A 72,089-nucleotide genomic window follows, 5' to 3' on the forward strand; every position below is an offset into this window, starting at 1 on the left:
ATCATGTTTTTATTTTACTAGTGTGGTTTGTGGCTCTATAATATGAATGCCTATGTCTTTTAACAACAATAGTCAAGTCTTCCAATGGACTTTTTAGTGAATCCCAATAGATAGCTTTATTTTCTCTTTGTTTACTCAAATATTGAATGCTTATGTCTTATAAATTTAGTAGGAAAGTATTCTAATGACTTGCTTATGACACCCCATAGAATATATTATGTTTAGTACCTTGGACACTGTAGCTTATTCACTTAAATCTCTGATAAATTGTGTGTCTGGTATGCACAGTCTGGTTAGCACGGTCAGTAAGGTGTTAGGTTTGCACTATCAAATTAAGACTGTCATAGGTTCAAATCCAATGTTATCATGTTTTTATTTTACTAGTGTGGTTTGTGGCTCTATAATATGAATGCCTCTGTCTTTTAACAACAATAGTTAAGTCTTCCAATGGACTTTTTGGTGAAACCCAATAGAAAGCTTTATTTTCTCTTTGTTTACTAAAATATTGAATGCTTATGTCTTATAAATTTAGTAGGAAAGTATTCTAATGACTTGCTTATGACATCCCATAGAGTTTATTATGTTTAGTACCTTGGACACTGTAGCTTATTCACTTAAATCTCTGATAAATTGTGTGTCTGGTATGCAATGTCTGGTTAGCACAGTTTGTAAGGTGTTGGGTTTGTACTATCAAAGTGTGGTTTGTTGCTCTATAATATGAATGCCTATGTCTTTTAACAACAATAGTCAAGTCTTCCAATGGACTTTTTAGTGAAACCCAATAGATAGCTTTATTTTCTCTTTGTATACTCAAATATTGAATGCTTATGTCTTATACATTTAGTAGGAAAGTATTCTTAAGACTTGCTTATGACACCCCATAGAATATATTATGTTTAGTACCTTGGACACTGTAGCTTATTCACTTAAATCTCTGATAAATTGTGTGTCTGGTGTGCACAGTCTGGTTTGCACAGTTTGTAAGGTGTTTGGTTTGCACTATCAAATTAAGACTGTCATTGGTTCGAATCCCATGTTATCATGTTTTTATTTTACTAGTGTGGTTTGTGGCTCTATAATATGAATGCCTATGTCTTTTAACAACAATAGTCAAGTCTTCCAATGGACTTTTTAGTGAAACCCAATAGATAGCTTTATTTTCTCTTTGTTTACTCAAATATTGAATGCTTATGTCTTATAAATTTAGTAGGAAAGTTTTCTAATGACTTGCTTATGACATCCCATAGAGTTTATTATGTTTAGTACCTTGGACACTGTAGCTTATTCACTTAAATCTCTGATAAATTGTGTGTCTGGTATGCACAGTCTGGTTAGCACAGTTAGTAAGGTGTAGGTTTGCACTATGAAATTAAGACTGTTATTGTTTCGAAACCCGTGTTATCTTGTTTTTATTTTACTAGTGTGGTTTGTGGCTCTACAATATGAATGCCTATGTCTTTTAACAACAATAGTCAAGTCTTCCAATGGACTTTTTAGTGAAACCCAATAGATAGCTTTATTTTCTCTTTGTTTACTAAAATATTGAATGCTTATGTCTTATAAATTGAGTAGGAAAGTTTTCTAATGACTTGCTTATGACACCCCATAGAATATATTATGTTTAGTACCTTGGACACTGTAGCTTATTCACTTAAATCTCTGATAAATTGTGTGCGTCTGGAATTCACAGTCTGGTTAGCACGGTCAGTAAGGTGTTGGGTTTGCACTATCCAATTAAGACTGTCATTGGTTCAAATTCCATGTTATCATGTTTTTATTTTACTAGTGTGGTTTGTGGCTCTATAATATGAATGCCTATGTCTTTTAACAACAATAGTCAAGTTTTACAATGGACTTTTTAGTGAAACCCAATAGATAGCTTTATTTTCTCTTTGTTTACCCAAATATTGAATTCTTATCTCTTATAAATTTAGTAGGAAAGTATTCTAATGACTTGCTTATGACACCCCATAGAATATATCATGTTTAGTACCTTGGACACTGTAGCTTATTCACTTAAATCTCTGATAAATTAAACATCTGGTATGCATGGTCTGGTTAGCACAGTTAGTAAGGTATTGGGTTTGCCCTATCAAATTAAGACTGTCATTGGTTCGAATTCCATGTTATCATGTTTTTATTTTACTAGTGTGGTTTGTGGCTCTATAATATGAATGCCTATGTCTTTTAACAACAATAGTCAAGTTTTACAATGGACTTTTTAGTGAAACCAAATAGATAGCTTTATTTTCTCTTTGTTTACTCAAATATTGAATGCTTATGTCTTATAAATTTAGAAGGAAAGTATTCTAATGACTTGCTTATGACACCCCATAGAATATATTATGTTTAGTACCTTGGACACTGTAGCTTATTCACTTAAATCTCTGATAAATTGTGTGTCTGGTATGCACAGTCTGGTTAGCACGGTCAGTAAGGTGTTGGGTTTGCACTATCAAGTTAAGACTGTCATAGGTTCAAATCCCATGTTATCATGTTTTTATTTTACTAGTGTGGTTTGTGGCTCTATAATATGAATGCCTCTGTCTTTTAACAACAATAGTCAAGTCTTCCAATGGACTTTTTGGTGAAAACCAATAGAAAGCTTTATTTTCTCTTTGTTTACTAAAATATTGAATGCTTATGTCTTATAAATTTAGTAGGAAACTATTCTAATGACTTGCTTATGACATCCCATAGAGTTTATTATGTTTAGTACCTTGGACACTGTAGCTTATTCACTTAAATCTCTGATAAATTGCGTGTCTGGTATGCACTGTCTGGTTAGCACAGTTTGTAAGGTGTTGGGTTTGCACTATCAAATTAAGACTGTCATTGGTTTGAATCCCATGTTGTCATGTTTTTATTTTACTAGTGTGGTTTGTGGCTCTATAATATGAATGCCTATGTCTTTTAACAACAATAGTCAAGTCTTCCAATGGACTTTTTAGTGAAACCCAATAGATAGCTTTATTTTCTCTTTGTTTACTCAAATATTGAATGCTTATGTCTTATAAATTTAGTAGGAAAGTATTCTTAAGACTTGCTTATGACAACCCATAGAATATATTATGTTTAGTACCTTGGACACTGTAGCTTATTCACTTAAATCTCTGATAAATTGTGTGTCTGGTGTGCACAGTCTGGTTAGCACAGTTTGTAAGGTGTTGGGTTTGCACTCTCAAATTAAGACTGTCATTGGTTCGAATCCCATGTTATCATGTTTTTATTTTACTAGTGTGGTTTGTGGCTCTATAATATGAATGCCTATGTCTTTTAACAACAATAGTCAAGTCTTCCAATGGACTTTTTAGTGAAACCCAATAGATAGCTTTATTTTCTCTTTGTTTACTAAAATATTGAATGCTTATGTCTTATAAATTTAGTAGGAAAGTATTCTAATGACTTGCTTATGACATCCCATAGAGTTTATTATGTTTAGTACCTTGGACACTGTAGCTTATTCACTTAAATCTCTGATAAATTGTGTGTCTGGTATGCACAGTCTGGTTAGCACAGTTAGTAAGGTGTTGGTTTGCACTATGAAATTAAGACTGTTATTGTTTTGAATCCCATGTTATCTTGTTTTTATTTTACTAGTGTGGTTTGTGGCTCTATAATATGAATGCCTATGTCTTTTAACAACAATAGTCAAGTCTTCCAATGGACTTTTTAGTGAAACCCAATAGATAGCTTTATTTTCTCTTTGTTTACTAAAATATTGAATGCTTATGTCTTATAAATTGAGTAGGAAAGTTTTCTAATGACTTGCTTATGACACCCCATAGAATATATTATGTTTAGTACCTTGGACACTGTAGCTTATTCACTTAAATCGCTGATAAATTCTGTGTCTCGTATGCACAGTCTGGCTAGCACAGTTTGTAAGGTGTTGGGTTTGTACTATCAAATTAAGACTGTGATTGGTTCGAATCCCATGTTATCATGTTTTTATTTTACTAGTGTGGTTTGTGGCTCTATAATATGAATGCCTATGTCTTTTAACAACAATAGTCAAGTCTTCCAATGGACTTTTTAGTGAAACCCAATAGATAGCTTTATTTTCTCTTTGTTTACTAAAATATTGAATGCTTATGTCTTATAAATTTAGTAGGAAAGTATTCTAATGACTTGCTTATGACACCCCATAGAATATATTATGTTTAGTACCTTGGACACTGTAGCTTATTCACTTAAATCTCTGATAAATTGTGTGTGTCTGGTATGTACAGTCTGGTTAGCACGGTCAGTAAGGTGTTGGGTTTGCACTATCAAATTAAGACTGTCATTGGTTTGAATCCCATGTTATCATGTTTTTATTTTACTAGTGTGGTTTGTGGCTCTATAATATGAATGCCTATGTATTTTAACAACAATAGTCAAGTTTTACAATGGACTTTTTAGTGAAACCCAATAGATAGCTTTATTTTCTCTTTGTTTACTCAAATATTGAATTATTATCTCTTATAAATTTAGTAGGAAAGTATTCTAATGACTTGCTTATGACACCCCATAGAATATATTATGTTTAGTACCTTGGACACTGAAGCTTATTCACTTAAATCTCTGATAAATTGTATGTTTGGTATGCACTGTCAGGTTAGCACAGTTAGTAAGGTGTTGGGTTTGCACTATCAAAATAAGACTGTCATTGGTTCGAATCCCATGTTATCATGTTTTTATTGAACTAGTGTGGTTTGTGGCTCTATAATATGAATACCTATGTCTTCTAACAACAATAGTCAAGTCTTCCAATGGACTTTTTAGTAAAATCCAATAGATAGCTTTATTTTCTCTTTGTTTACTCAAATATTGAATGCTTATGTCTTATAAATTTAGTAGGAAAGTATTCTAAAGACTTGCTTATGAAACCCCATAGAATATATTATGTTTAGTACCTTGGACACTGTAGCTTATTCACTTAAATCTCTGATAAATTGTGTGTTTGGTATGCACAGTCTGGTTAGCACAGTTTGTAAGGTGTTGGGTTTGCACTATCAAATTTTGACTGTCATTGGTTCGAATCCCATGTTATCATGTTTTTATTTTACTAGTGTGGTTTGTGGCTCTATAATATGAATACCTATGTCTTCTAACAACAATAGTCAAGTCTTCCAATGGACTTTTTAGTAAAATCCAATAGATAGCTTTATTTTCTCTTTGTTTACTCAAATATTGAATGCTTATGTCTTATAAATTTAGTAGGAAAGTATTCTAATGACTTGCTTATGACACCCCATAGAATATATTATGTTTAGTACATGGACACTGTAGCTTATTCACTTAAATCACTGATAAATTGCGTGCCAGGTATGCGCAGTCAGGTTAGCACGGTCAGTAAGTTGTTGGGTTTGCGCTATCAAATTAAGACTGTCATAGGTTCAAATCCCATGTTATCATGTTTTTATTTTACTAGTGTGGTTTGTGGCTCTATAATATGAATGCCTATGTCTTTTAACAACAATAGTCAAGTCTTCCAATGGACTTTTTACTGAAACCCAATAGATAGCTTTATTTTCTCTTTGTTTACTCAAATATTGAATGCTTATGTCTTATAAATTAAGTAGGAAAGTATTCTAAAGACTTGCTTATGACACCCCATAGAATATATTATGTTTAGTACCTTGGACACTGTAGCTTATTCACTTAAATCTCTGATAAATTGTGCACTTGGTATGCACAGTCTGGTGAGCACAGTTAGTAAGGTGTTGGGTTTGCACTATCAAATTAAGACTGTCATTAGTTCGAATCCCATGTTATCATGTTTTTATTTTACTAGTGTGGTTTGTGGCTCTATAATATGAATGCCTATGTCTTTTAACAACAATAGTCAAGTCTTCCAATGGACTTTTTAGTGAAACCCAATAGATAGCTTTATTTTCTCTTTGTTTACTCAAATATTGAATGCTTATGTCTTATAAATTTAGTAGGAAAGTATTCTAATGACTTGCTTATGACACCCCATAGAATATATTATGTTTAGTACCTTGGACACTGTAGCTTATTCACTTAAATCACTGATAAATTGTGTGCCTGGTATGCACAGACTGGTTAGTAAGGTGTTGGGTTTGCACTATCAAATTAAGACTGTCATAGGTTTAAATCCCATGTTATCATGTTTTTATTTTACTAGTGTGGTTTGTGGCTCTATAATATGAATGCCTATGTCTTTTAACAACAATAGTCAAGTCTTCCAATGGACTTTTTAGTGAAACCCAATAGATAGCTTTATTTTCTCTTTGTTTACTCAAATATTGAATGCTTATGTCTTATAAATTAAGTAGGAAAGTATTCTAAAGACTTGCTTATGACACCCCATATAATATATTATGTTTAGTACCTTGGACACTGTAGCTTATTCACTTAAATCTCTGATAAATTGTGCGCTTGGTATGCACAGTCTGGTTAGCATAGTTAGTAAGGTGTTGGGTTTGCACTATCAAATTAAGACTGTCATTAGTTCGAATCTCACGTTATCATGTTTTTATTTTACTAGTGTGGTTTGTGGCTCTATAATATGAATGCCTATGTCTTTTAACAACAATAGTCAAGTCTTCCAATGGACTTTTTAGTGAAACCCAATAGATAGCTTTATTTTCTCTTTGTTTACTCAAATATTGAATGCTTATGTCTTATAAATTTAGTAGGAAAGTATTCTAATGACTTGCTTATGACACCCCATAGAATATATTATGTTTAGTACCTTGGACACTGTAGCTTATTCACTTAAATCTCTGATACATTGTGTGTCTGGTATGCACAGTCTGGTTAGCACGGTCAGTAAGTTGTTGGGTTTGCACTATCAAATTAAGACTGTCATAGGTTCAAATCCCATGTTATCATGTTTTTATTTTACTAGTGTGGTTTGTGGCTCTATAATATGAATGCCTATGTCTTTTAACAACAATAGTCAAGTCTTCCAATGGACTTTTTAGTGAAACCCAATAGAAAGCTTTATTTTCTCTTTGTTTACTAAAATATTGAATGCTTATGTCTTATAAATTTAGTAGGAAAGTATTCTAATGACTTGCTTATGACATCCCATAGAGTTTATTATGTTTAGTACCTTGGACACTGTAGCTTATTCACTTAAATCTCTGATAAATTGTGCGTCTGGTATGCACAGTCTGTTTAGCACAGTTTGTAAGGTGTTGGGTTTGCACTATCGAATTAAGACTGTCATTGGTTCAAGTCCCATGTTATCATGTTTTTATTTTACTAGTGTGGTTTGTGGCTCTATAATATGAATGCCTATGTCTTTTAACAACAATAGTCAAGTCTTCCAATGGACTTTTTAGTGAAACCCAATAGATAGCTTCATTTTCTCTTTGTTTACTCAAATATTGAATGCTTATGTCTTATAATTGTAGTAGGAAAGTATTCTAATGACTTGCGTATGACACCCCATAGAATATATTATGTTTAGTACCTTGGACACGGTAGCTTATTCACTTAAATCTCTGATAAATTGTGTTTCAGGTATGCACAGTCTGGTTAGCACAGTTAGTAAGGTGTTGGGTTTGCACTATCTAATTAAGACTGTCATTGTTTCGAATCCAATGTTATTATGTTTTTATTTTACTAGTGTGGTTTGTGGCTCTATAATATGAATGCCTATGTCTTTTAACAACAATAGTCAAGTCTTCCAATGGACTTTTTAGTGAAACCCAATAGATAGCTTTATTTTCTCTTTGTTTACTCAAATATTGAATGCTTATGTCTTATAAATTTAGTAGGAAAGTATTCTAATGACTTGCTTATGACACCCCATAGAATATATTATGTTTAGTACCTTGGACACTGTAGCTTATTCACTTAAATCATTGATAAATTGGATGTCTTGTGTTCACAGTCTGGTTAGCACGGTCAGTAAGGTGTTGGGTTTGCACTATCAAATTAAGACTGTCATTGGTTCAAATCCCATGTTATCATGTTTTTATTTTACTAGTGTGGTTTGTGGCTCTATAATATGAATGCCTATGTCTTTTAACAACAATAGTCAAGTCTTCCAATGGACTTTTTAGTGAAACCCAATAGATAGCTTTATTTTCTCTTTGTTTACTCAAATATTGAATGCTTATGTCTTATAAATTTAGTAGGAAAGTATTCTAATGACTTGCTTATGACACCCCATAGAATATATTATGTTTAGTACCTTGGACACTGAAGCTTATTCACTTAAATCTCTGATAAATTGTATGTTTGGTATGCACAGTCAGGTTAGCACAGTTAGTAAGGTGTTGGGTTTGCACTATCAAATTAAGACTGTCATTGGTTCGAATCCCATGTTATCATGTTTTTATTTTACTAGTGTGGTTTGTGGCTCTATAATATGAATACCTATGTCTTCTAACAACAATAGTCAAGTCTTCCAATGGACTTTTTAGTAAAATCCAATAGATAGCTTTATTTTCTCTTTGTTTACTCAAATATTGAATGCTTATGTCTTATAAATTTAGTAGGAAAGTATTCTAATGACTTGCTTATGACACCCCATAGAATATATTATGTTTAGTACCTTGGACACTGTAGCTTATTCACTTAAATCATTGATAAATTGTGTGTCTTGTATTCACAGTCTGGTTAGCACAGTCAGTAAGGTGTTGCATTTGCACTATCAAATTAAGACTGTCATTGGTTCAAATCCCATGTTATCATGTTTTTATTTTACTAGTGTGGTTTGTGGCTCTATAATATGAATGCCTATGTCTTTTAACATCAATAGTCAAGTCTTCCAATGGACTTTTTAGTGAAACCCAATAGATAGCTTTATTTTCTCTTTGTTTACTCAAATATTGAATGCTTATGTCTTATAAATTTAGTAGGAAAGTATTCTAAAGACTTGCTTATGACACCCCATAGAATATATTATGTTTAGTACCTTGGACACTGTAGCTTATTCACTTAAATCTCTGATAAATTGTGTGCCTGGTATGCACAGTCTGGTTAGCACAGTTTGTAAGGTGTTGGGTTTGCACTATCAAATTTTGACTGTCATTGGTTCGAATCCCATGTTATCATGTTTTTATTTTACTAGTGTGGTTTGTGGCTCTATAATATGAATACCTATGTCTTCTAACAACAATAGTCAAGTCTTCCAATGGACTTTTTAGTAAAATCCAATAGATAGCTTTATTTTCTCTTTGTTTACTCAAATATTGAATGCTTATGTCTTATAAATTTAGTAGGAAAGTATTCTAATGACTTGCTTATGACACCCCATAGAATATATTATGTTTAGTACATGGACACTGTAGCTTATTCACTTAAATCACTGATAAATTGCGTGCCAGGTATGCGCAGTCTGGTTAGCACGGTCAGTAAGTTGTTGGGTTTGCGCTATCAAATTAAGACTGTCATAGTTTCAAATCCCATGTTATCATGTTTTTATTTTACTAGTGTGGTTTGTGGCTCTATAATATGAATGCCTATGTCTTTTAACAACAATAGTCAAGTCTTCCAATGGACTTTTTACTGAAACCCAATAGATAGCTTTATTTTCTCTTTGTTTACTCAAATATTGAATGCTTATGTCTTATAAATTAAGTAGGAAAGTATTCTAAAGACTTGCTTATGACACCCCATAGAATATATTATGTTTAGTACCTTGGACACTGTAGCTTATTCACTTAAATCTCTGATAAATTGTGGGCCTGGTATGCACAGTCTGGTGAGCACAGTTAGTAAGGTGTTGGGTTTGCACTATCAAATTAAGACTGTCATTAGTTCGAATCCCATGTTATCATGTTTTTATTTTACTAGTGTGGTTTGTGGCTCTATAATATGAATGCCTATGTCTTTTAACAACAATAGTCAAGTCTTCCAATGGACTTTTTAGTGAAACCCAATAGATAGCTTTATTTTCTCTTTGTTTACTCAAATATTGAATGCTTATGTCTTATAAATTTAGTAGGAAAGTATTCTAATGACTTGCTTATGACACCCCATAGAATATATTATGTTTAGTACCTTGGACACTGTAGCTTATTCACTTAAATAACTGATAAATTGTGTGCCTGGTATGCACAGTCTGGTTAGTAAGGTGTTGGGTTTGCACTATCAAATTAAGACTGTCATAGGTTTAAATCCCATGTTATCATGTTTTTATTTTACTAGTGTGGTTTGTGGCTCTATAATATGAATGCCTATGTCTTTTAACAACAATAGTCAAGTCTTCCAATGGACTTTTTAGTGAAACCCAATAGATAGCTTTATTTTCTCTTTGTTTACTCAAATATTGAATGCTTATGTCTTATAAATTTAGTAGGAAAGTATTCTAAAGACTTGCTTATGACACCCCATAGAATATATTATGTTTAGTACCTTGGACACTGTAGCTTATTCACTTAAATCTCTGATAAATTGTGCACTTGGCATGCACAGTCTGGTTAGCACAGTTAGTAAGGTGTTGGATTTGCACTATCAAATTAAGACTGTCATTAGTTCGAATCTCACGTTATCATGTTTTTATTTTACTAGTGTGGTTTGTGGCTCTATAATATGAATGCCTATGTCTTTTAACAACAATAGTCAAGTCTTCCAATGGACTTTTTAGTGAAACCCAATAGATAGCTTTATTTTCTCTTTGTTTACTCAAATATTGAATGCTTATGTCTTATAAATTTAGTAGGAAAGTATTCTAATGACTTGCTTATGACACCCCATAGAATATATTATGTTTAGTACCTTGGACACGGTAGCTTATTCACTTAAATCTCTGATAAATTGTGTTTCAGGTATGCACAGTCTGGTTAGCACAGTTAGTAAGGTGTTGGGTTTGCACTATCTAATTAAGACTGTCATTGTTTCGAATCCAATGTTATTATGTTTTTATTTTACTAGTGTGGTTTGTGGCTCTATAATATGAATGCCTATGTCTTTTAACAACAATAGTCAAGCCTTCAAATGGACTTTTTAGTGAAACCCAATAGATAGCTTTATTTTCTCTTTGTTTACTCAAATATTGAATGCTTATGTCTTATAAATTTAGTAGGAAAGTATTCTAATGACTTGCTTATGACACCCCATAGAATATATTATGTTTAGTACCTTGGACACTGTAGCTTATTCACTTAAATCATTGATAAATTGGGTGTCTTGTGTTCACAGTCTGGTTAGCACGGTCAGTAAGGTGTTGGGTTTGCACTATCAAATTAAGACTGTCATTGGTTCAAATCCCATGTTATCATGTTTTTATTTTACTAGTGTGGTTTGTGGCTCTATAATATGAATGCCTATGTCTTTTAACAACAATAGTCAAGTCTTCCAATGGACTTTTTAGTGAAACCCAATAGATAGCTTTATTTTCTCTTTGTTTACTCAAATATTGAATGCTTATGTCTTATAAATTTAGTAGGAAAGTATTCTAATGACTTGCTTATGACACCCCATAGAATATATTATGTTTAGTACCTTGGACACTGTAGCTTATTCACTTAAATCATTGATAAATTGGGTGTCTTGTGTTCACAGTCTGGTTAGCACGGTCAGTAAGGTGTTGGGTTTGCACTATCAAATTAAGACTGTCATTGGTTCAAATCCCATGTTATCATGTTTTTATTTTACTAGTGTGGTTTGTGGCTCTATAATATGAATGCCTATGTCTTTTAACAACAATAGTCAAGTCTTCCAATGGACTTTTTAGTGAAACCCAATAGATAGCTTTATTTTCTCTTTGTTTACTCAAATATTGAATGCTTATGTCTTATAAATTTAGTAGGAAAGTATTCTAATGACTTGCTTATGACACCCCATAGAATATATTATGTTTAGTACCTTGGACACTGAAGCTTATTCACTTAAATCTCTGATAAATTGTACGTTTGGTATGCACAGTCAGGTTAGCACAGTTAGTAAGGTGTTGGGTTTGCACTATCAAATTAAGACTGTCATTGGTTCGAATCCCATGTTATCATGTTTTTATTTTACTAGTGTGGTTTGTGGCTCTATAATATGAATACCTATGTCTTCTAACAACAATAGTCAAGTCTTCCAATGGACTTTTTAGTAAAATCCAATAGATAGCTTTATTTTCTCTTTGTTTACTCAAATATTGAATGCTTATGTCTTATAAATTTAGTAGGAAAGTATTCTAATGACTTGCTTATGACACCCCATAGAATATATTATGTTTAGTACATGGACACTGTAGCTTATTCACTTAAATCACTGATAAATTGCGTGCCAGGTATGCGCAGTCTGGTTAGCACGGTCAGTAAGTTGTTGGGTTTGCGCTATCAAATTAAGACTGTCATAGTTTCAAATCCCATGTTATCATGTTTTTATTTTACTAGTGTGGTTTGTGGCTCTATAATATGAATGCCTATGTCTTTTAACAACAATAGTCAAGTCTTCCAATGGACTTTTTACTGAAACCCAATAGATAGCTTTATTTTCTCTTTGTTTACTCAAATATTGAATGCTTATGTCTTATAAATTAAGTAGGAAAGTATTCTAAAGACTTGCTTATGACACCCCATAGAATATATTATGTTTAGTACCTTGGACACTGTAGCTTATTCACTTAAATCTCTGATAAATTGTGGGCCTGGTATGCACAGTCTGGTGAGCACAGTTAGTAAGGTGTTGGGTTTGCACTATCAAATTAAGACTGTCATTAGTTCGAATCCCATGTTATCATGTTTTTATTTTACTAGTGTGGTTTGTGGCTCTATAATATGAATGCCTATGTCTTTTAACAACAATAGTCAAGTCTTCCAATGGACTTTTTAGTGAAACCCAATAGATAGCTTTATTTTCTCTTTGTTTACTCAAATATTGAATGCTTATGTCTTATAAATTTAGTAGGAAAGTATTCTAATGACTTGCTTATGACACCCCATAGAATATATTATGTTTAGTACCTTGGACACTGTAGCTTATTCACTTAAATAACTGATAAATTGTGTGCCTGGTATGCACAGTCTGGTTAGTAAGGTGTTGGGTTTGCACTATCAAATTAAGACTGTCATAGGTTTAAATCCCATGTTATCATGTTTTTATTTTACTAGTGTGGTTTGTGGCTCTATAATATGAATGCCTATGTCTTTTAACAACAATAGTCAAGTCTTCCAATGGACTTTTTAGTGAAACCCAATAGATAGCTTTATTTTCTCTTTGTTTACTCAAATATTGAATGCTTATGTCTTATAAATTTAGTAGGAAAGTATTCTAAAGACTTGCTTATGACACCCCATAGAATATATTATGTTTAGTACCTTGGACACTGTAGCTTATTCACTTAAATCTCTGATAAATTGTGCACTTGGCATGCACAGTCTGGTTAGCACAGTTAGTAAGGTGTTGGATTTGCACTATCAAATTAAGACTGTCATTAGTTCGAATCTCACGTTATCATGTTTTTATTTTACTAGTGTGGTTTGTGGCTCTATAATATGAATGCCTATGTCTTTTAACAACAATAGTCAAGTCTTCCAATGGACTTTTTAGTGAAACCCAATAGATAGCTTTATTTTCTCTTTGTTTACTCAAATATTGAATGCTTATGTCTTATAAATTTAGTAGGAAAGTATTCTAATGACTTGCTTATGACACCCCATAGAATATATTATGTTTAGTACCTTGGACACGGTAGCTTATTCACTTAAATCTCTGATAAATTGTGTTTCAGGTATGCACAGTCTGGTTAGCACAGTTAGTAAGGTGTTGGGTTTGCACTATCTAATTAAGACTGTCATTGTTTCGAATCCAATGTTATTATGTTTTTATTTTACTAGTGTGGTTTGTGGCTCTATAATATGAATGCCTATGTCTTTTAACAACAATAGTCAAGCCTTCAAATGGACTTTTTAGTGAAACCCAATAGATAGCTTTATTTTCTCTTTGTTTACTCAAATATTGAATGCTTATGTCTTATAAATTTAGTAGGAAAGTATTCTAATGACTTGCTTATGACACCCCATAGAATATATTATGTTTAGTACCTTGGACACTGTAGCTTATTCACTTAAATCATTGATAAATTGGGTGTCTTGTGTTCACAGTCTGGTTAGCACGGTCAGTAAGGTGTTGGGTTTGCACTATCAAATTAAGACTGTCATTGGTTCAAATCCCATGTTATCATGTTTTTATTTTACTAGTGTGGTTTGTGGCTCTATAATATGAATGCCTATGTCTTTTAACAACAATAGTCAAGTCTTCCAATGGACTTTTTAGTGAAACCCAATAGATAGCTTTATTTTCTTTTTGTTTACTCAAATATTGAATGCTTATGTCTTATAAATTTAGTAGGAAAGTATTCTAATGACTTGCTTATGACACCCCATAGAATATATTATGTTTAGTACCTTGGACACTGTAGCTTATTCACTTAAATCATTGATAAATTGGGTGTCTTGTGTTCACAGTCTGGTTAGCACGGTCAGTAAGGTGTTGGGTTTGCACTATCAAATTAAGACTGTCATTGGTTCAAATCCCATGTTATCATGTTTTTATTTTACTAGTGTGGTTTGTGGCTCTATAATATGAATGCCTATGTCTTTTAACAACAATAGTCAAGTCTTCCAATGGACTTTTTAGTGAAACCCAATAGATAGCTTTATTTTCTCTTTGTTTACTCAAATATTGAATGCTTATGTCTTATAAATTTAGTAGAAAAGTATTCTAATGACTTGCTTATGACACCCCATAGAATATATTATGTTTAGTACCTTGGACACTGAAGCTTATTCACTTAAATCTCTGATAAATTGTATGTTTGGTATGCACAGTCAGGTTAGCACAGTTAGTAAGGTGTTGGGTTTGCACTATCAAATTAAGACTGTCATTGGTTCGAATCCCATGTTATCATGTTTTTATTTTACTAGTGTGGTTTGTGGCTCTATAATATGAATACCTATGTCTTCTAACAACAATAGTCAAGTCTTCCAATGGACTTTTTAGTAAAATCCAATAGATAGCTTTATTTTCTCTTTGTTTACTCAAATATTGAATGCTTATGTCTTATAAATTTAGTAGGAAAGTATTCTAAAGACTTGCTTATGACACCCCATAGAATATATTATGTTTAGTACCTTGGACACTGTAGCTTATTCACTTAAATCTCTGATAAATTGTGCACTTGGCATGCACAGTCTGGTTAGCACAGTTAGTAAGGTGTTGGATTTGCACTATCAAATTAAGACTGTCATTAGTTCGAATCTCACGTTATCATGTTTTTATTTTACTAGTGTGGTTTGTGGCTCTATAATATGAATGCCTATGTCTTTTAACAACAATAGTCAAGTCTTCCAATGGACTTTTTAGTGAAACCCAATAGATAGCTTTATTTTCTCTTTGTTTACTCAAATATTGAATGCTTATGTCTTATAAATTTAGTAGGAAAGTATTCTAATGACTTGCTTATGACACCCCATAGAATATATTATGTTTAGTACCTTGGACACGGTAGCTTATTCACTTAAATCTCTGATAAATTGTGTTTCAGGTATGCACAGTCTGGTTAGCACAGTTAGTAAGGTGTTGGGTTTGCACTATCTAATTAAGACTGTCATTGTTTCGAATCCAATGTTATTATGTTTTTATTTTACTAGTGTGGTTTGTGGCTCTATAATATGAATGCCTATGTCTTTTAACAACAATAGTCAAGTCTTCCAATGGACTTTTTAGTGAAACCCAATAGATAGCTTTATTTTCTCTTTGTTTACTCAAATATTGAATGCTTATGTCTTATAAATTTAGTAGGAAAGTATTCTAATGACTTGCTTATGACACCCCATAGAATATATTATGTTTAGTACCTTGGACACTGTAGCTTATTCACTTAAATCATTGATAAATTGGGTGTCTTGTGTTCACAGTCTGGTTAGCACGGTCAGTAAGGTGTTGGGTTTGCACTATAAAATTAAGACTGTCATTGGTTCAAATCCCATGTTATCATGTTTTTATTTTACTAGTGTGGTTTGTGGCTCTATAATATGAATACCTATGTCTTCTAACAACAATAGTCAAGTCTTCCAATGGACTTTTTAGTAAAATCCAATAGATAGCTTTATTTTCTCTTTGTTTACTCAAATATTGAATGCTTATGTCTTATAAATTTAGTAGGAAAGTATTCTAATGACTTGCTTATGACACCCCATAGAATATATTATGTTTAGTACATGGACACTGTAGCTTATTCACTTAAATCACTGATAAATTGCGTGCCAGGTATGCGCAGTCTGGTTAGCACGGTCAGTAAGTTGTTGGGTTTGCGCTATCAAATTAAGACTGTCATAGGTTCAAATCCCATGTTATCATGTTTTTATTTTACTAGTGTGGTTTGTGGCTCTATAATATGAATGCCTATGTCTTTTAACAACAATAGTCAAGTCTTCCAATGGACTTTTTACTGAAACCCAATAGATAGCTTTATTTTCTCTTTGTTTACTCAAATATTGAATGCTTATGTCTTATAAATTAAGTAGGAAAGTATTCTAAAGACTTGCTTATGACACCCCATAGAATATATTATGTTTAGTACCTTGGACACTGTAGCTTATTCACTTAAATCTCTGATAAATTGTGCGCCTGGTATGCACAGTCTGGTGAGCACAGTTAGTAAGGTGTTGGGTTTGCACTATCAAATTAAGACTGTCATTAGTTCGAACCCCATGTTATCATGTTTTTATTTTACTAGTGTGGTTTGTGGCTCTATAATATGAATGCCTATGTCTTTTAACAACAATAGTCAAGTCTTCCAATGGACTTTTTAGTGAAACCCAATAGATAGCTTTATTTTCTCTTTGTTTACTCAAATATTGAATGCTTATGTCTTATAAATTTAGTAGGAAAGTATTCTAATGACTTGCTTATGACACCCCATAGAATATATTATGTTTAGTACCTTGGACACTGTAGCTTATTCACTTAAATAACTGATAAATTGTGTGCCTGGTATGCACAGTCTGGTTAGTAAGGTGTTGGGTTTGCACTATCAAATTAAGACTGTCATAGGTTTAAATCCCATGTTATCATGTTTTTATTTTACTAGTGTGGTTTGTGGCTCTATAATATGAATGCCTATGTCTTTTAACAACAATAGTCAAGTCTTCCAATGGACTTTTTAGTGAAACCCAATAGATAGCTTTATTTTCTCTTTGTTTACTCAAATATTGAATGCTTATGTCTTATAAATTTAGTAGGAAAGTATTCTAAAGACTTGCTTATGACACCCCATAGAATATATTATGTTTAGTACCTTGGACACTGTAGCTTATTCACTTAAATCTCTGATAAATTGTGCACTTGGCATGCACAGTATGGTTAGCACAGTTAGTAAGGTGTTGGATTTGCACTATCAAATTAAGACTGTCATTAGTTCGAATCTCACGTTATCATGTTTTTATTTTACTAGTGTGGTTTGTGGCTCTATAATATGAATGCCTATGTCTTTTAACAACAATAGTCAAGTCTTCCAATGGACTTTTTAGTGAAACCCAATAGATAGCTTTATTTTCTCTTTGTTTACTCAAATATTGAATGCTTATGTCTTATAAATTTAGTAGGAAAGTATTCTAATGACTTGCTTATGACACCCCATAGAATATATTATGTTTAGTACCTTGGACACTGTAGCTTATTCACTTAAATCTCTGATAAATTGGGTGTCTGGTATGCACAGTCTGGTTAGCACGGTCAGTATGTTGTTGGGTTTGCACTATCAAATTAAGACTGTCATAGGTTCAAATCCAATGTTATCATGTTTTTATTTTACTAGTGTGGTTTGTGGCTATATAATATGAATGCCTATGTCTTTTAACAACAATAGTCAAGTCTTCCAATGGACTTTTTAGTGAAACCCAATAGAAAGCTTTATTTTCTCTTTGTTTACTAAAATATTGAATGCTTATGTCTTATAAATTTAGTAGGAAAGTATTCTAATGACTTGCTTATGACATCCCATAGAGTTTATTATGTTTAGTACCTTGGACACTGTAGCTTATTCACTTAAATCTCTGATAAATTGTGCGTCTGGTATGCACAGTCTGGTTAGCACAGTTTGTAAGGTGTTGGGTTTGCACTATCGAATTAAGACTGTCATTGGTTCAAATCCCATGTTATCATGTTTTTATTTTACTAGTGTGGTTTGTGGCTCTATAATATGAATGCCTATGTCTTTTAACAACAATAGTCAAGTCTTCCAATGGACTTTTTAGTGAAACCCAATAGATAGCTTCATTTTCTCTTTGTTTACTCAAATATTGAATGCTTATGTCTTATAATTGTAGTAGGAAAGTATTCTAATGACTTGCGTATGACACCCCCTAGAATATATTATGTTTAGTACCTTGGACACGGTAGCTTATTCACTTAAATCTCTGATAAATTGTGTTTCAGGTATGCACAGTCTGGTTAGCACAGTTAGTAAGGTGTTGGGTTTGCACTATATAATTAAGACTGTCATTGTTTCGAATCCAATGTTATTATGTTTTTATTTTACTAGTGTGGTATGTGGCTCTATAATATGAATGCCTATGTCTTTTAACGACAATAGTCAAGTCTTCCAATGGACTTTTTAGTGAAACCCAATAGATAGCTTTATTTTCTCTTTGTTTACTCAAATATTGAATGCTTATGTCTTATAAATTTAGTAGGAAAGTATTCTAATGACTTGCTTATGACACCCCATAGAATATATTATGTTTAGTACCTTGGACACTGAAGCTTATTCACTTAAATCTCTGATAAATTGTATGTTTGGTATGCACAGTCAGGTTAGCACAGTTAGTAAGGTGTTGGGTTTGCACTATCAAATTAAGACTGTCATTGGTTCGAATCCCTTGTTATCATGTTTTTATTTTACTAGTGTGGTTTGTGGCTCTATAATATGAATACCTATGTCTTCTAACAACAATAGTCAAGTCTTCCAATGGACTTTTTAGTAAAATCCAATAGATAGCTTTATTTTCTCTTTGTTTACTCAAATATTGAATGCTTATGTCTTATAAATTTAGTAGGAAAGTATTCTAATGACTTGCTTATGACACCCCATAGAATATATTATGTTTAGTACCTTGGACACTGTAGCTTATTCACTTAAATCATTGATAAATTGGGTGTCTTGTGTTCACAGTCTGGTTAGCACGGTCAGTAAGGTGTTGGGTTTGCACTATCAAATTAAGACTGTCATTGGTTCAAATCCCATGTTATCATGTTTTTATTTTACTAGTGTGGTTTGTGGCTCTATAATATGAATGCCTATGTCTTTTAACAACAATAGTCAAGTCTTCCAATGGACTTTTTAGTGAAACCCAATAGATAGCTTTATTTTCTCTTTGTTTACTCAAATATTGAATGCTTATGTCTTATAAATTTAGTAGGAAAGTATTCTAATGACTTGCTTATGACACCCCATAGAATATATTATGTTTAGTACCTTGGACACTGAAGCTTATTCACTTAAATCTCTGATAAATTGTATGTTTGGTATGCACAGTCAGGTTAGCACAGTTAGTAAGGTGTTGGGTTTGCACTATCAAATTAAGACTGTCATTGGTTCGAATCCCTTGTTATCATGTTTTTATTTTACTAGTGTGGTTTGTGGCTCTATAATATGAATACCTATGTCTTCTAACAACAATAGTCAAGTCTTCCAATGGACTTTTTAGTAAAATCCAATAGATAGCTTTATTTTCTCTTTGTTTACTCAAATATTGAATGCTTATGTCTTATAAATTTAGTAGGAAAGTATTCTAATGACTTGCTTATGACACCCCATAGAATATATTATGTTTAGTACCTTGGACACTGTAGCTTATTCACTTAAATCATTGATAAATTGTGTGTCTTGTATTCACAGTCTGGTTAGCACGGTCAGTAAGGTGTTGCATTTGCACTATCAAATTAAGACTGTCATTGGTTCAAATCCCATGTTATCATGTTTTTATTTTACTAGTGTGGTTTGTGGCTCTATAATATGAATGCCTATGTCTTTTAACAACAATAGTCAAGTCTTCCAATGGACTTTTTAGTGAAACCCAATAGATAGCTTTATTTTCTCTTTGTTTACTCAAATATTGAATGCTTATGTCTTATAAATTTAGTAGAAAAGTATTCTAAAGACTTGCTTATGACACCCCATAGAATATATTATGTTTAGTACCTTGGACACTGTAGCTTATTCACTTAAATCTCTGATAAATTGTGTGTCTGGTATGCACAGTCTGGTTAGCACAGTTTGTAAGGTGTTTGGTTTGCACTATCAAATTTTGACTGTCATTGGTTCGAATCCCATGTTATCATGTTTTTATTTTACTAGTGTGGTTTGTGGCTCTATAATATGAATACCTATGTCTTCTAACAACAATAGTCAAGTCTTCCAATGGACTTTTTAGTAAAATCCAATAGATAGCTTTATTTTCTCTTTGTTTACTCAAATATTGAATGCTTATGTCTTATAAATTTAGTAGGAAAGTATTCTAATGACTTGCTTATGACACCCCATAGAATATATTATGTTTAGTACATGGACACTGTAGCTTATTCACTTAAATCACTGATAAAATGAGTGCCAGGTATGCACAGTCTGGTTAGCACGGTCAGTAAGTTGTTGGATTTGCACTATCAAATTAAGACTGTCATAGGTTCAAATCCCATGTTATCATGTTTTTATTTTACTAGTGTGGTTTGTGGCTCTATAATATGAATGCCTATGTCTTTTAACAACAATAGTCAAGTCTTCCAATGGACTTTTTAGTGAAACCCAATAGATAGCTTTATTTTCTCTTTGTTTACTCAAATATTGAATGCTTATGTCTTATAAATTAAGTAGGAAAGTATTCTAAAGACTTGCTTATGACACCCCATAGAATATATTATGTTTAGTACCTTGGACACTGTAGCTTATTCACTTAAATCTCTGATAAATTGTGCGCCTAGTATGCACAGTCTGGTGAGCACAGTTAGTAAGGTGTTGGGTTTGCACTATCAAATTAAGACTGTCATTAGTTCGAATCCCACATTATCATGTTTTTATTTTACTAGTGGGGTTTGTGGCTCTATAATATGAATGCCTATGTCTTTTAACAACAATAGTCAAGTCTTCCAATGGACTTTTTAGTGAAACCCAATAGAAAGCTTTATTTTCTCTTTGTTTACTCAAATATTGAATGCTTATGTCTTATAATTGTAGTAGGAAAGTATTCTAATGACCTGCGTATGACACCCCATAGAATATATTATGTTTAGTACCTTGGACACGGTAGCTTATTCACTTAAATCTCTGATAAATTGTGTTTCTGGTATGCACAGTCTGGTTAGCACAGTTAGTAAGGTGTTGGGTTTGCACTATATAATTAAGACTGTCATTGGTTAGAATCCCTTGTTAATATGTTTTTATTTTACTAGTGTGGTTTGTGGCTCTATAATATGAATGCCTATGTCTTTTAACAACAATAGTCAAGTCTTCCAATGGACTTTTTAGTGAAACCCAATAGATAGCTTTATTTTCTCTTTGTTTACTCAAATATTGAATGCTTATGTCTTATAAATTGAGTAGGAAAGTATTCTAATGACTTGCTTATGACATCCCATAGAGTTTATTATGTTTAGTACCTTGGACACTGTAGCTTATTCACTTAAATCTCTGATAAATTGGTTGTCTGGTATGCATAGTCTGGTTAGCACAGTTTGTAAGGTGTTGGGTTTGCACTATCAAATTAAGACTGTCATTGGTTCAAATCCCATGTTATCATGTTTTTATTTTACTAGTGTGGTTTGTGGCTCTATAATATGAATGCCTATGTCTTTTAACAACAATAGTCAAGTCTTCCAATGGACTTTTTAGTGAAACCCAATAGATAGCTTTATTTTTCTTTGTTTACTCAAATATTGAATGCTTATGTCTTATAAATTTAGTAGGAAAGTATTCTAATGACTTGCTTATGACACCACATAGAATATATTATGTTTAGTACATGGACACTGTAGCTTATTCTCTTAAATCTCTGATAAATTGTGCGCTTGGTATGCACAGTCTGGTTAGCACAGTTAGTAAGGTGTTGGATTTGCACTATCAAATTAAGACTGTCATTAGTTTGAATCCCATGTTATCATGTTTTTATTTTACTAGTGTGGTTTGTGGCTCTATAATATGAATGCCTATGTCTTTTAACAACAATAGTCAAGTCTTCCAATGGACTTTTTAGTGAAACCCAATAGATAGCTTTATTTTCTCTTTGTTTACTCAAATATTGAATGCTTATGTCTTATAAATTTAGTAGGAAAGTATTCTAATGACTTGCTTATGACACCCCATAGAATATATTATGTTTAGTACCTTGGACACTGTAGCTTATTCACTTAAATCATTGATAAATTGTGTGTCTTGTATTCACAGTCTGGTTAGCACGGTCAGTAAGGTGTTGCATTTGCACTATCAAATTAAGACTGTCATTGGTTCAAATCCCATGTTATCATGTTTTTATTTTACTAGTGTGGTTTGTGGCTCTATAATATGAATGCCTATGTCTTTTAACAACAATAGTCAAGTCTTCCAATGGACTTTTTAGTGAAACCCAATAGATAGCTTTATTTTCTCTTTGTTTACTCAAATATTGAATGCTTATGTCTTATAAATTTAGTAGAAAAGTATTCTAAAGACTTGCTTATGACACCCCATAGAATATATTATGTTTAGTACCTTGGACACTGTAGCTTATTCACTTAAATCTCTGATAAATTGTGTGTCTGGTATGCACAGTCTGGTTAGCACAGTTTGTAAGGTGTTTGGTTTGCACTATCAAATTTTGACTGTCATTGGTTCGAATCCCATGTTATCATGTTTTTATTTTACTAGTGTGGTTTGTGGCTCTATAATATGAATACCTATGTCTTCTAACAACAATAGTCAAGTCTTCCAATGGACTTTTTAGTAAAATCCAATAGATAGCTTTATTTTCTCTTTGTTTACTCAAATATTGAATGCTTATGTCTTATAAATTTAGTAGGAAAGTATTCTAATGACTTGCTTATGACACCCCATAGAATATATTATGTTTAGTACATGGACACTGTAGCTTATTCACTTAAATCACTGATAAAATGAGTGCCAGGTATGCACAGTCTGGTTAGCACGGTCAGTAAGTTGTTGGATTTGCACTATCAAATTAAGACTGTCATAGGTTCAAATCCCATGTTATCATGTTTTTATTTTACTAGTGTGGTTTGTGGCTCTATAATATGAATGCCTATGTCTTTTAACAACAATAGTCAAGTCTTCCAATGGACTTTTTAGTGAAACCCAATAGATAGCTTTATTTTCTCTTTGTTTACTCAAATATTGAATGCTTATGTCTTATAAATTAAGTAGGAAAGTATTCTAAAGACTTGCTTATGACACCCCATAGAATATATTATGTTTAGTACCTTGGACACTGTAGCTTATTCACTTAAATCTCTGATAAATTGTGCGCCTAGTATGCACAGTCTGGTGAGCACAGTTAGTAAGGTGTTGGGTTTGCACTATCAAATTAAGACTGTCATTAGTTCGAATCCCACATTATCATGTTTTTATTTTACTAGTGGGGTTTGTGGCTCTATAATATGAATGCCTATGTCTTTTAACAACAATAGTCAAGTCTTCCAATGGACTTTTTAGTGAAACCCAATAGAAAGCTTTATTTTCTCTTTGTTTACTCAAATATTGAATGCTTATGTCTTATAATTGTAGTAGGAAAGTATTCTAATGACCTGCGTATGACACCCCATAGAATATATTATGTTTAGTACCTTGGACACGGTAGCTTATTCACTTAAATCTCTGATAAATTGTGTTTCTGGTATGCACAGTCTGGTTAGCACAGTTAGTAAGGTGTTGGGTTTGCACTATATAATTAAGACTGTCATTGGTTAGAATCCCTTGTTAATATGTTTTTATTTTACTAGTGTGGTTTGTGGCTCTATAATATGAATGCCTATGTCTTTTAACAACAATAGTCAAGTCTTCCAATGGACTTTTTAGTGAAACCCAATAGATAGCTTTATTTTCTCTTTGTTTACTCAAATATTGAATGCTTATGTCTTATAAATTGAGTAGGAAAGTATTCTAATGACTTGCTTATGACATCCCATAGAGTTTATTATGTTTAGTACCTTGGACACTGTAGCTTATTCACTTAAATCTCTGATAAATTGGTTGTCTGGTATGCATAGTCTGGTTAGCACAGTTTGTAAGGTGTTGGGTTTGCACTATCAAATTAAGACTGTCATTGGTTCAAATCCCATGTTATCATGTTTTTATTTTACTAGTGTGGTTTGTGGCTCTATAATATGAATGCCTATGTCTTTTAACAACAATAGTCAAGTCTTCCAATGGACTTTTTAGTGAAACCCAATAGATAGCTTTATTTTTCTTTGTTTACTCAAATATTGAATGCTTATGTCTTATAAATTTAGTAGGAAAGTATTCTAATGACTTGCTTATGACACCACATAGAATATATTATGTTTAGTACATGGACACTGTAGCTTATTCTCTTAAATCTCTGATAAATTGTGCGCTTGGTATGCACAGTCTGGTTAGCACAGTTAGTAAGGTGTTGGATTTGCACTATCAAATTAAGACTGTCATTAGTTTGAATCCCATGTTATCATGTTTTTATTTTACTAGTGTGGTTTGTGGCTCTATAATATGAATGCCTATGTCTTTTAACAACAATAGTCAAGTCTTCCAATGGACTTTTTAGTGAAACCCAATAGATAGCTTTATTTTCTCTTTGTTTACTCAAATATTGAATGCTTATGTCTTATAAATTAAGTAGGAAAGTATTCTAAAGACTTGCTTATGACACCCCATAGAATATATTATGTTTAGTACCTTGGACACTGTAGCTTATTCACTTAAATCTCTGATAAATTGTGCGCCTGGTATGCACAGTTAGTAAGGTGTTGGGTTTGCACTATCAAATTAAGACTGTCATTGGTTCGAATCCCATGTTATCATGTTTTTATTTTACTAGTGTGGTTTGTGGCTCTATAATATGAATGCCTATGTCTTTTAACAACAATAGTCAAGTCTTCCAATGGACTTTTTAGTGAAACCCAATAGATAGCTTTATTTTCTCTTTGTTTACTCAAATATTGAATGCTTATGTCTTATAAATTAAGTAGGAAAGTATTCTAAAGACTTGCTTATGACACCCCATAGAATATATTATGTTTAGTACCTTGGACACTGTAGCTTATTCACTTAAATCTCTGATAAATTGTGCACCTGGTATGCACAGTCTGGTGAGCACAGTTAGTAAGGTGTTGGGTTTGCACTATCAAATTAAGACTGTCATTGGTTCAAGTCCCATGTTATCATGTTTTTATTTTACTAGTGTATTTTGTGGCTCTATAATATGAATGCCTATGTCTTTTAACAACAATAGTCAAGTCTTCCAATGGACTTTTTAGTGAAACCCAATAGAAAGCTTTATTTTCTCTTTGTTTACTAAAATATTGAATGCTTATGTCTTATAAATTTAGTAGGAAAGTATTCTAATGACTTGCTTATGACATCCCATAGAGTTTATTATGTTTAGTACCTTGGACACTGTAGCTTATTCACTTAAATCTCTGATAAATTGTGTGTTTGGTATGCACAGTCTGGTTAGCACAGTTTGTAAGGTGTTGGGTTTGCACTTTCAAATTAAGACTGTCATTGGTTTGAATCCCATGTTATCATGTTTTTATTTTACTAGTGTGGTTTGTGGCTCTATAATATGAATGCCTATGTCTTTTAACAACAATAGTCAAGTCTTCCAATGGACTTTTTAGTGAAACCCAATAGAAAGCTTTATTTTCTCTTTGTTTACTCAAATATTGAATGCTTATGTCTTATAATTGTAGTAGGAAAGTATTCTAATGACCTGCGTATGACACCCCATAGAATATATTATGTTTAGTACCTTGGACACGGTAGCTTATTCACTTAAATCTCTGATAAATTGTGTTTCTGGTATGCACAGTCTGGTTAGCACAGTTAGTAAGGTGTTGGGTTTGCACTATATAATTAAGACTGTCATTGGTTAGAATCCCTTGTTAATATGTTTTTATTTTACTAGTGTGGTTTGTGGCTCTATAATATGAATGCCTATGTCTTTTAACAACAAGTCAAGTCTTCCAATTGACTTTTTAGTGAAACCCAATAGATAGCTTTATTTTCTCTTTGTTTACTCAAATATTGAATGCTTATGTCTTATAAATTGAGTAGGAAAGTATTCTAATGACTTGCTTATGACACCCCATAGAATATATTATGTTTAGTACCTTGGACACTGTAGCTTATTCACTTAAATCTCTGATAAATTGTGTGTCTGGTATGCACAGTCTGGTTAGCACAGTTTGTAAGGTGTTGGGTTTGCACTATCACATTTTGACTGTCATTGGTTCGAATCCCATGTTATCATGTTTTTATTTTACTAGTGTGGTTTGTGGCTCTATAATATGAATGCCTATGTCTTTTAACAACAATAGTCAAGTCTTCCAATGGACTTTTTAGTGAAACCCAATAGATAGCTTTATTTTCTCTTTGTTTACTCAAATATTGAATGCTTATGTCTTATAATTGTAGTAGAAAAGTATTCTAATGACTTGCGTATGACACCCCATAGAATATATTATGTTTAGTACCTTGGACACGGTAGCTTACTCACTTAAATCTCTGATAAATTGGGTTTCTGGTATGCACAGTCTGGTTAGCACAGTTAGTAAGGTGTTGGGTTTGCACTATATAATTAAGACTGTCATTGGTTCAAATCTCATGTTAATATGTTTTTATTTTACTAGTGTGGTTTGTGGCTCTATAATATGAATGCCTATGTCTTTTAACAACAATAGTCAAGTCTTCCAATGGACTTTTTAGTGAAACCCAATAGATAGCTTTATTTTCTCTTTGTTTACTCAAATATTGAATGCTTATGTCTTATAAATTTAGTAGGAAAGTAGTCTAATGACTTGCTTATGACATCCCATAGAGTTTATTATGTTTAGTACCTTGGACACTGTAGCTTATTCACTTAAATCTCTGATAAATTGTGTGTCGTGTATGCACAGTCTGGTTAGCACAGTTTGTAAGGTGTTGGGTTTGCACTATCAAATTAACACTGTCATTGGTTTGAATCCCATGTTATCATGTTTTTATTTTACTAGTGTGGTTTGTGGCTCTATAATATGAATACCTATGTCTTCTAACAACAATAGTCAAGTCTTCCAATGGACTTTTTAGTAAAATCCAATAGATAGCTTTATTTTCTCTTTGTTTACTCAAATATTGAATGCTTATGTCTTATAAATTTAGTAGGAAAGTATTCTAATGACTTGCTTATGACACCCCATAGAATATATTATGTTTAGTACATGGACACTGTAGCTTATTCACTTAAATCACTGATAAAATGAGTGCCAAGTATGCACAGTCTGGTTAGCACGGTCAGTAAGTTGTTGGATTTGCACTATCAAATTAAGACTGTCATAGGTTCAAATCCCATGTTATCATGTTTTTATTTTACTAGTGTGGTTTGTGGCTCTATAATATGAATGCCTATGTCTTTTAACAACAATAGTCAAGTCTTCCAATGGACTTTTTAGTGAAACCCAATAGATAGCTTTATTTTCTCTTTGTTTACTCAAATATTGAATGCTTATGTCTTATAAATTAAGTAGGAAAGTATTCTAAAGACTTGCTTATGACACCCCATAGAATATATTATGTTTAGTACCTTGGACACTGTAGCTTATTCACTTAAATCTCTGATAAATTGTGCGCCTAGTATGCACAGTCTGGTGAGCACAGTTAGTAAGGTGTTGGGTTTGCACTATCAAATTAAGACTGTCATTAGTTCGAATCCCACATTATCATGTTTTTATTTTACTAGTGGGGTTTGTGGCTCTATAATATGAATGCCTATGTCTTTTAACAACAATAGTCAAGTCTTCCAATGGACTTTTTAGTGAAACCCAATAGAAAGCTTTATTTTCTCTTTGTTTACTCAAATATTGAATGCTTATGTCTTATAATTGTAGTAGGAAAGTATTCTAATGACCTGCGTATGACACCCCATAGAATATATTATGTTTAGTACCTTGGACACGGTAGCTTATTCACTTAAATCTCTGATAAATTGTGTTTCTGGTATGCACAGTCTGGTTAGCACAGTTAGTAAGGTGTTGGGTTTGCACTATATAATTAAGACTGTCATTGGTTAGAATCCCTTGTTAATATGTTTTTATTTTACTAGTGTGGTTTGTGGCTCTATAATATGAATGCCTATGTCTTTTAACAACAATAGTCAAGTCTTCCAATGGACTTTTTAGTGAAACCCAATAGATAGCTTTATTTTCTCTTTGTTTACTCAAATATTGAATGCTTATGTCTTATAAATTGAGTAGGAAAGTATTCTAATGACTTGCTTATGACATCCCATAGAGTTTATTATGTTTAGTACCTTGGACACTGTAGCTTATTCACTTAAATCTCTGATAAATTGGTTGTCTGGTATGCATAGTCTGGTTAGCACTGTTTGTAAGGTGTTGGGTTTGCACTATCAAATTAAGACTGTCATTGGTTCAAATCCCATGTTATCATGTTTTTATTTTACTAGTGTGGTTTGTGGCTCTATAATATGAATGCCTATGTCTTTTAACAACAATAGTCAAGTCTTCCAATGGACTTTTTAGTGAAACCCAATAGATAGCTTTATTTTCTCTTTGTTTACTCAAATATTGAATGCTTATGTCTTATAAATTTAGTAGGAAAGTATTCTAATGACTTGCTTATGACACCACATAGAATATATTATGTTTAGTACATGGACACTGTAGCTTATTCTCTTAAATCTCTGATAAATTGTGCGCTTGGTATGCACAGTCTGGTTAGCACAGTTAGTAAGGTGTTGGATTTGCACTATCAAATTAAGACTGTCATTAGTTTGAATCCCATGTTATCATGTTTTTATTTTACTAGTGTGGTTTGTGGCTCTATAATATGAATGCCTATGTCTTTTAACAACAATAGTCAAGTCTTCCAATGGACTTTTTAGTGAAACCCAATAGATAGCTTTATTTTCTCTTTGTTTACTCAAATATTGAATGCTTATGTCTTATAAATTAAGTAGGAAAGTATTCTAAAGACTTGCTTATGACACCCCATAGAATATATTATGTTTAGTACCTTGGACACTGTAGCTTATTCACTTAAATCTCTGATAAATTGTGCGCCTGGTATGCACAGTTAGTAAGGTGTTGGGTTTGCACTATCAAATTAAGACTGTCATTGGTTCAAATCCCATGTTATCATGTTTTTATTTTACTAGTGTGGTTTGTGGCTCTATAATATGAATGCCTATGTCTTTTAACAACAATAGTCAAGTCTTCCAATGGACTTTTTAGTGAAACCCAATAGATAGCTTTATTTTCTCTTTGTTTACTCAAATATTGAATGCTTATGTCTTATAAATTAAGTAGGAAAGTATTCTAAAGACTTGCTTATGACACCCCATAGAATATATTATGTTTAGTACCTTGGACACTGTAGCTTATTCACTTAAATCTCTGATAAATTGTGCACCTGGTATGCACAGTCTGGTGAGCACAGTTAGTAAGGTGTTGGGTTTGCACTATCAAATTAAGACTGTCATTGGTTCGAGTCCCATGTTATCATGTTTTTATTTTACTAGTGTGGTTTGTGGCTCTATAATATGAATGCCTATGTCTTTTAACAACAATAGTCAAGTCTTCCAATGGACTTTTTAGTGAAACCCAATAGAAAGCTTTATTTTCTCTTTGTTTACTAAAATATTGAATGCTTATGTCTTATAAATTTAGTAGGAAAGTATTCTAATGACTTGCTTATGACATCCCATAGAGTTTATTATGTTTAGTACCTTGGACACTGTAGCTTATTCACTTAAATCTCTGATAAATTGTGTGTTTGGTATGCACAGTCTGGTTAGCACAGTTTGTAAGGTGTTGGGTTTGCACTTTCAAATTAAGACTGTCATTGGTTTGAATCCCATGTTATCATGTTTTTATTTTACTAGTGTGGTTTGTGGCTCTATAATATGAATGCCTATGTCTTTTAACAACAAGTCAAGTCTTCCAATTGACTTTTTAGTGAAACCCAATAGATAGCTTTATTTTCTCTTTGTTTACTCAAATATTGAATGCTTATGTCTTATAAATTGAGTAGGAAAGTATTCTAATGACTTGCTTATGACACCCCATAGAATATATTATGTTTAGTACCTTGGACACTGTAGCTTATTCACTTAAATCTCTGATAAATTGTGTGTCTGGTATGCACAGTCTGGTTAGCACAGTTTGTAAGGTGTTGGGTTTGCACTATCACATTTTGACTGTCATTGGTTCGAATCCCATGTTATCATGTTTTTATTTTACTAGTGTGGTTTGTGGCTCTATAATATGAATGCCTATGTCTTTTAACAACAATAGTCAAGTCTTCCAATGGACTTTTTAGTGAAACCCAATAGATAGCTTTATTTTCTCTTTGTTTACTCAAATATTGAATGCTTATGTCTTATAATTGTAGTAGAAAAGTATTCTAATGACTTGCGTATGACACCCCATAGAATATATTATGTTTAGTACCTTGGACACGGTAGCTTACTCACTTAAATCTCTGATAAATTGGGTTTCTGGTATGCACAGTCTGGTTAGCACAGTTAGTAAGGTGTTGGGTTTGCACTATATAATTAAGACTGTCATTGGTTCAAATCTCATGTTAATATGTTTTTATTTTACTAGTGTGGTTTGTGGCTCTATAATATGAATGCCTATGTCTTTTAACAACAATAGTCAAGTCTTCCAATGGACTTTTTAGTGAAACCCAATAGATAGCTTTATTTTCTCTTTGTTTACTCAAATATTGAATGCTTATGTCTTATAAATTTAGTAGGAAAGTAGTCTAATGACTTGCTTATGACATCCCATAGAGTTTATTATGTTTAGTACCTTGGACACTGTAGCTTATTCACTTAAATCTCTGATAAATTGTGTGTCGTGTATGCACAGTCTGGTTAGCACAGTTTGTAAGGTGTTGGGTTTGCACTATCAAATTAACACTGTCATTGGTTTGAATCCCATGTTATCATGTTTTTATTTTACTAGTGTGGTTTGTGGCTCTATAATATGAATGCCTATGTCTTTTAACAACAATAGTCAAGTCTTCCAATTGACTTTTTAGTGAAACCCAATAGATAGCTTTATTTTCTCTTTGTTTACTAAAATATTGAATGCTTATGTCTTATAAATTTAGTAGGAAAGTATTCTAATGACTTGCTTATGACATCCCATAGAGTTTATTATGTTTAGTACCTTGGACACTGTAGCTTATTCACTTAAATCTCTGATAAATTGTTGGTCGTGTATGCACAGTCTGGTTAGCACAGTTTGTAAGGTGTTGGGTTTGCACTATCAAATTAAGACTGTCATTGGTTTGAATCCCATGTTATCATGTTTTTATTTTACTAGTGTGGTTTGTGGCTCTATAATATGAATGCCTATGTCTTTTAACAACAATAGTCAAGTCTTCCAATTGACTTTTTAGTGAAACCCAATAGATAGCTTTATTTTCTCTTTGTTTACTAAAATATTGAATGTTTATGTCTTATAAATTTAGTAGGAAAGTATTCTAATGACTTGCTTATGACATCCCATAGAGTTTATTATGTTTAGTACCTTGGACACTGTAGCTTATTCACTTAAATGCCTATGTCTTTTAACAACAATAGTCAAGTCTTCCAATGGACTTTTTAGTGAAACCCAATAGATAGCTTTATTTTCTCTTTGTTTACTCAAATATTGAATGCTTATGTCTTATAAATTTAGTAGGAAAGTATTCTAATGACTTGCTTATGACATCCCATAGAGTTTATTATGTTTAGTACCTTGGACACTGTAGCTTATTCACTTAAATCTCTGATAAATTGGGTGTCTGGTATGCATAGTCTGGTTAGCACAGTTTGTAAAGTTTTGGGTTTGCACTATCAAATTAAGACTGTCATTGGTTCAAATCCCATATTATCATGTTTTTATTTTACTAGTGTGGTTTGTGGCTCTATAATATGAATGCCTATGTCTTTTAACAACAATAGTCAAGTCTTCCAATGGACTTTTTAGTGAAACCCAATAGATAGCTTTATTTTCTCTTTGTTTACTCAAATATTGAATGCTTATGTCTTATTAATTTAGTAGGAAAGTATTCTAATGACTTGCTTATGACACCCCATAGAATATATTATGTTTAGTACATGGACACTGTAGCTTATTCACTTAAATCACAGATAAACTGTTTGGCTGGTATGCACAGTCTGGTTAGCACGGTCAGTAAGGTGTTGGGTTTGCACTATCAAATTAACACTGTCATTAGTTCGAATCCCACGTTATCATGTTTTTATTTTACTAGTGTTGTTTGTGGCTCTATAATATGAATGCCTATGTCTTTTAACAACAATAGTCAAGTCTTCCAATGGACTTTTTAGTGAAACCCAATAGATAGCTTTATTTTGTCTTTGTTTACTCAAATATTGAATGCTTATGTCTTATAAATTGAGTAGGAAAGTATTCTAATGACTTGCTTATGACATCCCATAGAGTTTATTATGTTTAGTACCTTGGACACTGTAGCTTATTCACTTAAATCTCTGATAAATTGGGTGTCTGGTATGCATAGTCTGGTTAGCACAGTTTGTAAGGTGTTGGGTTTGCACTATCAAATTAAGACTGTCATTGGTTCAAATCCCATGTTATCATGTTTTTATTTTACTAGTGTGGTTTGTGGCTCTATAATATGAATGCCTATGTCTTTTAACAACAATAGTCAAGTCTTCCAATGGACTTTTTAGTGAAACCCAATAGATAGCTTTATTTTCTCTTTGTTTACTCAAATATTGAATGCTTATGTCTTATAAATTTAGTAGGAAAGTATTCTAATGACTTGCTTATGACACCACATAGAATATATTATGTTTAGTACATGGACACTGTAGCTTATTCACTTAAATCTCTGATAAATTGTGCGCCTGGTATGCACAGTCTGGTTAGCACAGTTAGTAAGGTGTTGGGTTTGCACTATCAAATTAAGACTGTCATTAGTTCGAATCCCACGTTATCATGTTTTTATTTTACTAGTGTGGTTTGTGGCTCTATAATATGAATGCCTATGTCTTTTAACAACAATAGTCAAGTCTTCCAATGGACTTTTTAGTGAAACCCAATAGATAGCTTTATTTTCTCTTTGTTTACTCAAATATTGAATGCTTATGTCTTATAAATTTAGTAGGAAAGTATTCTAAAGACTTGCTTATGACACCCCATAGAATATGTTATGTTTAGTACCTTGGACACTGTAGCTTATTCACTTAAATCTCTGATAAATTGTGCGCCTGGTATGCACAGTTAGTAAGGTGTTGGGTTTGCACTATCAAATTAAGACTGTCATTGGTTCGAATCCCATGTTATCATGTTTTTATTTTACTAGTGTGGTTTGTGGCTCTATAATATGAATGCCTATGTCTTTTAACAACAATAGTCAAGTCTTCCAATGGACTTTTTAGTGAAACCCAATAGATAGCTTTATTTTCTCTTTGTTTACTCAAATATTGAATGCTTATGTCTTATAAATTAAGTAGGAAAGTATTCTAAAGACTTGCTTATGACACCCCATAGAATATATGTTTAGTACCTTGGACACTGTAGCTTATTCACTTAAATCTCTGATAAATTGTGCGCCTGGTATGCACAGTCTGGTGAGCACAGTTAGTAAGGTGTTGGGTTTGCACTATCAAATTAAGACTGTCATTAGTTCGAATCCCACGTTATCATGTTTTTATTTTACTAGTGTGGTTTGTGGCTTTATAATATGAATGCCTATGTCTTTTAACAACAATAGTCAAGTCTTCCAATGGACTTTTTAGTGAAACCCAATAGATAGCTTTATTTTCTCTTTGTTTACTCAAATATTGAATGCTTATGTCTTATAAATTGAGTAGGAAAGTATTCTAATGACTTGCTTATGACATCCCATAGAGTTTATTATGTTTAGTACCTTGGACACTGTAGCTTATTCACTTAAATCTCTGATAAATTGGGTGTCTGGTATGCATAGTCTGGTTAGCACAGTTTGTAAGGTGTTGGGTCTGCACTATCAAATTAAGACTGTCATTGGTTCAAATCCCATGTTATCATGTTTTTATTTTACTAGTGTGGTTTGTGGCTCTATAATATGAATGCCTATGTCTTTTAACAACAATAGTCAAGTCTTCCAATGGACTTTTTAGTGAAACCCAATAGATAGCTTTATTTTCTCTTTGTTTACTCAAATATTGAATGCTTATGTCTTATAAATTTAGTAGGAAAGTATTCTAATGACTTGCTTATGACACCACATAGAATATATTATGTTTAGTACATGGACATTGTAGCTTATTCACTTAAATCTCTGATAAATTGTGTGCCTGGTATGCACAGTCTGGTTAGCACAGTTAGTAAGGTGTTGGGTTTGCACTATCAAATTAAGACTGTCATTAGTTCGAATCCCACGTTATCATGTTTTTATTTTACTAGTGTGGTTTGTGGCTCTATAATATGAATGCCTATGTCTTTTAACAACAATAGTCAAGTCTTCCAATGGACTTTTTAGTGAAACCCAATAGAAAGCTTTATTTTCTCTTTGTTTACTCAAATATTGAATGCTTATGTCTTATAATTGTAGTAGGAAAGTATTCTAATGACCTGCGTATGACACCCCATAGAATATATTATGTTTAGTACCTTGGACACGGTAGCTTATTCACTTAAATCTCTGATAAATTGGGTGTCTGGTAAGCATAGTCTGGTTAGCACAGTTTGTAAGGTGTTGGGTTTGCACTATCAAATTAAGACTGTCATTGGTTCAAATCCCATGTTATCATGTTTTTATTTTACTAGTGTTGTTTGTGGCTCTATAATATGAATGCCTATGTCTTTTAACAACAATAGTCAAGTCTTCCAATGGACTTTTTAGTGAAACCCAATAGATAGCTTTATTTTCTCTTTGTTTACTCAAATATTGAATGCTTATGTCTTATAAATTTAGTAGGAAAGTATTCTAATGACTTGCTTATGACATCCCATAGAGTTTATTATGTTTAGTACCTTGGACACTGTAGCTTATTCACTTAAATCTCTGATAAATTGTGGGTCGTGTATGCACAGTCTGGTTAGCACAGTATGTAAGGTGGTGGGTTTGCACTATCAAATTAAGACTGTCATTGGTTTGAATCCCATGTTATCATGTTTTTATTTTACTAGTGTGGTTTGTGGCTCTATAATATGAATGCCTATGTCTTTTAACAACAATAGTCAAGTCTTCCAATTGACTTTTTAGTGAAACCCAATAGATAGCTTTATTTTCTCTTTGTTTACTGAAATATTGAATGCTTATGTCTTATAAATTTAGTAGGAAAGTATTCTAATGACTTGCTTATGACATCCCATAGAGTTTATTATGTTTAGTACCTTGGACACTGTAGCTTATTCTCTTAAATCTCTGATAAATTGGGTGTCTGGTATGCATAGTCTGGTTAGCACAGTTTGTAAAGTTTTGGGTTTGCACTATCAAATTAAGACTGTCATTGGTTCAAATCCCATGTTATCATGTTTTTATTTAACTAATGTGGTTTGTGGCTCTATAATATGAATGCCTATGTCTTTTAACAACAATAGTCAAGTCTTCCAATGGACTTTTTAGTGAAACCCAATAGATAGCTTTATTTTCTCTTTGTTTACTCAAATATTGAATGCTTATGTCTTATAAATTGAGTAGGAAAGTATTCTAATGACTTGCTTATGACATCCCATAGAGTTTATTATGTTTAGTACCTTGGACACTGTAGCTTATTCACTTAAATCTCTGATAAATTGGGTGTCTGGTATGCATAGTCTGGTTAGCACAGTTTGTAAGGTGTTGGGTTTGCACTATCAAATTAAGACTGTCATTGGTTCAAATCCCATGTTATCATGTTTTTATTTTACTAGTGTGGTTTGTGGCTCTATAATATGAATGCCTATGTCTTTTAACAACAATAGTCAAGTCTTCCAATGGACTTTTTAGTGAAACCCAATAGATAGCTTTATTTTCTCTTTGTTTACTCAAATATTGAATGCTTATGTCTTATAAATTTAGTAGGAAAGTATTCTAATGACTTGCTTATGACACCACATAGAATATATTATGTTTAGTACATGGACACTGTAGCTTATTCACTTAAATCTCTGATAAATTGTGCGCCTGGTATGCACAGTCTGGTTAGCACAGTTAGTAAGGTGTTGGGTTTGCACTATCAAATTAAGACTGTCATTAGTTCGAATCCCACGTTATCATGTTTTTATTTTACTAGTGTGGTTTGTGGCTCTATAATATGAATGCCTATGTCTTTTAACAACAATAGTCAAGTCTTCCAATGGACTTTTTAGTGAAACCCAATAGAAAGCTTTATTTTCTCTTTGTTTACTCAAATATTGAATGCTTATGTCTTATAATTGTAGTAGGAAAGTATTCTAATGACCTGCGTATGACACCCCATAGAATATATTATGTTTAGTACCTTGGACACGGTAGCTTATTCACTTAAATCTCTGATAAATTGGGTGTCTGGTAAGCATAGTCTGGTTAGCACAGTTTGTAAGGTGTTGGGTTTGCACTATCAAATTAAGACTGTCATTGGTTCAAATCCCATGTTATCATGTTTTTATTTTACTAGTGTGGTTTGTGGCTCTATAATATGAATGCCTATGTCTTTTAACAACAATAGTCAAGTCTTCCAATGGACTTTTTAGTGAAACCCAATAGATAGCTTTATTTTCTCTTTGTTTACTCAAATATTGAATGCTTATGTCTTATAAATTTAGTAGGAAAGTATTCTAAAGACTTGCTTAAGACACCCCATAGAATATGTTGTTTAGTACCTTGGACACTGTAGCTTATTCACTTAAATCTCTGATAAATTGTGCGCCTGGTATGCACAGTTAGTAAGGTGTTGGGTTTGCACTTTCAAATTAAGACTGTCATTGGTTCGAATCCCATGTTATCATGTTTTTATTTTACTAGTGTGGTTTGTGGCTCTATAATATGAATGCCTATGTCTTTTAACAACAATAGTCAAGTCTTCCAATGGACTTTTTAGTGAAACCCAATAGATAGCTTTATTTTCTCTTTGTTTACTCAAATATTGAATGCTTATTTCTTATAAATTAAGTAGGAAAGTATTCTAAAGACTTGCTTATGACACCCCATAGAATATATTATGTTTAGTACCTTGGACACTGTAGCTTATTCACTTAAATCTCTGATAAATTGTGCGCCTGGTATGCACAGTCTGGTGAGCACAGTTAGTAAGGTGTTGGGTTTGCACTATCAAATTAAGACTGTCATTGGTTCGAATCCCATGTTATCATGTTTTTATTTTACTAGTGTGGTTTGTGGCTCTATAATATGAATGCCTATGTCTTTTAACAACAATAGTCAAGTCTTCCAATGGACTTTTTAGTGAAACCCAATAGAAAGCTTTATTTTCTCTTTGTTTACTAAAATATTGAATGCTTATGTCTTATAAATTTAGTAGGAAAGTATTCTAATGACTTGCTTATGACATCCCATAGAGTTTATTATGTTTAGTACCTTGGACACTGTAGCTTATTCACTTAAATCTCTGATAAATTGTGCGTGTGGTATGCACAGTCTGGTTAGCACAGTTTGTAAGGTGTTGGGTTTGCACTTTCAAATTAAGACTGTCATTGGTTTGAATCCCATGTTATCATGTTTTTATTTTACTAGTGTGGTTTGTGGCTCTATAATATGAATGCCTATGTCTTTTAACAACAATAGTCAAGTCTTCCAATTGACTTTTTAGTGAAACCCAATAGATAGCTTTATTTTCTCTTTGTTTACTAAAATATTGAATGCTTATGTCTTATAAATTTAGTAGGAAAGTATTCTAATGACTTGCTTATGACATCCCATAGAGTTTATTATGTTTAGTACCTTGGACACTGTAGCTTATTCACTTAAATCTCTGATAAATTGTGGGTCTGGTATGCACATTCTGGTAAGCACAGTTAGTAAGGTGTTGTTTTGCACTATGAAATTAAGACTGTTATTGGTTCGAATCCCATGTTATCATGTTTTTATTTTACTAGTGTGGTTTGTGGCTCTATAATATGAATGCCTGTCTTTTAACAACAATAGTCAAGTCTTCCAATGGACTTTTTAGTGAAACCCAATAGATAGCTTTATTTTCTCTTTGTTTACTCAAATATTGAATGCTTATGTCTTATAATTGTAGTAGAAAAGTATTCTAATGACTTGCGTATGACACCCCATAGAATATATTATGTTTAGTACCTTGGACACGGTAGCTTACTCACTTAAATCTCTGATAAATTGTGTTTCTGGTATGCACAGTCTGGTTAGCACAGTTAGTAAGGTGTTGGGTTTGCACTATATAATTAAGACTGTCATTGGTTCAAATCCCATGTTAATATGTTTTTATTTTACTAGTGTTGTTTGTGGCTCTATAATATGAATGCCTATGTCTTTTAACAACAATAGTCAAGTCTTCCAATGGACTTTTTAGTGAAACCCAATAGATAGCTTTATTTTCTCTTTGTTTACTCAAATATTGAATGCTTATGTCTTATAAATTTAGTAGGAAAGTATTCTAATGACTTGCTTATGACATCCCATAGAGTTTATTATGTTTAGTACCTTGGACACTGTAGCTTATTCACTTAAATCTCTGATAAATTGGGTGTCTGGTATGCATAGTCTGGTTAGCACAGTTTGTAAAGTTTTGGGTTTGCACTATCAAATTAAGACTGTAATTGGTTCAAATCCCATGTTATCATGTTTTTATTTTACTAGTGTGGTTTGTGGCTCTATAATATGAATGCCTATGTCTTTTAACAACAATAGTCAAGTCTTCCAATGGACTTTTTAGTGAAACCCAATAGATAGCTTTATTTTCTCTTTGTTTACTCAAATATTGAATGCTTATGTCTTATTAATTTAGTAGGAAAGTATTCTAATGACTTGCTTATGACACCCCATAGAATATATTATGTTTAGTACATGGACACTGTAGCTTATTCACTTAAATCACAGATAAACTGTTTGCCTGGTATGCACAGTCTGGTTAGCACGGTCAGTAAGGTGTTGGGTTTGCACTATCAAATTAACACTGTCATTAGTTCGAATCCCACGTTATCATGTTTTTATTTTACTAGTGTGGTTTGTGGCTCTATAATATGAATGCCTATGTCTTTTAACAACAATAGTCAAGTCTTCCAATGGACTTTTTAGTGAAACCCAATAGATAGCTTTATTTTCTCTTTGTTTACTCAAATATTGAATGCTTATGTCTTATAAATTAAGTAGGAAAGTATTCTAAAGACTTGCTTATGACACCCCATAGAATATATTATGTTTAGTACCTTGGACACTGTAGCTTATTCACTTAAATCTCTGATAAATTTTGCGCCTGGTATGCACAGTCTGGTGAGCACAGTTAGTAAGGTGTTGGGTTTGCACTATCAAATTAAGACTGTCATTAGTTCGAATCCCACGTTATCATGTTTTTATTTTACTAGTGTGGTTTGTGGCTCTATAATATGAATGCCTATGTCTTTTAACAACAATAGTCAAGTCTTCCAATGGACTTTTTAGTGAAACCCAATAGATAGCTTTATTTTCTCTTTGTATACTCAAATATTGAATGCTTATGTCTTATAAATTGAGTAGGAAAGTATTCTAATGACTTGCTTATGACATCCCATAGAGTTTATTATGTTTAGTACCTTGGACACTGTAGCTTATTCACTTAAATCTCTGATAAATTGGGTGTCTGGTATGCATAGTCTGGTTAGCACAGTTTGTAAGGTGTTGGGTTTGCACTATCAAATTAAGACTGTCATTGGTTCAAATCCCATGTTATCATGTTTTTATTTTACTAGTGTGGTTTGTGGCTCTATAATATGAATGCCTATGTCTTTTAACAACAATAGTCAAGTCTTCCAATGGACTTTTTAGTGAAACCCAATAGATAGCTTTATTTTCTCTTTGTTTACTCAAATATTGAATGCTTATGTCTTATAAATTTAGTAGGAAAGTATTCTAATGACTTGCTTATGACACCACATAGAATATATTATGTTTAGTACATGGACACTGTAGCTTATTCACTTAAATCTCTGATAAATTGTGCGCCTGGTATGCACAGTCTGGTTAGCACAGTTAGTAAGGTGTTGGGTTTGCACTATCAAATTAAGACTGTCATTGGTTCAAATCCCATGTTATCATGTTTTTATTTTACTAGTGTGGTTTGTGGCTCTATAATATGAATGCCTATGTCTTTTAACAACAATAGTCAAGTCTTCCAATGGACTTTTTAGTGAAACCCAATAGAAAGCTTTATTTTCTCTTTGTTTACTCAAATATTGAATGCTTATGTCTTATAATTGTAGTAGGAAAGTATTCTAATGACCTGCGTATGACACCCCATAGAATATATTATGTTTAGTACCTTGGACACGGTAGCTTATTCACTTAAATCTCTGATAAATTGGGTGTCTGGTAAGCATAGTCTGGTTAGCACAGTTTGTAAGGTGTTGGGATTGCACTATCAAATTAAGACTGTCATTGGTTCGAATCCCATGTTATCATGTTTTTATTTTACTAGTGTGGTTTGTGGCTCTATAATATGAATGCCTATGTCTTTTAACAACAATAGTCAAGTCTTCCAATGGAATTTTTAGTGGAACCCAATAGATAGCTTTATTTTCTCTTTGTTTACTTAAATATTGAATGCTTATGTCTTATTAATTTAGTAGGAAAGTATTCTAATGACTTGCTTATGACACCCCATAGAATATATTATGTTTAGTACCTTGGACACTGTAGCTTATTCACTTAAATCTCTGATAAATTGTGTGTCTTATATGAACAGTCTGGTTAGCACAGTTAGTAAGGTGTTGGGTTTGCATTATCAAATTAAGACTGTCATTGGTTCGAATCCCATGTTATCATGTTTTTATTTTACTAGTGTGGTTTGTGGCTCTATAATATGAATGCCTATGTCTTTTAACAACAATAGTCAAGTCTTTCAATGGACTTTTTAGTGAAACCCAATAGATAGCTTTATTTTCTCTTTGTTTACTCAAATATTGAATGCTTATTTCTTATAAATTAAGTAGGAAAGTATTCTAAAGACTTGCTTATGACACCCCATAGAATATATTATGTTTAGTACCTTGGACACTGTAGCTTATTCACTTAAATCTCTGATAAATTGTGCGCCTGGTATGCACAGTCTGGTGAGCACAGTTAGTAAGGTGTTGGGTTTGCACTATCAAATTAAGACTGTCATTGGTTCGAATCCCATGTTATCATGTTTTTATTTTACTAGTGTGGTTTGTGGCTCTATAATATGAATGCCTATGTCTTTTAACAACAATAGTCAAGTCTTCCAATGGACTTTTTAGTGAAACCCAATAGAAAGCTTTATTTTCTCTTTGTTTACTAAAATATTGAATGCTTATGTCTTATAAATTTAGTAGGAAAGTATTCTAATGACTTGCTTATGACATCCCATAGAGTTTATTATGTTTAGTACCTTGGACACTGTAGCTTATTCACTTAAATCTCTGATAAATTGTGCGTCTGGTATGCACAGTCTGGTTAGCACAGTTTGTAAGGTGTTGGGTTTGCACTTTCAAATTAAGACTGTCATTGGTTTGAATCCCATGTTATCATGTTTTTATTTTACTAGTGTGGTTTGTGGCTCTATAATATGAATGCCTATGTCTTTTAACAACAAGTCAAGTCTTCCAATTGACTTTTTAGTGAAACCCAATAGATAGCTTTATTTTCTCTTTGTTTACTCAAATATTGAATGCTTATGTCTTATAAATTGAGTAGGAAAGTATTCTAATGACTTGCTTATGACACCCCATAGAATATATTATGTTTAGTACCTTGGACACTGTAGCTTATTCACTTAAATGTCTGATAAATTGTGTGTCTGGTATGCACAGTCTGGTTAGCACAGTTTGTAAGGTGTTGGGTTTGCACTATCAAATTTTGACTGTCATTGGTTCGAATCCCATGTTATCATGTTTTTATTTTACTAGTGTGGTTTGTGGCTCTATAATATGAATGCCTATGTCTTTTAACAACAATAGTCAAGTCTTCCAATTGACTTTTTAGTGAAACCCAATAGATAGCTTTATTTTCTCTTTGTTTACTAAAATATTGAATGCTTATGTCTTATAAATTTAGTAGGAAAGTATTCTAATGACTTGCTTATGACATCCCATAGAGTTTATTATGTTTAGTACCTTGGACACTGTAGCTTATTCACTTAAATCTCTGATAAATTGTGGGTCTGGTATGCACATTCTGGTTAGCACAGTTAGTAAGGTGTTGTTTTGCACTATGAAATTAAGACTGTTATTGGTTCGAATCCCATGTTATCATGTTTTTATTTTACTAGTGTGGTTTGTGGCTCTATAATATGAATGCCTGTCTTTTAACAACAATAGTCAAGTCTTCCAATGGACTTTTTAGTGAAACCCAATAGATAGCTTTATTTTCTCTTTGTTTACTGAAATATTGAATGCTTATGTCTTATAAATTTAGTAGGAAAGTATTCTAATGACTTGCTTATGACATCCCATAGAGTTTATTATGTTTAGTACCTTGGACACTGTAGCTTATTCTCTTAAATCTCTGATAAATTGGGTGTCTGGTATGCATAGTCTGGTTAGCACAGTTTGTAAAGTTTTGGGTTTGCACTATCAAATTAAGACTGTCATTGGTTCAAATCCCATGTTATCATGTTTTTATTTAACTAATGTGGTTTGTGGCTCTATAATATGAATGCCTATGTCTTTTAACAACAATAGTCAAGTCTTCCAATGGACTTTTTAGTGAAACCCAATAGATAGCTTTATTTTCTCTTTGTTTACTCAAATATTGAATGCTTATGTCTTATAAATTGAGTAGGAAAGTATTCTAATGACTTGCTTATGACATCCCATAGAGTTTATTATGTTTAGTACCTTGGACACTGTAGCTTATTCACTTAAATCTCTGATAAATTGGGTGTCTGGTATGCATAGTCTGGTTAGCACAGTTTGTAAGGTGTTGGGTTTGCACTATCAAATTAAGACTGTCATTGGTTCAAATCCCATGTTATCATGTTTTTATTTTACTAGTGTGGTTTGTGGCTCTATAATATGAATGCCTATGTCTTTTAACAACAATAGTCAAGTCTTCCAATGGACTTTTTAGTGAAACCCAATAGATAGCTTTATTTTCTCTTTGTTTACTCAAATATTGAATGCTTATGTCTTATAAATTTAGTAGGAAAGTATTCTAATGACTTGCTTATGACACCACATAGAATATATTATGTTTAGTACATGGACACTGTAGCTTATTCACTTAAATCTCTGATAAATTGTGCGCCTGGTATGCACAGTCTGGTTAGCACAGTTAGTAAGGTGTTGGGTTTGCACTATCAAATTAAGACTGTCATTAGTTCGAATCCCACGTTATCATGTTTTTATTTTACTAGTGTGGTTTGTGGCTCTATAATATGAATGCCTATGTCTTTTAACAACAATAGTCAAGTCTTCCAATGGACTTTTTAGTGAAACCCAATAGAAAGCTTTATTTTCTCTTTGTTTACTCAAATATTGAATGCTTATGTCTTATAATTGTAGTAGGAAAGTATTCTAATGACCTGCGTATGACACCCCATAGAATATATTATGTTTAGTACCTTGGACACGGTAGCTTATTCACTTAAATCTCTGATAAATTGGGTGTCTGGTAAGCATAGTCTGGTTAGCACAGTTTGTAAGGTGTTGGGTTTGCACTATCAAATTAAGACTGTCATTGGTTCAAATCCCATGTTATCATGTTTTTATTTTACTAGTGTGGTTTGTGGCTCTATAATATGAATGCCTATGTCTTTTAACAACAATAGTCAAGTCTTCCAATGGACTTTTTAGTGAAACCCAATAGATAGCTTTATTTTCTCTTTGTTTACTCAAATATTGAATGCTTATGTCTTATAAATTTAGTAGGAAAGTATTCTAAAGACTTGCTTAAGACACCCCATAGAATATGTTGTTTAGTACCTTGGACACTGTAGCTTATTCACTTAAATCTCTGATAAATTGTGCGCCTGGTATGCACAGTTAGTAAGGTGTTGGGTTTGCACTTTCAAATTAAGACTGTCATTGGTTCGAATCCCATGTTATCATGTTTTTATTTTACTAGTGTGGTTTGTGGCTCTATAATATGAATGCCTATGTCTTTTAACAACAATAGTCAAGTCTTCCAATGGACTTTTTAGTGAAACCCAATAGATAGCTTTATTTTCTCTTTGTTTACTCAAATATTGAATGCTTATTTCTTATAAATTAAGTAGGAAAGTATTCTAAAGACTTGCTTATGACACCCCATAGAATATATTATGTTTAGTACCTTGGACACTGTAGCTTATTCACTTAAATCTCTGATAAATTGTGCGCCTGGTATGCACAGTCTGGTGAGCACAGTTAGTAAGGTGTTGGGTTTGCACTATCAAATTAAGACTGTCATTGGTTCGAATCCCATGTTATCATGTTTTTATTTTACTAGTGTGGTTTGTGGCTCTATAATATGAATGCCTATGTCTTTTAACAACAATAGTCAAGTCTTCCAATGGACTTTTTAGTGAAACCCAATAGAAAGCTTTATTTTCTCTTTGTTTACTAAAATATTGAATGCTTATGTCTTATAAATTTAGTAGGAAAGTATTCTAATGACTTGCTTATGACATCCCATAGAGTTTATTATGTTTAGTACCTTGGACACTGTAGCTTATTCACTTAAATCTCTGATAAATTGTGCGTGTGGTATGCACAGTCTGGTTAGCACAGTTTGTAAGGTGTTGGGTTTGCACTTTCAAATTAAGACTGTCATTGGTTTGAATCCCATGTTATCATGTTTTTATTTTACTAGTGTGGTTTGTGGCTCTATAATATGAATGCCTATGTCTTTTAACAACAATAGTCAAGTCTTCCAATTGACTTTTTAGTGAAACCCAATAGATAGCTTTATTTTCTCTTTGTTTACTAAAATATTGAATGCTTATGTCTTATAAATTTAGTAGGAAAGTATTCTAATGACTTGCTTATGACATCCCATAGAGTTTATTATGTTTAGTACCTTGGACACTGTAGCTTATTCACTTAAATCTCTGATAAATTGTGGGTCTGGTATGCACATTCTGGTAAGCACAGTTAGTAAGGTGTTGTTTTGCACTATGAAATTAAGACTGTTATTGGTTCGAATCCCATGTTATCATGTTTTTATTTTACTAGTGTGGTTTGTGGCTCTATAATATGAATGCCTGTCTTTTAACAACAATAGTCAAGTCTTCCAATGGACTTTTTAGTGAAACCCAATAGATAGCTTTATTTTCTCTTTGTTTACTCAAATATTGAATGCTTATGTCTTATAATTGTAGTAGAAAAGTATTCTAATGACTTGCGTATGACACCCCATAGAATATATTATGTTTAGTACCTTGGACACGGTAGCTTACTCACTTAAATCTCTGATAAATTGTGTTTCTGGTATGCACAGTCTGGTTAGCACAGTTAGTAAGGTGTTGGGTTTGCACTATATAATTAAGACTGTCATTGGTTCAAATCCCATGTTAATATGTTTTTATTTTACTAGTGTTGTTTGTGGCTCTATAATATGAATGCCTATGTCTTTTAACAACAATAGTCAAGTCTTCCAATGGACTTTTTAGTGAAACCCAATAGATAGCTTTATTTTCTCTTTGTTTACTCAAATATTGAATGCTTATGTCTTATAAATTTAGTAGGAAAGTATTCTAATGACTTGCTTATGACATCCCATAGAGTTTATTATGTTTAGTACCTTGGACACTGTAGCTTATTCACTTAAATCTCTGATAAATTGGGTGTCTGGTATGCATAGTCTGGTTAGCACAGTTTGTAAAGTTTTGGGTTTGCACTATCAAATTAAGACTGTAATTGGTTCAAATCCCATGTTATCATGTTTTTATTTTACTAGTGTGGTTTGTGGCTCTATAATATGAATGCCTATGTCTTTTAACAACAATAGTCAAGTCTTCCAATGGACTTTTTAGTGAAACCCAATAGATAGCTTTATTTTCTCTTTGTTTACTCAAATATTGAATGCTTATGTCTTATTAATTTAGTAGGAAAGTATTCTAATGACTTGCTTATGACACCCCATAGAATATATTATGTTTAGTACATGGACACTGTAGCTTATTCACTTAAATCACAGATAAACTGTTTGCCTGGTATGCACAGTCTGGTTAGCACGGTCAGTAAGGTGTTGGGTTTGCACTATCAAATTAACACTGTCATTAGTTCGAATCCCACGTTATCATGTTTTTATTTTACTAGTGTGGTTTGTGGCTCTATAATATGAATGCCTATGTCTTTTAACAACAATAGTCAAGTCTTCCAATGGACTTTTTAGTGAAACCCAATAGATAGCTTTATTTTCTCTTTGTTTACTCAAATATTGAATGCTTATGTCTTATAAATTAAGTAGGAAAGTATTCTAAAGACTTGCTTATGACACCCCATAGAATATATTATGTTTAGTACCTTGGACACTGTAGCTTATTCACTTAAATCTCTGATAAATTTTGCGCCTGGTATGCACAGTCTGGTGAGCACAGTTAGTAAGGTGTTGGGTTTGCACTATCAAATTAAGACTGTCATTAGTTCGAATCCCACGTTATCATGTTTTTATTTTACTAGTGTGGTTTGTGGCTCTATAATATGAATGCCTATGTCTTTTAACAACAATAGTCAAGTCTTCCAATGGACTTTTTAGTGAAACCCAATAGATAGCTTTATTTTCTCTTTGTATACTCAAATATTGAATGCTTATGTCTTATAAATTGAGTAGGAAAGTATTCTAATGACTTGCTTATGACATCCCATAGAGTTTATTATGTTTAGTACCTTGGACACTGTAGCTTATTCACTTAAATCTCTGATAAATTGGGTGTCTGGTATGCATAGTCTGGTTAGCACAGTTTGTAAGGTGTTGGGTTTGCACTATCAAATTAAGACTGTCATTGGTTCAAATCCCATGTTATCATGTTTTTATTTTACTAGTGTGGTTTGTGGCTCTATAATATGAATGCCTATGTCTTTTAACAACAATAGTCAAGTCTTCCAATGGACTTTTTAGTGAAACCCAATAGATAGCTTTATTTTCTCTTTGTTTACTCAAATATTGAATGCTTATGTCTTATAAATTTAGTAGGAAAGTATTCTAATGACTTGCTTATGACACCACATAGAATATATTATGTTTAGTACATGGACACTGTAGCTTATTCACTTAAATCTCTGATAAATTGTGCGCCTGGTATGCACAGTCTGGTTAGCACAGTTAGTAAGGTGTTGGGTTTGCACTATCAAATTAAGACTGTCATTGGTTCAAATCCCATGTTATCATGTTTTTATTTTACTAGTGTGGTTTGTGGCTCTATAATATGAATGCCTATGTCTTTTAACAACAATAGTCAAGTCTTCCAATGGACTTTTTAGTGAAACCCAATAGAAAGCTTTATTTTCTCTTTGTTTACTCAAATATTGAATGCTTATGTCTTATAATTGTAGTAGGAAAGTATTCTAATGACCTGCGTATGACACCCCATAGAATATATTATGTTTAGTACCTTGGACACGGTAGCTTATTCACTTAAATCTCTGATAAATTGGGTGTCTGGTAAGCATAGTCTGGTTAGCACAGTTTGTAAGGTGTTGGGATTGCACTATCAAATTAAGACTGTCATTGGTTCGAATCCCATGTTATCATGTTTTTATTTTACTAGTGTGGTTTGTGGCTCTATAATATGAATGCCTATGTCTTTTAACAACAATAGTCAAGTCTTCCAATGGAATTTTTAGTGGAACCCAATAGATAGCTTTATTTTCTCTTTGTTTACTTAAATATTGAATGCTTATGTCTTATTAATTTAGTAGGAAAGTATTCTAATGACTTGCTTATGACACCCCATAGAATATATTATGTTTAGTACCTTGGACACTGTAGCTTATTCACTTAAATCTCTGATAAATTGTGTGTCTTATATGAACAGTCTGGTTAGCACAGTTAGTAAGGTGTTGGGTTTGCATTATCAAATTAAGACTGTCATTGGTTCGAATCCCATGTTATCATGTTTTTATTTTACTAGTGTGGTTTGTGGCTCTATAATATGAATGCCTATGTCTTTTAACAACAATAGTCAAGTCTTTCAATGGACTTTTTAGTGAAACCCAATAGATAGCTTTATTTTCTCTTTGTTTACTCAAATATTGAATGCTTATTTCTTATAAATTAAGTAGGAAAGTATTCTAAAGACTTGCTTATGACACCCCATAGAATATATTATGTTTAGTACCTTGGACACTGTAGCTTATTCACTTAAATCTCTGATAAATTGTGCGCCTGGTATGCACAGTCTGGTGAGCACAGTTAGTAAGGTGTTGGGTTTGCACTATCAAATTAAGACTGTCATTGGTTCGAATCCCATGTTATCATGTTTTTATTTTACTAGTGTGGTTTGTGGCTCTATAATATGAATGCCTATGTCTTTTAACAACAATAGTCAAGTCTTCCAATGGACTTTTTAGTGAAACCCAATAGAAAGCTTTATTTTCTCTTTGTTTACTAAAATATTGAATGCTTATGTCTTATAAATTTAGTAGGAAAGTATTCTAATGACTTGCTTATGACATCCCATAGAGTTTATTATGTTTAGTACCTTGGACACTGTAGCTTATTCACTTAAATCTCTGATAAATTGTGCGTCTGGTATGCACAGTCTGGTTAGCACAGTTCGTAAGGTGTTGGGTTTGCACTTTCAAATTAAGACTGTCATTGGTTTGAATCCCATGTTATCATGTTTTTATTTTACTAGTGTGGTTTGTGGCTCTATAATATGAATGCCTATGTCTTTTAACAACAAGTCAAGTCTTCCAATTGACTTTTTAGTGAAACCCAATAGATAGCTTTATTTTCTCTTTGTTTACTCAAATATTGAATGCTTATGTCTTATAAATTGAGTAGGAAAGTATTCTAATGACTTGCTTATGACACCCCATAGAATATATTATGTTTAGTACCTTGGACACTGTAGCTTATTCACTTAAATGTCTGATAAATTGTGTGTCTGGTATGCACAGTCTGGTTAGCACAGTTTGTAAGGTGTTGGGTTTGCACTATCAAATTTTGACTGTCATTGGTTCGAATCCCATGTTATCATGTTTTTATTTTACTAGTGTGGTTTGTGGCTCTATAATATGAATGCCTATGTCTTTTAACAACAATAGTCAAGTCTTCCAATTGACTTTTTAGTGAAACCCAATAGATAGCTTTATTTTCTCTTTGTTTACTAAAATATTGAATGCTTATGTCTTATAAATTTAGTAGGAAAGTATTCTAATGACTTGCTTATGACATCCCATAGAGTTTATTATGTTTAGTACCTTGGACACTGTAGCTTATTCACTTAAATCTCTGATAAATTGTGGGTCTGGTATGCACATTCTGGTTAGCACAGTTAGTAAGGTGTTGTTTTGCACTATGAAATTAAGACTGTTATTGGTTCGAATCCCATGTTATCATGTTTTTATTTTACTAGTGTGGTTTGTGGCTCTATAATATGAATGCCTGTCTTTTAACAACAATAGTCAAGTCTTCCAATGGACTTTTTAGTGAAACCCAATAGATAGCTTTATTTTCTCTTTGTTTACTCAAATATTGAATGCTTATGTCTTATAATTGTAGTAGAAAAGTATTCTAATGACTTGCGTATGACACCCCATAGAATATATTATGTTTAGTACCTTGGACACGGTAGCTTACTCACTTAAATCTCTGATAAATTGTGTTTCTGGTATGCACAGTCTGGTTAGCACAGTTAGTAAGGTGTTGTGTTTGCACTATATAATTAAGACTGTCATTGGTTCAAATCCCATGTTAATATGTTTTTATTTTACTAGTGTTGTTTGTGGCTCTATAATATGAATGCCTATGTCTTTTAACAACAATAGTCAAGTCTTCCAATGGACTTTTTAGTGAAACCCAATAGATAGCTTTATTTTCTCTTTGTTTACTCAAATATTGAATGCTTATGTCTTATAAATTTAGTAGGAAAGTATTCTAATGACTTGCTTATGACATCCCATAGAGTTTATTATGTTTAGTACCTTGGACACTGTAGCTTATTCACTTAAATCTCTGATAAATTGTGGGTCGTGTATGCACAGTCTGGTTAGCACAGTATGTAAGGTGGTGGGTTTGCACTATCAAATTAAGACTGTCATTGGTTTGAATCCCATGTTATCATGTTTTTATTTTACTAGTGTGGTTTGTGGCTCTATAATATGAATGCCTATGTCTTTTAACAACAATAGTCAAGTCTTCCAATTGACTTTTTAGTGAAACCCAATAGATAGCTTTATTTTCTCTTTGTTTACTAAAATATTGAATGCTTATGTCTTATAAATTTAGTAGGAAAGTATTCTAATGACTTGCTTATGACATCCCATAGAGTTTATTATGTTTAGTACCTTGGACACTGTAGCTTATTCACTTAAATCTCTGATAAATTGGGTGTCTGGTATGCATAGTCTGGTTAGCACAGTTTGTAAAGTTTTGGGTTTGCACTATCAAATTAAGACTGTAATTGGTTCAAATCCCATGTTATCATGTTTTTATTTTACTAGTGTGGTTTGTGGCTCTATAATATGAATGCCTATGTCTTTTAACAACAATAGTCAAGTCTTCCAATGGACTTTTTAGTGAAACCCAATAGATAGCTTTATTTTCTCTTTGTTTACTCAAATATTGAATGCTTATGTCTTATTAATTTAGTAGGAAAGTATTCTAATGACTTGCTTATGACACCCCATAGAATATATTATGTTTAGTACATGGACACTGTAGCTTATTCACTTAAATCACAGATAAACTGTTTGCCTGGTATGCACAGTCTGGTTAGCACGGTCAGTAAGGTGTTGGGTTTGCACTATCAAATTAACACTGTCATTAGTTCGAATCCCACGTTATCATGTTTTTATTTTACTAGTGTGGTTTGTGGCTCTATAATATGAATGCCTATGTCTTTTAACAACAATAGTCAAGTCTTCCAATGGACTTTTTAGTGAAACCCAATAGATAGCTTTATTTTCTCTTTGTTTACTCAAATATTGAATGCTTATGTCTTATAAATTAAGTAGGAAAGTATTCTAAAGACTTGCTTATGACACCCCATAGAATATATTATGTTAGTACCTTGGACACTGTAGCTTATTCACTTAAATCTCTGATAAATTTTGCGCTTGGTATGCACAGTCTGGTGAGCACAGTTAGTAAGGTGTTGGGTTTGCACTATCAAATTAAGACTGTCATTAGTTCGAATCCCACGTTATCATGTTTTTATTTTACTAGTGTGGTTTGTGGCTCTATAATATGAATGCCTATGTCTTTTAACAACAATAGTCAAGTCTTCCAATGGACTTTTTAGTGAAACCCAATAGATAGCTTTATTTTCTCTTTGTTTACTCAAATATTGAATGCTTATGTCTTATAAATTGAGTAGGAAAGTATTCTAATGACTTGCTTATGACATCCCATAGAGTTTATTATGTTTAGTACCTTGGACACTGTAGCTTATTCACTTAAATCTCTGATAAATTGGGTGTCTGGTATGCATAGTCTGGTTAGCACAGTTTGTAAGGTGTTGGGTTTGCACTATCAAATTAAGACTGTCATTGGTTCAAATCCCATGTTATCATGTTTTTATTTTACTAGTGTGGTTTGTGGCTCTATAATATGAATGCCTATGTCTTTTAACAACAATAGTCAAGTCTTCCAATGGACTTTTTAGTGAAACCCAATAGATAGCTTTATTTTCTCTTTGTTTACTCAAATATTGAATGCTTATGTCTTATAAATTTAGTAGGAAAGTATTCTAATGACTTGCTTATGACACCACATAGAATATATTATGTTTAGTACATGGACACTGTAGCTTATTCACTTAAATCTCTGATAAATTGTGCGCCTGGTATGCACAGTCTGGTTAGCACAGTTAGTAAGGTGTTGGGTTTGCACTATCAAATTAAGACTGTCATTAGTTCGAATCCCACGTTATCATGTTTTTATTTAACTAGTGTGGTTTGTGGCTCTATAATATGAATGCCTATGTCTTTTAACAACAATAGTCAAGTCTTCCAATGGACTTTTTAGTGAAACCCAATAGAAAGCTTTATTTTCTCTTTGTTTACTCAAATATTGAATGCTTATGTCTTATAATTGTAGTAGGAAAGTATTCTAATGACCTGCGTATGACACCCCATAGAATATATTATGTTTAGTACCTTGGACACGGTAGCTTATTCACTTAAATCTCTGATAAATTGGGTGTCTGGTAAGCATAGTCTGGTTAGCACAGTTTGTAAGGTGTTGGGATTGCACTATCAAATTAAGACTGTCATTGGTTCGAATCCCATGTTATCATGTTTTTATTTTACTAGTGTGGTTTGTGGCTCTATAATATGAATGCCTATGTCTTTTAACAACAATAGTCAAGTCTTCCAATGGACTTTTTAGTGAAACCCAATAGATAGCTTTATTTTCTCTTTGTTTACTCAAATATTGAATGCTTATTTCTTATAAATTAAGTAGGAAAGTATTCTAAAGACTTGCTTATGACACCCCATAGAATATATTATGTTTAGTACCTTGGACACTGTAGCTTATTCACTTAAATCTCTGATAAATTGTGCGCCTGGTATGCACAGTCTGGTGAGCACAGTTAGTAAGGTGTTGGGTTTGCACTATCAAATTAAGACTGTCATTGGTTCGAATCCCATGTTATCATGTTTTTATTTTACTAGTGTGGTTTGTGGCTCTATAATATGAATGCCTATGTCTTTTAACAACAATAGTCAAGTCTTCCAATGGACTTTTTAGTGAAACCCAATAGAAAGCTTTATTTTCTCTTTGTTTACTAAAATATTGAATGCTTATGTCTTATAAATTTAGTAGGAAAGTATTCTAATGACTTGCTTATGACATCCCATAGAGTTTATTATGTTTAGTACCTTGGACACTGTAGCTTATTCACTTAAATCTCTGATAAATTGTGCGTCTGGTATGCACAGTCTGGTTAGCACAGTTTGTAAGGTGTTGGGTTTGCACTTTCAAATTAAGACTGTCATTGGTTTGAATCCCATGTTATCATGTTTTTATTTTACTAGTGTGGTTTGTGGCTCTATAATATGAATGCCTATGTCTTTTAACAACAAGTCAAGTCTTCCAATTGACTTTTTAGTGAAACCCAATAGATAGCTTTATTTTCTCTTTGTTTACTCAAATATTGAATGCTTATGTCTTATAAATTGAGTAGGAAAGTATTCTAATGACTTGCTTATGACACCCCATAGAATATATTATGTTTAGTACCTTGGACACTGTAGCTTATTCACTTAAATGTCTGATAAATTGTGTGTCTGGCATGCACAGTCTGGTTAGCACAGTTTGTAAGGTGTTGGGTTTGCACTATCAAATTTTGACTGTCATTGGTTCGAATCCCATGTTATCATGTTTTTATTTTACTAGTGTGGTTTGTGGCTCTATAATATGAATGCCTATGTCTTTTAACAACAATAGTCAAGTCTTCCAATTGACTTTTTAGTGAAACCCAATAGATAGCTTTATTTTCTCTTTGTTTACTAAAATATTGAATGCTTATGTCTTATAAATTTAGTAGGAAAGTATTCTAATGACTTGCTTATGACATCCCATAGAGTTTATTATGTTTAGTACCTTGGACACTGTAGCTTATTCACTTAAATCTCTGATAAATTGTGGGTCTGGTATGCACATTCTGGTTAGCACAGTTAGTAAGGTGTTGTTTTGCACTATGAAATTAAGACTGTTATTGGTTCGAATCCCATGTTATCATGTTTTTATTTTACTAGTGTGGTTTGTGGCTCTATAATATGAATGCCTGTCTTTTAACAACAATAGTCAAGTCTTCCAATGGACTTTTTAGTGAAACCCAATAGATAGCTTTATTTTCTCTTTGTTTACTCAAATATTGAATGCTTATGTCTTATAATTGTAGTAGAAAAGTATTCTAATGACTTGCGTATGACACCCCATAGAATATATTATGTTTAGTACCTTGGACACGGTAGCTTACTCACTTAAATCTCTGATAAATTGTGTTTCTGGTATGCACAGTCTGGTTAGCACAGTTAGTAAGGTGTTGGGTTTGCACTATATAATTAAGACTGTCATTGGTTCAAATCCCATGTTAATATGTTTTTATTTTACTAGTGTTGTTTGTGGCTCTTTAATATGAATGCCTATGTCTTTTAACAACAATAGTCAAGTCTTCCAATGGACTTTTTAGTGAAACCCAATAGATAGCTTTATTTTCTCTTTGTTTACTCAAATATTGAATGCTTATGTCTTATAAATTTAGTAGGAAAGTATTCTAATGACTTGCTTATGACATCCCATAGAGTTTATTATGTTTAGTACCTTGGACACTGTAGCTTATTCACTTAAATCTCTGATAAATTGTGGGTCGTGTATGCACAGTCTGGTTAGCACAGTATGTAAGGTGGTGGGTTTGCACTATCAAATTAAGACTGTCATTGGTTTGAATCCCATGTTATCATGTTTTTATTTTACTAGTGTGGTTTGTGGCTCTATAATATGAATGCCTATGTCTTTTAACAACAATAGTCAAGTCTTTCAATTGACTTTTTAGTGAAACCCAATAGATAGCTTTATTTTCTCTTTGTTTACTAAAATATTGAATGCTTATGTCTTATAAATTTAGTAGGAAAGTATTCTAATGACTTGCTTATGACATCCCATAGAGTTTATTATGTTTAGTACCTTGGACACTGTAGCTTATTCACTTAAATCTCTGATAAATTGGGTGTCTGGTATGCATAGTCTGGTTAGCACAGTTTGTAAAGTTTTGGGTTTGCACTATCAAATTAAGACTGTAATTGGTTCAAATCCCATGTTATCATGTTTTATTTTACTAGTGTGGTTTGTGGCTCTATAATATGAATGCCTATGTCTTTTAACAACAATAGTCAAGTCTTCCAATGGACTTTTTAGTGAAACCCAATAGATAGCTTTATTTTCTCTTTGTTTACTCAAATATTGAATGCTTATGTCTTATTAATTTAGTAGGAAAGTATTCTAATGACTTGCTTATGACATCCCATAGAGTTTATTATGTTTAGTACCTTGGACACTGTAGCTTATTCACTTAAATCTCTGATAAATTGTGGGTCTGGTATGCACATTCTGGTTAGCACAGTTAGTAAGGTGTTGTTTTGCACTATGAAATTAAGACTGTTATTGGTTCGAATCCCATGTTATCATGTTTTTATTTTACTAGTGTGGTTTGTGGCTCTATAATATGAATGCCTGTCTTTTAACAACAATAGTCAAGTCTTCCAATGGACTTTTTAGTGAAACCCAATAGATAGCTTTATTTTCTCTTTGTTTACTCAAATATTGAATGCTTATGTCTTATAATTGTAGTAGAAAAGTATTCTAATGACTTGCGTATGACACCCCATAGAATATATTATGTTTAGTACCTTGGACACGGTAGCTTACTCACTTAAATCTCTGATAAATTGTGTTTCTGGTATGCACAGTCTGGTTAGCACAGTTAGTAAGGTGTTGGGTTTGCACTATATAATTAAGACTGTCATTGGTTCAAATCCCATGTTAATATGTTTTTATTTTACTAGTGTTGTTTGTGGCTCTATAATATGAATGCCTATGTCTTTTAACAACAATAGTCAAGTCTTCCAATGGACTTTTTAGTGAAACCCAATAGATAGCTTTATTTTCTCTTTGTTTACTCAAATATTGAATGCTTATGTCTTATAAATTTAGTAGGAAAGTATTCTAATGACTTGCTTATGACATCCCATAGAGTTTATTATGTTTAGTACCTTGGACACTGTAGCTTATTCACTTAAATCTCTGATAAATTGTGGGTCGTGTATGCACAGTCTGGTTAGCACAGTATGTAAGGTGGTGGGTTTGCACTATCAAATTAAGACTGTCATTGGTTTGAATCCCATGTTATCATGTTTTTATTTTACTAGTGTGGTTTGTGGCTCTATAATATGAATGCCTATGTCTTTTAACAACAATAGTCAAGTCTTTCAATTGACTTTTTAGTGAAACCCAATAGATAGCTTTATTTTCTCTTTGTTTACTAAAATATTGAATGCTTATGTCTTATAAATTTAGTAGGAAAGTATTCTAATGACTTGCTTATGACATCCCATAGAGTTTATTATGTTTAGTACCTTGGACACTGTAGCTTATTCACTTAAATCTCTGATAAATTGGGTGTCTGGTATGCATAGTCTGGTTAGCACAGTTTGTAAAGTTTTGGGTTTGCACTATCAAATTAAGACTGTAATTGGTTCAAATCCCATGTTATCATGTTTTTATTTTACTAGTGTGGTTTGTGGCTCTATAATATGAATGCCTATGTCTTTTAACAACAATAGTCAAGTCTTCCAATGGACTTTTTAGTGAAACCCAATAGATAGCTTTATTTTCTCTTTGTTTACTCAAATATTGAATGCTTATGTCTTATTAATTTAGTAGGAAAGTATTCTAATGACTTGCTTATGACACCCCATAGAATATATTATGTTTAGTACATGGACACTGTAGCTTATTCACTTAAATCACAGATAAACTGTTTGCCTGGTATGCACAGTCTGGTTAGCACGGTCAGTAAGGTGTTGGGTTTGCACTATCAAATTAACACTGTCATTAGTTCGAATCCCACGTTATCATGTTTTTATTTTACTAGTGTGGTTTGTGGCTCTATAATATGAATGCCTATGTCTTTTAACAACAATAGTCAAGTCTTCCAATGGACTTTTTAGTGAAACCCAATAGATAGCTTTATTTTCTCTTTGTTTACTCAAATATTGAATGCTTATGTCTTATAAATTGAGTAGGAAAGTATTCTAATGACTTGCTTATGACATCCCATAGAGTTTATTATGTTTAGTACCTTGGACACTGTAGCTTATTCACTTAAATCTCTGATAAATTGGGTGTCTGGTATGCATAGTCTGGTTAGCACAGTTTGTAAGGTGTTGGGTTTGCACTATCAAATTAAGACTGTCATTGGTTCAAATCCCATGTTATCATGTTTTTATTTTACTAGTGTGGTTTGTGGCTCTATAATATGAATGCCTATGTCTTTTAACAACAATAGTCAAGTCTTCCAATGGACTTTTTAGTGAAACCCAATAGATAGCTTTATTTTCTCTTTGTTTACTCAAATATTGAATGCTTATGTCTTATTAATTTAGTAGGAAAGTATTCTAATGACTTGCTTATGACACCCCATAGAATATATTATGTTTAGTACATGGACACTGTAGCTTATTCACTTAAATCACAGATAAACTGTTTGCCTGGTATGCACAGTCTGGTTAGCACGGTCAGTAAGGTGTTGGGTTTGCACTATCAAATTAACACTGTCATTAGTTCGAATCCCACGTTATCATGTTTTTATTTTACTAGTGTGGTTTGTGGCTCTATAATATGAATGCCTATGTCTTTTAACAACAATAGTCAAGTCTTCCAATGGACTTTTTAGTGAAACCCAATAGATAGCTTTATTTTCTCTTTGTTTACTCAAATATTGAATGCTTATGTCTTATAAATTGAGTAGGAAAGTATTCTAATGACTTGCTTATGACATCCCATAGAGTTTATTATGTTTAGTACCTTGGACACTGTAGCTTATTCACTTAAATCTCTGATAAATTGGGTGTCTGGTATGCATAGTCTGGTTAGCACAGTTTGTAAGGTGTTGGGTTTGCACTATCAAATTAAGACTGTCATTGGTTCAAATCCCATGTTATCATGTTTTTATTTTACTAGTGTGGTTTGTGGCTCTATAATATGAATGCCTATGTCTTTTAACAACAATAGTCAAGTCTTCCAATGGACTTTTTAGTGAAACCCAATAGATAGCTTTATTTTCTCTTTGTTTACTCAAATATTGAATGCCTATGTCTTATAAATTTAGTAGGAAAGTATTCTAATGACTTGCTTATGACACCACATAGAATATATTATGTTTAGTACCTTGGACACTGTAGCTTATTCACTTAAATCTCTGATAAATTGTGCGCCTGGTATGCACAGTTAGTAAGGTGTTGGGTTTGCACTTTCAAATTAAGACTGTCATTGGTTCGAATCCCATGTTATCATGTTTTTATTTTACTAGTGTGGTTTGTGGCTCTATAATATGAATGCCTATGTCTTTTAACAACAATAGTCAAGTCTTCCAATGGACTTTTTAGTGAAACCCAATAGATAGCTTTATTTTCTCTTTGTTTACTCAAATATTGAATGCTTATGTCTTATAAATTAAGTAGGAAAGTATTCTAAAGACTTGCTTATGACACCCCATAGAATATATTATGTTTAGTACCTTGGACACTGTAGCTTATTCACTTAAATCTCTGATAAATTGTGCGCCTGGTATGCACAGTTTGGTGAGCACAGTTAGTAAGGTGTTGGGTTTGCACTATCAAATTAAGACTGTCATTGGTTCGAATCCCATGTTATCATGTTTTTATTTTACTAGTGTGGTTTGTGGCTCTATAATATGAATGCCTATGTCTTTTAACAACTATAGTCAAGTCTTCCAATGGACTTTTTAGTGAAACCCAATAGAAAGCTTTATTTTCTCTTTGTTTACTAAAATATTGAATGCTTATGTCTTATAAATTTAGTAGGAAAGTATTCTAATGACTTGCTTATGACATCCCATAGAGTTTATTATGTTTAGTACCTTGGACACTGTAGCTTATTCACTTAAATCTCTGATAAATTGTGTGTCTGGTATGCACAGTCTGGTTAGCACAGTTTGTAAGGTGTTGGGTTTGCACTTTCAAATTAAGACTGTCATTGGTTTGAATCCCATGTTATCATGTTTTTATTTTACTAGTGTGGTTTGTGGCTCTATAATATGAATGCCTATGTCTTTTAACAACAAGTCAAGTCTTCCAATTGACTTTTTAGTGAAACCCAATAGATAGCTTTATTTTCTCTTTGTTTACTCAAATATTGAATGCTTATGTCTTATAAATTGAGTAGGAAAGTATTCTAATGACTTGCTTATGACACCCCATAGAATATATTATGTTTAGTACCTTGGACACTGTAGCTTATTCACTTAAATGTCTGATAAATTTGTGTCTGGTATGCACAGTCTGGTTAGCACAGTTTGTAAGGTGTTGGGTTTGCACTATCAAATTTTGACTGTCATTGGTTCGAATCCCATGTTATCATGTTTTTATTTTACTAGTGTGGTTTGTGGCTCTATAATATGAATGCCTATGTCTTTTAACAACAATAGTCAAGTCTTCCAATTGACTTTTTAGTGAAACCCAATAGATAGCTTTATTTTCTCTTTGTTTACTAAAATATTGAATGCTTATGTCTTATAAATTTAGTAGGAAAGTATTCTAATGACTGGCTTATGACATCCCATAGAGTTTATTATGTTTAGTACCTTGGACACTGTAGCTTATTCACTTAAATCTCTGATAAATTGTGGGACGTGTATGCACAGTCTGGTTAGCACAGTATGTAAGGTGTTGGGTTTGCACTATCAAATTAAGACTGTCATTGGTTTGAATCCCATGTTATCATGTTTTTATTTTACTAGTGTGGTTTGTGGCTCTATAATATGAATGCCTATGTCTTTTAACAACAATAGTCAAGTCTTCCAATTGACTTTTTAGTGAAACCCAATAGATAGCTTTATTTTCTCTTTGTTTACTAAAATATTGAATGCTTATGTCTTATAAATTTAGTAGGAAAGTATTCTAATGACTTGCTTATGACATCCCATAGAGTTTATTATGTTTAGTACCTTGGACACTGTAGCTTATTCACTTAAATCTCTGATAAATTGGGTGTCTGGTATGCGTAGTCTGGTTAGCACAGTTTGTAAAGTTTTGGGTTTGCACTATCAAATTAAGACTGTCATTAGTTCGAATCCCACGTTATCATGTTTTTATTTTACTAGTGTGGTTTGTGGCTCTATAATATGAATGCCTATGTCTTTTAACAACAATAGTCAAGTCTTCCAATGGACTTTTTAGTGAAACCCAATAGAAAGCTTTTTTTTCTCTTTGTTTACTCAAATATTGAATGCTTATGTCTTATAATTGTAGTAGGAAAGTATTCTAATGACCTGCGTATGACACCCCATAGAATATATTATGTTTAGTACCTTGGACACGGTAGCTTATTCACTTAAATCTCTGATAAATTGTGTTTCTGGTATGCACAGTCTGGTTAGCACAGTTAGTAAGGTGTTGGGTTTGCACTATATAATTAAGACTGTCATTGGTTAGAATCCCTTGTTAATATGTTTTTATTTTACTAGTGTGGTTTGTGGCTCTATAATATGAATGCCTATGTCTTTTAACAACAATAGTCAAGTCTTCCAATGGACTTTTTAGTGAAACCCAATAGATAGCTTTATTTTCTCTTTGTTTACTCAAATATTGAATGCTTATGTCTTATAAATTGAGTAGGAAAGTATTCTAATGACTTGCTTATGACATCCCATAGAGTTTATTATGTTTAGTACCTTGGACACTGTAGCTTATTCACTTAAATCTCTGATAAATTGGGTGTCTGGTATGCATAGTCTGGTTAGCACAGTTTGTAAGGTGTTGGGTTTGCACTATCAAATTAAGACTGTCATTGGTTCAAATCCCATGTTATCATGTTTTTATTTTACTAGTGTGGTTTGTGGCTCTATAATATGAATGCCTATGTCTTTTAACAACAATAGTCAAGTCTTCCAATGGACTTTTTAGTGAAACCCAATAGATAGCTTTATTTTCTCTTTGTTTACTCAAATATTGAATGCTTATGTCTTATTAATTTAGTAGGAAAGTATTCTAATGACTTGCTTATGACACCCCATAGAATATATTATGTTTAGTACATGGACACTGTAGCTTATTCACTTAAATCACAGATAAACTGTTTGCCTGGTATGCACAGTCTGGTTAGCACGGTCAGTAAGGTGTTGGGTTTGCACTATCAAATTAACACTGTCATTAGTTCGAATCCCACGTTATCATGTTTTTATTTTACTAGTGTGGTTTGTGGCTCTATAATATGAATGCCTATGTCTTTTAACAACAATAGTCAAGTCTTCCAATGGACTTTTTAGTGAAACCCAATAGATAGCTTTATTTTCTCTTTGTTTACTCAAATATTGAATGCTTATGTCTTATAAATTAAGTAGGAAAGTATTCTAAAGACTTGCTTATGACACCCCATAGAATATATTATGTTTAGTACCTTGGACACTGTAGCTTATTCACTTAAATCTCTGATAAATTGTGCGCCTGGTATGCACAGTCTGGTGAGCACAGTTAGTAAGGTGTTGGGTTTGCACTATCAAATTAAGACTGTCATTAGTTCGAATCCCACGTTATCATGTTTTTATTTTACTAGTGTGGTTTGTGGCTCTATAATATGAATGCCTATGTCTTTTAACAACAATAGTCAAGTCTTCCAATGGACTTTTTAGTGAAACCCAATAGAAAGCTTTTTTTTCTCTTTGTTTACTCAAATATTGAATGCTTATGTCTTATAATTGTAGTAGGAAAGTATTCTAATGACCTGCGTATGACACCCCATAGAATATATTATGTTTAGTACCTTGGACACGGTAGCTTATTCACTTAAATCTCTGATAAATTGTGTTTCTGGTATGCACAGTCTGGTTAGCACAGTTAGTAAGGTGTTGGGTTTGCACTATATAATTAAGACTGTCATTGGTTAGAATCCCTTGTTAATATGTTTTTATTTTACTAGTGTGGTTTGTGGCTCTATAATATGAATGCCTATGTCTTTTAACAACAATAGTCAAGTCTTCCAATGGACTTTTTAGTGAAACCCAATAGATAGCTTTATTTTCTCTTTGTTTACTCAAATATTGAATGCTTATGTCTTATAAATTGAGTAGGAAAGTATTCTAATGACTTGCTTATGACATCCCATAGAGTTTATTATGTTTAGTACCTTGGACACTGTAGCTTATTCACTTAAATCTCTGATAAATTGGGTGTCTGGTATGCATAGTCTGGTTAGCACAGTTTGTAAGGTGTTGGGTTTGCACTATCAAATTAAGACTGTCATTGGTTCAAATCCCATGTTATCATGTTTTTATTTTACTAGTGTGGTTTGTGGCTCTATAATATGAATGCCTATGTCTTTTAACAACAATAGTCAAGTCTTCCAATGGACTTTTTAGTGAAACCCAATAGATAGCTTTATTTTCTCTTTGTTTACTCAAATATTGAATGCTTATGTCTTATAAATTTAGTAGGAAAGTATTCTAATGACTTGCTTATGACACCACATAGAATATATTATGTTTAGTACATGGACACTGTAGCTTATTCACTTAAATCACTGATAAATTGTGCGCCTGGTATGCACAGTCTGGTTAGCACAGTTAGTAAGGTGTTGGATTTGCACTATCAAATTAAGACTGTCATTAGTTTGAATCCCACGTTATCATGTTTATATTTTACTAGTGTGGTTTGTGGCTCTATAATATGAATGCCTATGTCTTTTAACAACAATAGTCAAGTCTTCCAATGGACTTTTTAGTGAAACCCAATAGATAGCTTTATTTTCTCTTTGTTTACTCAAATATTGAATGCTTATGTCTTATAAATTAAGTAGGAAAGTATTCTAAAGACTTGCTTATGACACCCCATAGAATATATTATGTTAAGTACCTTGGACACTGTAGCTTATTCACTTAAATCTCTGATAAATTGTGCGCCTGGTACGCACAGTTAGTAAGGTGTTGGGTTTGCACTATCAAATTAAGACTGTCATTGGTTCGAATCCCATGTTATCATGTTTTTATTTTACTAGTGTGGTTTGTGGCTCTATAATATGAATGCCTATGTCTTTTAACAACAATAGTCAAGTCTTCCAATGGACTTTTTAGTGAAACCCAATAGATAGCTTTATTTTCTCTTTGATTACTCAAATATTGAATGCTTATGTCTTATAAATTAAGTAGGAAAGTATTCTAAAGACTTGCTTATGACACCCCATAGAATATATTATGTTTAGTACCTTGGACACTGTAGCTTATTCACTTAAATCTCTGATAAATTGTGCGCCTGGTATGCACAGTCTGGTGAGCACAGTTAGTAAGGTGTTGGGTTTGCACTATCAAATTAAGACTGTCATTGGTTCGAATCCTATGTTATCATGTTTTTATTTTACTAGTGTGGTTTGTGGCTCTATAATATGAATGCCTATGTCTTTTAACAACAATAGTCAAGTCTTCCAATGGACTTTTTAGTGAAACCCAATAGAAAGCTTTATTTTCTCTTTGTTTACTAAAATATTGAATGCTTATGTCTTATAAATTTAGTAGGAAAGTATTCTAATGACTTGCTTATGACATCCCATAGAGTTTATTATGTTTAGTACCTTGGACACTGTAGCTTATTCACTTAAATCTCTGATAAATTGTGTGTCTGGTATGCACAGTCTGGTTAGCACAGTTTGTAAGGTGTTGGGTTTGCACTTTCAAATTAAGACTGTCATTGGTTTGAATCCCATGTTATCATGTTTTTATTTTACTAGTGTGGTTTGTGGCTCTATAATATGAATGCCTATGTCTTTTAACAACAAGTCAAGTCTTCCAATGGACTTTTTAGTGAAACCCAATAGATAGCTTTATTTTCTCTTTGTTTACTCAAATATTGAATGCTTATGTCTTATAAATTGAGTAGGAAAGTATTCTAATGACTTGCTTATGACACCCCATAGAATATATTATGTTTAGTACCTTGGACACTGTAGCTTATTCACTTAAATGTCTGATAAATTGTGTGTTTGGTATGCACAGTCTGGTTAACACAGTTTGTAAGGTGTTGGGTTTGCACTATCAAATTAAGACTGTCATTGGTTTGAATCCCATGTTATCATGTTTTTATTTTACTAGTGTGGTTTGTGGCTCTATAATATGAATGCCTATGTCTTTTAACAACAATAGTCAAGTCTTCCAATTGACTTTTTAGTGAAACCCAATAGATAGCTTTATTTTCTCTTTGTTTACTAAAATATTGAATGATTATGTCTTATAAATTTAGTAGGAAAGTATTCTAATGACTTGCTTATGACATCCCATAGAGTTTATTATGTTTAGTACCTTGGACACTGTAGCTTATTCACTTAAATCTCTGATAAATTGTGGGTCTGGTATGCACATTCTGGTTAGCACAGTTAGTAAGGTGTTGTTTTGCACTATGAAATTAATACTGTTATTGGTTCGAATCCCATGTTATCTTGTTTTTATTTTACTAGTGTGGTTTGTGGCTCTATAATATGAATGCCTATGTCTTTTAACAACAAGTCAAGTCTTCCAATGGACTTTTTAGTGAAACCCAATAGATAGCTTTATTTTCTCTTTGTTTACTCAAATATTGAATGCTTATGTCTTATAATTGTAGTAGAAAAGTATTCTAATGACTTGCGTATGACACCCCATAGAATATATTATGTTTAGTACCTTGGACACGGTAGCTTACTCACTTAAATCTCTGATAAATTGTGTTTCTGGTATGCACAGTCTGGTTAGCACAGTTAGTAAGGTGTTGGGTTTGCACTATATAATTAAGACAGTCATTGGTTCAAATCCCATGTTAATATGTTTTTATTTTACTAGTGTGGTTTGTGGCTCTATAATATGAATGCCTATGTCTTTTAACAACAATAGTCAAGTCTTCCAATGGACTTTTTAGTGAAACCCAATAGATAGCTTTATTTTCTCTTTGTTTACTCAAATATTGAATGCTTATGTCTTATAAATTTAGTAGGAAAGTATTCTAATGACTTGCTTATGACATCCCATAGAGTTTATTATGTTTAGTACCTTGGACACTGTAGCTTATTCACTTAAATCTCTGATAAATTGGGTGTCTGGTATGCTTAGTCTGGTTAGCACAGTTTGTAAGGTGTTGGGTTTGCACTATCAAATTAAGACCGTCATTGGTTCAAGTCCCATGTTATCATGTTTCTATTTTACTAGTGTGGTTTGTGGCTCTATAATATGAATGCCTATGTCTTTTAACAATAGTCAAGTCTTCCAATGGACTTTTTAGTGAAACCCAATAGATAGCTTTATTTTCTCTTTGTTTACTCAAATATTGAATGCTTATGTCTTATTAATTTAGTAGGAAAGTATTCTAATGACTTGCTTATGACACCCCATAGAATATATTATGTTTAGCACCTTGCTTATTCACTTAAATCTCTGATAAATTGTGCGTTTGCTATGCACGGTCTGGTTAGCACAGTTAGTAAGGTGTTGGGTTTGCACTATCAAATTAAGACTGTAATTGGTTCAAATCCCATGTTATCATGTTTTTATTTCACTAGTGTGGTTTGTGGTTCTATAATATGAATGCCTATGTCTTTTAACAACAATAGTCAAGTCTTCCAATGGACTTTTTAGTGAAACCCAATAGATAGCTTTATTTTCTCTTTGTTTACTCAAATATTGAATGCTTATGTCTTATAAATTTAGTAGGAAAGTATTCTAATGACTTGCTTATGACACCCCATAGAATATATTATGTTTAGTACCTTGGACACTGTAGCTTATTTACTTAAATCTCTGATAAATTGTGTGTCTGGTATGCACAGTCTGGTTAGCACAGTTTGTAAGGTGTTGGGTTTGCACTATCAAATTAAGACTGTCATTGGTTTGAATCCCATGTTATCATATTTTTATTTTACTAGTGTGGTTTGTGGCTCTATAATATGAATGCCTATGTCTTTTAACAACAATAGTCAAGTCTTCCAATTGACTTTTTAGTGAAACCCAATAGATAGCTTTATTTATCTTTGTTTACTAAAATATTGAATGCTTATGTCTTATAAATTTAGTAGGAAAGTATTCTAATGACTTGCTTATGACATCCCATAGAGTTTAATATGTTTAGTACCTTGGACACTGTAGCTTATTCACTTAAATCTCTGATAAATTGAGTGTCTGGTATGCATAGTCTGGTTAGCACAGTTTGTAAAGTGTTGGGTTTGCACTATCAAATTAAGACTGTCATTGGTTCAAGTCCCATGTTATCATGTTTTTATTTTACTAGTGTGGTTTGTGGCTCTATAATATGAATGCCTATGTCTTTTAACAACAATAGTCAAGTCTTCCAATGGACTTTTTAGTGAAACCCAATAGATAGCTTTATTTTCTCGTTGTTTACTCAAATATTGAATGCTTATGTCTTATTAATTTAGTAGGAAAGTATTCTAATGACTTGCTTATGACACCCCATAGAATATATTCTGTGTAGCACCTTGCTTATTCACTTAAATCTCTGATAAATTGTGCACTTGGTATGCACAGTCTGGTTAGCACAGTTAGTAAGGTGTTGGGTTTGCATTATCAAATTAAGACTGTCATTGGTTCAAATCCCATGTTATCATGTTTTTATTTTACTAGTGTGGTTTGTGGTTCTATAATATGAATGCCTATGTCTTTTAACAACAATAGTCAAGTCTTCCAATGGACTTTTTAGTGAAACCCAATAGATAGCTTTATTTTCTCTTTGTTTACTCAAATATTGAATGCTTATGTCTTATAAATTTAGTAGGAAAGTATTCTAATGACTTGCTTATGACACCCCATAGAATATATTATGTTTAGTACCTTGGACACTGTAGCTTATTTACTTAAATCTCTGATAAATTGTGTGTCTGGTATGCACAGTCTGGTTAGCACAGTTTGTAAGGTGTTGGGTTTGCACTATCAAATTAAGACTGTCATTGGTTTGAATCCCATGTTATCATGTTTTTATTTTACTAGTGTGGTTTGTGGCTCTATAATATGAATGCCTATGTCTTTTAACAACAATAGTCAAGTCTTCCAATTGACTTTTTAGTGAAACCCAATAGATAGCTTTATTTATCTTTGTTTACAAAAATATTGAATGCTTATGTCTTATAAATTTAGTAGGAAAGTATTCTAATGACTTGCTTATGACATCCCATAGAGTTTATTATGTTTAGTACCTTGGACACTGTAGCTTTTTTCACTTAAATCTCTGATAAATTGGGTGTCTGGTATGCATAGTCTGGTTAGCACAGTTTGTAAGGTGTTGGGTTTGCACTATCAAATTAAGACTGTCATTGGTTCAAGTCCCATGTTATCATGTTTTTATTTGACTAGTGTGGTTTGTGGCTCTATAATATGAATGCCTATGTCTTTTAACAACAATAGTCAAGTCTTCCAATGGACTTTTTAGTGAAACCCAATAGATAGCTTTATTTTCTCGTTGTTTACTCAAATATTGAATGCTTATGTCTTATTAATTTAGTAGGAAAGTATTCTAATGACTTGCTTATGACACCCCATAGAATATATTATGTGTAGCACCTTGCTTATTCACTTAAATCTCTGATAAATTGTGCACTTGGTATGCACAGTCTGGTTAGCACAGTTAGTAAGGTGTTGGGTTTGCATTATCAAATTAAGACTGTCATTGGTTCAAATCCCATGTTATCATGTTTTTATTTTACTAGTGTGGTTTGTGGTTCTATAATATGAATGCCTATGTCTTTTAACAACAATAGTCAAGTCTTCCAATGGACTTTTTAGTGAAACCCAATAGATAGCTTTATTTTCTCTTTGTTTACTCAAATATTGAATGCTTATGTCTTATAAATTTAGTAGGAAAGTATTCTAATGACTTGCTTATGACACCCCATAGAATATATTATGTTTAGTACCTTGGACACTGTAGCTTATTTACTTAAATCTCTGATAAATTGTGTGTCTGGTATGCACAGTCTGGTTAGCACAGTTTGTAAGGTGTTGGGTTTGCACTATCAAATTAAGACTGTCATTGGTTTGAATCCCATGTTATCATGTTTTTATTTTACTAGTGTGGTTTGTGGCTCTATAATATGAATGCCTATGTCTTTTAACAACAATAGTCAAGTCTTCCAATTGACTTTTTAGTGAAACCCAATAGATAGCTTTATTTATCTTTGTTTACTAAAATATTGAATGCTTATGTCTTATAAATTTAGTAGGAAAGTATTCTAATGACTTGCTTATGACATCCCATAGAGTTTATTATGTTTAGTACCTTGGACACTGTAGCTTTTTTCACTTAAATCTCTGATAAATTGGGTGTCTGGTATGCATAGTCTGGTTAGCACAGTTTGTAAGGTGTTGGGTTTGCACTATCAAATTAAGACTGTCATTGGTTCAAGTCCCATGTTATCATGTTTTTATTTGACTAGTGTGGTTTGTGGCTCTATAATATGAATGCCTATGTCTTTTAACAACAATAGTCAAGTCTTCCAATGGACTTTTTAGTGAAACCCAATAGATAGCTTTATTTTCTCTTTGTTTACTCAAATATTGAATGCTTATGTCTTATTAATTTAGTAGGAAAGTATTCTAATGACTTGCTTATGACACCCCATAGAATATATTATGTTTAGCACCTTGCTTATTCACTTAAATCTCTGATAAATTGTGCACTTGGTATGCACAGTCTGGTTAGCACAGTTAGTAAGGTGTTGGGTTTGCACTATCAAATTAAGACTGTCATTGGTTCAAATCCCATGTTATCATGTTTTTATTTTACTAGTGTGGTTTGTGGTTCTATAATATGAATGCCTATGTCTTTTAACAACAATAGTCAAGTCTTCCAATGGACTTTTTAGTGAAACCCAATAGATAGCTTTATTTTCTCTTTGTTTACTCAAATATTGAATGCTTATGTCTTATAAATTTAGTAGGAAAGTATTCTAATGACTTGCTTATGACATCCCATAGAGTTTATTATGTTTAGTACCTTGGACACTGTAGCTTATTCACTTAAATCTCTGATAAATTGGGTGTCTGGTATGCATAGTCTGGTTAGCACAGTTTGTAAGGTGTTGGGTTTGCACTATCAAATTAAGACTGTCATTGGTTCAAGTCCCATGTTATCATGTTTTTATTTTACTAGTGTGGTTTGTGGCTCTATAATATGAATGCCTATGTCTTTTAACAACAATAGTCAAGTCTTCCAATGGACTTTTTAGTGAAACCCAATAGATAGCTTTATTTTCTCTTTGTTTACTCAAATATTGAATGCTTATGTCTTATTAATTTAGTAGGAAAGTATTCTAATGACTTGCTTATGACACCCCATAGAATATATTATGTTTAGCACCTTGCTTATTCACTTAAATCTCTGATAAATTGTGCACTTGGTATACACAGTCTGGTTAGCACAGTTAGTAAGGTGTTGGGTTTGCACTATCAAATTAAGACTGTCATTGGTTCAAATCCCATGTTATCATGTTTTTATTTTACTAGTGTGGTTTGTGGTTCTATAATATGAATGCCTATGTCTTTTAACAACAATAGTCAAGTCTTCCAATGGACTTTTTAGTGAAACCCAATAGATAGCTTTATTTTCTCTTTGTTTACTCAAATATTGAATGCTTATGTCTTATAAATTTAGTAGGAAAGTATTCTAATGACTTGCTTATGACACCCCATAGAATATATTATGTTTAGTACCTTGGACACTGTAGCTTATTTACTTAAATCTCTGATAAATTGTGTGTCTGGTATGCACAGTCTGGTTAGCACAGTTTGTAAGGTGTTGGGTTTGCACTATCAAATTAAGACTGTCATTGGTTTGAATCCCATGTTATCATGTTTTTATTTTACTAGTGTGGTTTGTGGCTCTATAATATAAATGCCTATGTCTTTTAACAACAATAGTCAAGTCTTCCAATTGACTTTTTAGTGAAACCCAATAGATAGCTTTATTTTCTCTTTGTTTACTAAAACATTGAATGCTTATGTCTTATAAATTTAGTAGGAAAGTATTCTAATGACTTGCTTATGACATCCCATAGAGTTTATTATGTTTAGTACCTTGGACACTGTAGCTTATTCACTTAAATGCCTATGTCTTTTAACAACAATAGTCAAGTCTTCCAATGGACTTTTTAGTGAAACCCAATAGATAGCTTTATTTTCTCTTTGTTTACTCAAATATTGAATGCTTATGTCTTATAAATTTAGTAGGAAAGTATTCTAATGACTTGCTTATGACACCCCATAGAATATATTATGTTTAGTACCTTGGACACTGTAGCTTATTTACTTAAATCTCTGATAAATTGTGTGTCTGGTATGCACAGTCTGGTTAGCACAGTTTGTAAGGTGTTGGGTTTGCACTATCAAATTAAGACTGTCATTGGTTTGAATCCCATGTTATCATATTTTTATTTTACTAGTGTGGTTTGTGGCTCTATAATATGAATGCCTATGTCTTTTAACAACAATAGTCAAGTCTTCCAATTGACTTTTTAGTGAAACCCAATAGATAGCTTTATTTATCTTTGTTTACTAAAATATTGAATGCTTATGTCTTATAAATTTAGTAGGAAAGTATTCTAATGACTTGCTTATGACATCCCATAGAGTTTATTATGTTTAGTACCTTGGACACTGTAGCTTATTCACTTAAATCTCTGATAAATTGGGTGTCTGGTATGCATAGTCTGGTTAGCACAGTTTGTAAGGTGTTGGGTTTGCACTATCAAATTAAGACTGTCATTGGTTCAAGTCCCATGTTATCATGTTTTTATTTTACTAGTGTGGTTTGTGGCTCTATAATATGAATGCCTATGTCTTTTAACAACAATAGTCAAGTCTTCCAATGGACTTTTTAGTGAAACCCAATAGATAGCTTTATTTTCTCTTTGTTTACTCAAATATTGAATGCTTATGTCTTATTAATTTAGTAGGAAAGTATTCTAATTACTTGCTTATGACACCCCATAGAATATATTATGTTTAGCACCTTGCTTATTCACTTAAATCTCTGATAAATTGTGCACTTGGTATGCACAGTCTGGTTAGCACAGTTAGTAAGGTGTTGCGTTTGCACTATCAAATTAAGACTGTCGTTGGTTCAAATCCCATGTTATCATGTTTTTATTTTACTAGTGTGGTTTGTGGTTCTATAATATGAATGCCTATGTCTTTTAACAACAATAGTCAAGTCTTCCAATTGACTTTTTAGTGAAACCCAATAGATAGCTTTATTTATCTTTGTTTACTAAAATATTGAATGCTTATGTCTTATAAATTTAGTAGGAAAGTATTCTAATGACTTGCTTATGACACCCCATAGAATATATTATGTTTAGTACCTTGGACACTGTAGCTTATTTACTTAAATCTCTGATAAATTGTGTGTCTGGTATGCACAGTCTGGTTAGCACAGTTTGTAAGGTGTTGGGTTTGCACTATCAAATTAAGACTGTCATTGGTTTGAATCCCATGTTATTATATTTTTATTTTACTAGTGTGGTTTGTGGCTCTATAATATGAATGCCTATGTCTTTTAACAACAATAGTCAAGTCTTCCAATTGACTTTTTAGTGAAACCCAATAGATAGCTTTATTTATCTTTGTTTACTAAAATATTGAATGCTTATGTCTTATAAATTTAGTAGGAAAGTATTCTAATGACTTGCTTATGACATCCCATAGAGTTTATTATGTTTAGTACCTTGGACACTGTAGCTTATTCACTTAAATCTCTGATAAATTGCTTGTCTGCTATGCACAGTCTGGTTAGCACAGTTTGTAAGGTGTTGGGTTTGCACTATCAAATTAAGACTGTCATTGGTTTGAATCCCATGTTATCATATTTTTATTTTACTAGTGTGGTTTGTGGCTCTATAATATGAATGCCTATGTCTTTTTACAACAATAGTCAAGTCTTCCAATGGACTTTTTAGTGAAACCCAATAGATAGCTTTA

Source organism: Pseudophryne corroboree, chromosome 8, assembly GCF_028390025.1.
Source record: "Pseudophryne corroboree isolate aPseCor3 chromosome 8, aPseCor3.hap2, whole genome shotgun sequence".
NCBI lineage: Eukaryota > Metazoa > Chordata > Amphibia > Anura > Myobatrachidae > Pseudophryne > Pseudophryne corroboree.